Source organism: Acipenser ruthenus, chromosome 2 (assembly GCF_902713425.1).
Source record: "Acipenser ruthenus chromosome 2, fAciRut3.2 maternal haplotype, whole genome shotgun sequence".
Classification (NCBI taxonomy): Eukaryota; Metazoa; Chordata; class Actinopteri; order Acipenseriformes; family Acipenseridae; genus Acipenser; species Acipenser ruthenus.
The window spans coordinates 64,783,048-64,850,505 of NC_081190.1; the positions used below are offsets into that span (position 1 = coordinate 64,783,048).

General features: G+C 39.1%; 1 protein-coding gene across 5 annotated transcripts; it reads left to right on the forward strand.

Annotated features, from left to right (window-relative positions):
* The first annotated feature begins 10,761 nt into the window (after positions 1 to 10,761).
* Positions 10,762 to 60,302, forward strand: LOC117409090 (protein FAM193A-like). Of its 5 annotated transcripts, none has more exons than XM_058999077.1 (22): positions 10,762 to 11,179; positions 25,358 to 25,423; positions 25,556 to 25,801; positions 29,722 to 29,870; positions 30,486 to 30,653; positions 31,218 to 31,446; positions 33,711 to 33,835; positions 35,087 to 35,234; positions 36,257 to 36,334; positions 37,041 to 37,156; positions 37,395 to 37,637; positions 39,687 to 39,849; positions 40,245 to 40,403; positions 40,689 to 40,934; positions 41,441 to 41,648; positions 42,065 to 42,334; positions 43,323 to 43,605; positions 44,193 to 44,379; positions 45,055 to 45,285; positions 47,147 to 47,402; positions 58,628 to 58,709; positions 59,439 to 60,302. In XM_058999077.1, the coding sequence occupies exons 1-22, from the start codon at positions 10,955 to 10,957 to the stop codon at positions 59,530 to 59,532; spliced, it is 3,972 nt and encodes a 1,323-aa protein (XP_058855060.1). In that variant the 5' UTR covers positions 10,762 to 10,954; the 3' UTR covers positions 59,533 to 60,302. The 5 variants fall into 5 exon arrangements, with proteins under 5 accessions (XP_058855060.1, XP_033870623.3, XP_058855050.1 ...); XM_034014732.3 differs by having other exon boundaries at positions 42,065 to 42,289; positions 47,147 to 48,008; XM_058999067.1 differs by having other exon boundaries at positions 41,507 to 41,648; positions 47,147 to 48,008.
* The last annotated feature ends 7,156 nt before the right edge of the window (positions 60,303 to 67,458 follow it).

A 67,458-nucleotide genomic window follows, 5' to 3' on the forward strand; every position in this document is an offset into this window, starting at 1 on the left:
GAAATTTCCACTTGTCTCAGGAAACCTTTTTCACAGGAATCTTCAGATTTGATTTTCAAGACACAGCTATTTAAATAGTTACTATATTGAAATAATATCATTACATCAGACAACATCTAAAGGGGAAAACTGATTCTGCAACAGTCAAGTACAGTATTTGGAAAAAGTGCAGGAACTACTTATTTGGGGTTGACAGAAAAAGATATGGAACAAAACTGACTATTTTGGAGTTGAGAATTGAATGCACGTATGGCACACTGTGAAAGGGAAAGTGTGGGTGGTTCACTGAGCACACAGGACACAGATGGGTTTCTTTGAAACGCTGTGGAAGCGCGCAGATTTATTTGTAATTTCCACAGCAGGTGTAATTCCTTGGTAGGACCAATAGGGGTAGCCAAGCAAGCCGGTAACACACACACTGGGAACGGACAAACAAAACAAAAATGCAAAACAAAATACTGTACAAAACACAGCTCAGAAAAATAAAGGTGACCGCGTCAAGGTTGTGTGCTACCTCTGCTATATAGGACAGAGTCTCCCACACCAGGAATGCTACAATAACACACCGTCTGTAAACTGTTTTGGAATCGTTCACTATCCCCTAAACTAACCGTAGCTCTGCACTGTTTAACCAACCCCATTTGCAACACATGGCCATTGGTATACTACTATCAGGATGAGATAAGCTTATTTTGTTTTGTTGATCTGCTCTTCACAGACACAAAGAATCCCTGCTCCTTTCATCTGTCCAGTGGCAGATGGCCAAATGCGGAAGACGGTGTTCTTTAATTGTAGCGTCCTTTTATGGTCAGATGCTCTTCAGGAGATGCCTCCCAGCCAATCAGGGAGGCTCAGTCATTCCGGCCCTGACCACGCCTCCCTAACAACATGTTGCCTGGCAACGCGTCTCCTGTGGTTCTTTCTATTGGTTCTTTCTAATGGTTTTTATGCTGACGTAAAACTGTAGGACTAGTGCTTGTTTATATGTATATAGGTTTTTCTAAATAGTTTGGGAACCGGAATCGGACTCAAAACACCCAGTTCCAGTGACAGATACCCGGTTCGGATGCGATTCAAAAAATGTCCTCAAATGCACATCGTTTTCCGTTGGTTCTCGCTCGTCTGGAGTTTCAAATATTCAGTGACATCAGTTTTGTTCTGTGTTCTTCACTGTCATGAAGAGGCAGGACTTGAATACGTCAGGAGAGAGGCGTGGCTTATGGAATGAGTGAGAAACTGATCCTGGATCAGCGGTTGGGGGAACAATCTATCTGCAGCTCAAAACACAGCTCCAATTTTATGTTGCTTAAATATAGAAATAAGGATTTGAAGTGCCACCTACAGGAAAGTGAGAGAACCGTCAAGGCCAATCACTCTAGTCCTCTCAACCACTCCACTGAATGGTAGTCAAGCCCTGCCTGTGACAAAGAAAAAGAAAAACAAACAGACTCAGTGCATTCTTCAATAAGATAAGAGGGGGTCTTGGTCTCAGTTCAGCTCCTCCTACATGGCACAAGGCAGCCCCAGTTCAACGGAGAAAGCTGGTAGTCAACAAGGTGCAAAAGCAGGAGGAGAGGATGTGCGTAAAGGCCGTTTCCTAGGCCAAGCAAGGAGATTGGATGAGATGGGAGAGTGTGGAACAACGCAAGGTCGGCTGGCAAGACCTATGATCAATGGAACAGAGCAGGATCAGTTTCCTCATCAGGTCAAAATATGATGTTCTCCCATCACCACAGAACCTAAACCTGGGTAGGAGAGGATCGCCCATGTCCTTTGTGTTCATCACCTGCAACATTAAGGCACATTTTGACAGGATGTAAGGTGGCTCTTATTATTATTATTATTTATTTCTTAGCAGACGCCCTTATCCAGGGCGACTTACAATTGTTACAACATATCACATTATACAGATATCACATTATTTTTACATACAATTACCCATTTATACAGTTGGGTTTTTACTGGCGCAATCTAGGCAAAGTACCTTGCTCAAGGGTACAACAGCAGTGTCCCCCACTGGGGATTGAACCCACAACCCTCCAGTCAAGAGTCCAGAGCCCTAACCACTACTCCACACTGCTCTTAGCCAAGGACGGTTTACTTGGCGCCATGACCAGGTGCTGCAATGTTTGGCCTTAGCATTGGAAGACAAGTGTAACATGACCAATAAGTTGCCACCAGTTCCATCAAAACATTACACACAAAAGACAACATTCCAAGAAGAGGTGTTAAAACTAAGCCTTGCCCAGAACAACTGGAAGCTGCTAGAGACTGGAAAATGCTGGCAGATGTTGGTCAACGGCTTATTTCTCCACCTGAGATTGCCACCACTAACCTTCGACCAGATAATGTCTTGTGGTCTGGATCAGCACGCCTTGTTCACCTGGTAGAGTTAATAGTGCCATGGGAGGATGCTGTAGATGAGGCATATGAGAGGAAGAAACTGCTCAACTAGCCGCTGAAGCAGAACAGCGAGGATGGAAAGTCCGGGTTTACCCAGTGGAGGTGGGTTGTCGAGGATTTGTAGCACACTCTAAAACCCGGTTTCTCAGAGTCGTTGGATTCATTGGCCAAGTGTTGCGTCGCACAGTGAAGAACTTATCTAGAGGAGCAGGAACTGGTTGTGGTTGAGACGGAAAGATTCTGGTTGGGGATCTCAAGCACAATAGAAAGAAAGAAATGCTAATGTATGGGTAAGTAAGCTGGGCTGAGTTGAGTGGGGGACGGAGTGGAGTAATGCTGGGACACCAGAATCACTGTCGAGCCCTCTTGAGGTGTCGTGGGCTAGTCGACGAAACACCGAGGATGGAAGGTGCCCACTTGAAGACCCCAGAGATGTACCCTACTTAGCTCAATCAAGACGGTTGTTTTGCTGGGGAGACCGCACTGTGGTTGATCCCCGGAGCCAGCATCGCAGCCGTTGTGTGTGCTGATGCGCTAGGGAGGCAAAATAAGCTGATCCCTGGAGCCAGCATTACACGTCAGCCATCATCAACACCAGGCAGAAGGATATCTACATCATCATATGGAAGGAAACATAAATGGATGGAGACACAGATGGATCACATTAGTTTACTGTAAAGCTATGTCTTAGTTGGTGTTTATCTTGGCGAGAGCCGAGTTCAAATCAGCATGAAGTTTTAACATCTACTTTCATGTAATAGAAATCATAATGGCGCTGAGAATTACAAAGGGCCTTCCCAAAGCAGTTTATTTTTTATACAGGCAATAAAACAAGCATTCATTAACATATAGCCTATTACATAACACCCCAGACACCCAATAATAATAAATAACTAATTACCATACTAGTGTCTAAACAGAAAACATTATTTACCCTAAAATCGGTTCTAACAAGTTTCCTTTTATGAGACCCTGTGGCAAAGTGGTTAGCAGTGTTCAGATGCAGGTGATCAGTAAACAGATATAGAGTAAATAGATACAATTATAATCCAGGTGCAATGTTGTTTAATGGGTTTTTAAATCCAATGGCCTGATGGCAAAACAACAGTAAATAATAACAATGGTAATGAAGCAATACAGCAGCGTGCATTGTTTATTTGCAATCCGCGGGTTGGCCCCAAAATAATAACAGTCCCATTTTTAGTTCACCCACACGTAAAATATACACTAACACAAACACCAGTCCACAGTGCATGCTCTAGTGTTCGTGGTGAATACAGTTCACCAGTTTTAAACAAAAGTGCAGTGTTGTTGATCCGGGTTTAATGCTGGCGACAGCTCCGGATCGTGTTAGCCGTCCAAATAATTACAAACAGTATTATTAACAACAAACAAAAAGAAAACACTCATGTTTCACAATACAGATTCTCCTTCTGGTCCTTTTAATATAACCATTCACAAAGGAACAGATCACATCACTACGTCCCCTTTTTATAACGTCACCCATGACCCCTTGGGTGGCCGTTTCCCATCCAGGTCATTGAGTTTGTATACCATAGCTTTGCCCCCTTTCTAGATGGCCGGCTCTCGGCTATTTGAGGGGAGTCTGCAAGCTTCTCAGGGCAGTGTGGGGAAGCTTGTTGTGTTATTGTGTGCTGTAACCCTGATTAAATTAATTGCTGTTCCGGACCGAAGCTACAATCTTTTGTTTGATCTCATTACAACTCTTCGCTGTTCCTGAATAGCTGTATGCTACATTGGCGTTCAGAAGAGGGATGGAGCAAACACTGTGGAAAGTGAAGAGGGAGCCGGGGGAGAGAGTGACCGAAGCCAACACGCCACCACTGTCCAGGTGGAGGTTGGTGGCAGAGGGAGGTGCTTTCTGGAAGTGGCTGTGAGAGTGGTTCGCTGAGCAAGAAATAGAGAGTGGGGCCAGAGCAGGCGTTCTGAAGGATGGAGCCAGCAGCGGGAAAACACTCAAAGTACAGCGGGAAAGCAGACAGGAACAACTAGGGTGGTGGACAGAGCATGAAAAAGACCTCCAGTTGGCAAACTGTGCCTACTGACACTTTCCCCTGAACAGAGGCTGGACTACACTGCCATTACCAGGGCACTGTAGAGCCATTTCGACTGCAGCCCACAGCCTGGGACCAGGAGACCAGGCGAAACCTTGCGGGAACTGGCAGCCGCCACCGACGAACTTGCTAAAAAGGCATACGCCCATATGCTAAGAGTACTAAGAGGAGCTTGCCAGGGACCAGTTCCTAGAAGCCCTGGGAGACGGGGAGCTGCACGCTCAGGTCCGCCTAACCCACCTGAAGACTGCAGGAGGAGATGGAAATGGTAGTCAAGAGGGAGAGTATCTCGGCCAGTGAGTGATCAGGTGAAATGGGAGGACCCATGAGGAGCCGATTTGTGGTTCGTCAAGACGAGCCCTGCGAGGGAGAAGCTGGCAGTGACACGCCTGCGTTGCCCTTGTTTACAGAAATAGTGGCATGTAAAGGCGTTCACCGGGGCCGGCCAGCCTGGCCCAGTGCTCGACAGCAGCCTCCCCGCAGTGAGTTCAAGAGCCCCGACAGCCGAAGGGAAACGACCCGAGACTTGCATAACGGGAAACTGCAGGCCCACATCCAGAACACCTGCAGGCCCAACAGTACAACCAGGGGCCACAGTTGCATGCTGCAACTGTGGCCCCTGGGTCAGTCGCTGACCCATTGAGAGCTGTTTGCTGTGGTGATGGCGGGACACCACTTCTGTCACTACCTACTGTTGCTCATCCACACAGACCGTGCTGCCCTGCAGCTACAGTCCTTTGACTACTGGATCCAACACCGGGTTGGGGAGCGTCATACCAATGCGGATGCTCTGTCCCACCACCCTGTGCTGTGGAGGACTGTTTCAAGCGGGAGGTTAGGGAGCAGTAGCTGGTCGCGGCAGATCAAAGAGGGGCCAACATGCAAGGGCTTGGCGGCTACTGCAACTTGCAGTGAACTGACCACCGTGACAGTGGCAGAGTGGAGGCATGGCCAGGAGGAGGACTCCGACCTGCTACCTGTGCTTGAGTGGCTGGAGGCACACCAGCAACCAACCCGGGAGGAGATCGCCCTGCAGTCGGGAGGCGACCGGGCCGGAGTACGCCAGGCGGTTGCAGGATAGGATGGACCGCTTATCACGTTACCCACAACCATCTTCAGGCTGTAGGCATCTGTCAGAAGCGGAACTATGACACTCGGGTAAGGGGTTGGCACTGTTGTGCAGAGGAACTGGTCTGGGTCTACAGCCCCCAGTCGGAAGCGGGTGTATTGCTCAAAGCTGGACAACACATGAATTATCCCCTGACGAGTTTTGGAGCATGTTGGGGAGGTGATTTACTGGGTACAGCTTCCACCCAGGGATTGGAAGGTGGTGCACCGCCATGACTGGTTGTCTCCATACTGGGGACGGGGCTGAGGACCCAAACCCACATTCACTCGAGGCCAGTGCTTCAGTATTATGGGACAAAAGTTAGGGGGGCTCTAAAATGTGACTGTTAGCACAGCCAATCAATATTCCAGGCTATTAAAATGCTATCAATAGAAACTCTACATATTTGTCATGTTTGTTTGATTTATTATGCTTGCATTTTTTTGTTTTGTTTTTTCAAGGAAACAAAGAGTCAACACATAGGTAACGTGTTTAGCTTTATTAAATTGAAGAAAAATATATTATACTTTAAATGTCATGCAAGTTACTATTAGGTTATTAAACACAAATAACCAATGATGCAAGACTGAAAAATCTGTTTCAAAGCTCTTTTCAAAATGGCCGCTCTAGTGCACTGGGGTTTGAGATCAGGGGCCAGTTGCACAAAAGGTCTTAAATGCTTTTATTATTATTATTATTATTATTATTATTATTATTATTATTATTATTATTATTTGTTTATTTAGCAGACACCTTTATCCAAGGCAACTTACAGAGACTAGGGTGTGTGAACTATGCATCAGCTGCAGAGTCACTTACAATTACGTCCCACCCGAAAGACGGAGCACAAGGAGGTTAAGTGACTTGCTCAGGGTCACACAATGAGTCAGTGGCTGAGGTGGGATTTGAACCAGGGACCTTCTGGCTATAAGCCCTTTTCTTTAACCACTGGACCACACAGCCTCCTTTCTTTAAACCACTGGACCACACAGCCTCCAGCCGTTTAAGACCACTTCTTGGACTTAGACTTAAAATAGCCCAAAATAAATAAGATCTGTTGCACAAAAAGTCTTAACTTGAGCCTGGTCTAAAATTTAAGTCATTTTTTAAGCCTCCCTCTCACCAGGCATAGATGGGGAAAAAAGTATCTGTTGCTATAGAAGCCAACGTGGCAGCAGCACTGATAGCTTTTGCTGAATTTTTAAATGAAAGTGCATTTCGTAGGGAAAGAGTATTTAATCCCTTAGAGAATTTAAATAATGGCTACAGAGACCCAAGACCCTGCAGGCTGCACTGCGCCTGGCCTGGGAATCGCTGGATCTGGTGGCGGGCTCATCTTGGTTCTCCTCTCTCGACCTGAAGAGCGGTTACTACCAGGTAGCCTTGGCACCTAATGCCCGCCCAAAGACGGCCTTCTCCACTGACAAGGAGCTGTGGCAGTTCACAGTCATGCATTTTGAACTGTGTAACGCCCCTGCAACCTTCGAATGCCTGATGGAAAAGGTCCTCACCGGCATACGAACGCAGGAGTGCCTAGTCTGTTTAGACGACTTACTGTTCAAAGAGCCACATTTCAGGCCGCCCTCAGTTCCCTGCAGAGGGTCGTGGAGAAGGTGACAGAGGCTAGCTTGAAGTTATACCCTGACAAATGCCGCTTCCTGCAATGTGAGGTGACCTGGGCCACAGAGTAGGAAGAGAGGGCATTAGTACTGAGCCATCCAATGTAGCTGCCGTTCGTGGTTGGCCAGTCCCCACCTACCAGCGGCAACTGAGGGGGTTCCTGGGGCTGGCCAGCTACTACCGCCAGTTTGTCCTCAACTTTACAGGCCAGGCAGCCCCCTTGTTCCAGCTGTTGAAGGGAGTGGCATTCCACTGGAGTCCGGCTCACGAGAGGGCCTTTATCACTCTGAAGGAAGCCCTCACTCAGTCACCCATTCTGGCACCCCCAGACCCCCATCTTTCATTCACTCTGGACACTGATGCGAGCAATGAGGGCTTTGGAGCTGTGCTGTCCCAGGAAGGACCATCAGGAGAGAAGGTGGTGGCCTACTTCAGCCTCTCCCTCTACAAGGCAGAGCGCCATTAACGTGACCAGACGAGAACTGTTGGCCGTGGTCACATCGGTCCGTCACGTCCACCATTACCTGTGTGGGTTGCCATTTAAGATCCGGACAGACCATGCAGCGCTACAGTGGCTATTTACTTTTAGAGAGCCAGAGGGACAGGTCGCCCGCTGGATTGAGCAGCTCCAGTCCTTCGACTTTACCATCCAGCACAAAATTACAGGTATGTGTCACGGGTGGGGTGACCTGAGATAACCTTGACGATAATACCTATGTAGCTGACGACTACGCCACCTTGTTTTTAATAAGGCAAGGACCTTAGTAACCGAATGATAATTATACTCTCCCGTTCAAGTTCTTTGATCCCCAGGTTCCCACACACACAATGAAACCATATCTGGTAAAACAAATTTTATTGTTCAACAGGGTACTAAAAACACAGTATAAAAAGAGATTGCTAGACTAAAATAAAAAAGGACCACACTAGGGAATGCCAAAAACAGAACAGAAAAAAAGCAAAAATCCATAGCACCCTAAGGCAATCCCCTCCTGTCGGTCACTGGCTCAGAGAAAAAAAATAAACACAAGGTCCACATAAAACATCAGTCACGGACGTAACACAGATGGGACGAAACAGAAAGAAATAGTCCGGGGGTAAATCCCACGCTCCCGGGGTCTCCCCCTCCAACTCGCTTGGTCCGTAATTGGACTCCTCGTCGCTGGTAGGACAGCCGCTCTGCTGGACCTCTCCCGGCCGATCGACCACCACCCCGAAGAACCTGCGACCAGAAAGCGGGGTAAAGAAAAATGGGCCGTCAGGAACTGTACCACAGGTAAGTAAATCGCTACTTCCACCCAGAAGCTTTGGTCACTTCCCTTCATGTTTCTCTACTCTCCCCCACGTTCCTACCACACCCTCGGACCTCGCCCGATCCTCTGTGTACTGCCACCACGCCCGACCAGGAAGCTGGACTGGAAAACCTGGAGGTAAGGCAAGTAACACACCATAGACCTCGAATACACCCAGAAGGGTGGTACGGGGCCAACCAGCATAGGTAAGTAGTGTCCTGTTTTTTTTTTCCATAAAAAAAAAATAGACTAGGAATTTGTCCGTCTGTGTAAACAATAACACAAGTAATCCTTTCTTCTTATTTCTTTCAGCGCGGGTAGAATTCAAAATATAACCCCTCTCCCAGATCCGTGGGGAGAAAAGCCCAGTTATCCAAAAGCTGGGACACCAACCAATAACCCGTATCTTGTTCCAGAAACAGTGCAATAACAACAGCGAGTGAACAAAAGAAAACAGAAAAAATTAAAGTGTCCAAAAAAAAAAAAACGTGAATATGAATCCCTTTGGTTTTTTTTTGTTTAGATAAGATAGCTAAGTTGGTTATCACATATAGTAACAGCCACAAAGTACAGCCTTCCATCCTATACTGTCCCGCACAAAAAGATAAGAATAAAAAAAATAGTTTTTCCAAACCCGTTGGATCCAATGATTGAAACTCTGGCCAGTTCCCTCAGCAGCGTTCCAGCCAGAAGAGAAATAATCCAGCAAAAGCTGATTTCCCAAGATGATTCCTCCAAGGCCTCCCTCCCTCCCTCCCTCCCTCCCTCCCTCCCTCACTCACTCACTCACTCACTCACTCACTCACTCACTCACTCACTCACTCACTCACTCACTCACTCACTCACTCACTCACTCACTCACTCACTCACTCACATTGCCCTGTCCAGTCTTCTGTTTCCTGCTTCCACATCTCTCTTCCTTCCTGTCTCAACTCCCTGCCTTATATAGTCCCACCTGGAGCCCCATTGGCCCTGGCACTAACCAGGCGGGGCTTCCTGTTGCTAGGCGGAACAGCATCCTGTCCATGAATCAGCACAGCAAAAAAAAAGCAGGGGTTTAAGAGGAGCAGATTCCACATAATTTAAAATATATAATATAAGGGCGCCTGCTAATAAATAAATAAATAAATAAATAATGATGATAATAATAATAATAATAATAATAATAATAATAATAATAATAATAATAATAATAATAATAATGTTCTCTCTCTTGGTTAAGGGACAAGAACTGTGAAGGAGCTCCATGTAGATTAGAGTATCAGAATATAGTTACAGCCAACAGCAACCATGTAATTCCTGTGGCAGCGCATAGATGTTTATTTGATGTTTTGTTACATTTCATGCACCTGTCAGTGCCAATAATTGTGGTGTTTAGCCCTGTTTTAGCCTCTGAGTCACTGTGATTTCCGAGTACATTACAATATGTAGGGGGGGAGAGATTCAAGGGACGCACCTAGACTTAAAGAAGGGATGGAGGGCCAAGGGTTGGGGAATGTGTTACATTGTAGTTTTATTGTTGGCAGGCTTTATGCTATTTAAGGGGAGCCGGCGAGTGTGGGGAAGCTTGCCGTGTTTTTGTGTGCTGTAACCTTGAATAAAATAATTTATGTTCCAAAGCTACAGTATCCTGTCTGATCTCATTATAACTCTTCCCTGTTGCTGAATAGTTGTGTGCTACAATATAATATAATTATTTGAAAAATCCTATAACCATTATTAAATAACATTAGTAGCTTATTGTATTTTTTTGTCAGAACTGTTGTATATTCTTTATATCTTTTGGAGAAAATGTAATCTGTAGAATAATGAAATAATGGTAGCATAATAAATGTGATTAATGTTATCATGCACAATAAAGAGAAACAATACGTTTTCTTCAAATCATGTGGTGTATTTAATTACTCGTAATTCAAGACCACTAGGGGGCATGTCAGATACCAAACTGGATTCAGGGAAAGTTGATAGACCTGTATTTTCGCTAACTGGTTCTACTCTGGTACTTTTAGTAAACCCACACAGCAGCAAACATAAATAAATAAATAAGTCCATGTAATGAAACCTAAAGAACTACAGAAGTAAAAAAAAAAAAAAAAAAAAAAAAACACTGCTGGATTTGGGCGATGTCAATAATGCATGGTATCTTGGGTATTGTAGTTTTTAGATTCAGCACTCTAACCTGGAAAGAGCAGAGGTTTAGGACAGTATAAACTACATTTCCCGAAGGTCTCTAATTGCACGCAAAGTTACGCCACTGCGTCTAGACGCAAGCTTTGGCATCCCATTCCCGTCGGACCGGCCATATTGGATTGAAGTCTGGAGGTACTGAGTGACTTGTTTTTTGGACCGTGTATCTTTCCTTTCAAGGCAGCGGTTTCAGTTAAGTTTTCCTGGTAGGTGAACTACGCCCCCGCCTCCTGTAAGACGGCAGGTTGCTTTTGATTTCAGGAGGAAAGATGAGTCCCACCGACGCGAAACGAGGAGCAAAGCGCAGGAAGAACAAGCGGGGCGGTGGCAGCAGTAGCTGCAGTAGTGCTGTTTGTAGCAGCGGCAAGGCCGGGGCTTCAACTGCGGCCAGGAGTCAGCAGACAACTGGAGCATCAGCCGCGGCCATGGGTCTGTTGACTGTCGGGAATCCTGGAAACAGCAACCCCGGCAGCATCACAGGCCTCCACGGAGAGGTGAGGTATTTAGTCGGGGTGGCACTGTCTTTAGTGAGAGTGCACACACATTAATACAGACTCCTTATGAGGCCTAATAAGGTTTACATTGGGTTTTTTGGGGGGGTGATGTTTACACACCCAGTGTATTATTTTGGAGGAGGGTAGATACTGTGGCTGGTTGCTGAAGTAACACTGGCATTCTACAGAGAGCTGAACGTTACTTTGACAAGATGGGGAAGTTGCAGGGCCTTCGGTGTGTGCATTCAGTTCTAAACTTACTGAACTGCACTAGATATGATCACAACAATTTTTTTTTTTTGGGGGGGGGGGGGGGGTTAGAACTCTTTTTAAGCTCCAAATTGGTTTTATATGATTTCTTCACTACTTACAATGTATTAAGTTTGTACCTGTAAGCTGTGAAAGAGATTGACACTTCTCTTTAAGTCTTGTCATTCTGTTGGAGGTTGGTAATCAGGTGCAATACATGCATTATTTGTGCTTCAAGAAAGAGATCAAAACTTAAGCAACAGACATTCTACTGACAGCCTGTTTTCTGATAAACATATATTGCCCAGTAATATATACTGAACTCTTCATTTGTTGAGTAAGTATCCTATGTGGTTCGTGTGTGTGTGGTGGTGGGGTGGGGGGTTAGATGTGTAAATGGATTGAGGTCCAGCATTGTAATTAGACCAACTGTTCTTTTGTTTACCTGTAAAATATTGTTGTTTGTTTGGTTTTTTTTGGGGGGGGGGGGGACGGACGGACCATGGAATTAGACTATGCAGAAATTACACTGACAACTTTTGAATTTTACAACAGCAGCAGTTACTAAAATTATAATTGTAGTAACTAGTGATGGTCATTGGTGGGTGAAAGCAACATTGATAGTTGGAGGACTTTATGATCGATTAATAATTTTGTAATGGAAATGTTATAAGTTTAAGTATTGCCTATTTATTTTGTTCAGGGAATTACCAAAACAAGCATGCATGTAAAATGTATTTTAATCCTGTCCCACAAGTAATAAACATTTTCTGTGTAAAATATTTAAAATATTGTAGTTGGAAATAATCAATTATAAGTTGTCTAATGTATCGTTGTTAACCAGAAATTACAGATTTATCAATAATTCTTATTATAGGAACAATAATTAATAACAAAGAAAGGTGCTATATATTCAGTAGGTAATGAGTTACATGGCAAACAAATATTTGCTACCCCAAATCAGGTTCAGTTACACTTCTGAATATTTAATAAAACAGTTTGGGGGGATCCATAGAAAACATCTGAGCCAAGGGTGACATCTTTACGTACTGTAGATGAGACCGATAACATGAGGATCAGAACACCTTCTGGAAAAGTGCAATATCTCAGTCCCAATGATTTTGGCAATGAATGACAACACCAAGCCTACCCAGGGTCTCTGTCCATAATTGTCATATTTCAACCTGGGATATGACCATGCATCATGTTGTTAAGTTCCCTTCATAAATGTCTTTGTCCACCTAACTAATGTTTCAGCAATCAATTGACAGTCGTTTTGTTTTGCAGTTCTAGCTAGCATCTTTTGCACTGGATGATCATTAGGTAATTTCCTTTAACAGAGAAACTGATTTCTGCCAGACGGAAATACTTTTTGGGGCTGCATGTTTGATCTGGTTTGATCTTTTGCCCTTTAATGGAAGCAATTCAGAAAAGGAATAATTCTGAAGAGATTTCAGTTCTTTCCCAGTGGCAGATAGTAACATAGCCTTTGTTTGAAATTGCAAGTTAAGGACTGCGTTTTGATTAGGGGTGTGCCGATTCATCGATTCACATGGTGAACCATGATATTTTTCTTGAAGATACGATTATCGATACAGTGACCCCTGTATCTATACACTTTTATTTTTTTATATAAAGTAATTGTGTCTGCTAACATAAACATGAACATGCATTAATTTGTGTCTACATTGATAATTAGAGTATTATTTATTCGCATGAACTCTAGCAGCCTCACCTACCAATCACTGTGCTCAGGGTGTTTTTGTCAAGTCTGCCGGCAGCTGGGCAGAGGCGGGTTATTAATGTTGATAATCTCATCAGGGCGACTGCGAAATTTGACCTGCACTGGACAGTTAAAATCCAGTCTGGACTCGCCTCACGTTCTTGATAAGTGTCACGCTGTGCAGTCATCATCTGCATAGATTAACCACTCGAATGTGGCAACAAACAAGTGAGTACAGGCATTTAGTTTTAGTGTCACTTGAGTGTCTTAACAAGTTGTTGTATTTTAAGTAGTTGAATATGGTAGGAACTAACTTGCTCCTGAAGTGGCACCCAGCAATTGAATTTGGCCTGGAGCCATTGGCTCTAAGGCAAAAACTTTGTCTGAAGCCCTGATTTCTTATTTTGTTTTCAAGAAATGTATTTTAATTTGACCAAAAGTGCGTTACCAGTGTTATTGCAAACACTTGCACAAGCAAATGAGGCAATTGTGTGATTTTTATGTTTCATGCTTCATTTACAGTGTCGTGATACGTATCGTAATCATGACCCTCATGTCGCGATGTGTATCGTATCGTGAAGACACTGCTGATACCCAGCCCTGTTTTTGATTGCACAAAAATGCCACCGAATTACCCTAGGGTAGGTGTTTTGTGACTAAGACATCTCCCAGTGAGTGATAAAAAAACAAGTTGGTACTTCTCAAAAAGATTTAAAGTACATAGAGCCAGCAGTAATTAGGCTACAGTAAAACTTACCAAATAAGAAATACTGTCACTTTGGAGCTCTCACATTTTTCTGTGTGAAAAATGCACACAGGGTTAGAAATGAGCTTTCGCCCACACGCCAAATGTGGGTTGATTTTGTCTGGGGCGGGTAAATTTCACATACTAGTGCCGCATCCATTTTTTTCTGGGGGGGTTTTTGTGCCCAAGTACGCGGGAATTGGGGGTGTTAGTGGTGTGGCTGCACTCACGTTTCTCATGTTAAACTTAGTTTATGTATGAACACGGTAGATCTGCACTGCCTGCAATAATGTCATGAACTGTTTCAACCAGTTAGCATTGCTATGTGGGGGCTGGCATAGTGTTTCAACTAAATAGCACTACGCATTGCCATGGGAGGGCACGTTTTTATTGTTTCAACCGATCAGCACCAAGCATTGCCCTGCGAGAGAGCATTTACTTTCCGAACGTCTCCTAGAAGCTGGTTTTGCTGCGATAACTGTGCTCAACAACGTCTGACAAAACATGAAACACATTCTCTGTAGCAATATTTTAACTGTTAACATATGTCAATATATCTCAATAAACAAGCCCTATTACAGTTGGCACTCACATATCTGACCATATAAAATTTTGACTTAATCGACAGTTAAGAGTGTGACATGCATCATCTGAGTATCTCATTTTGGCTCGTTCTAACCCTTGTCTGTTTTTCAGGGAACTCAAAAAAGATACCATGTCAAAAATACATAGCTGGAAGGACTGTTTTAAAATAAGTACGCTTCCATTTAGATGTACTGTAGTTGGTTTTGTTCGTACAGTACTGTTTTCAACAGAAGTATTTTAATTCAGAACGATATGATTCTGAAAATGTCACCTGCAATACAGTACATACTTTTAAATCAGGTACGTATTGTAGCAGTGTATCAAATTCCCCATTAATGACTCAACAGCAAAAAAGAGTTTCCAGAATTAACGGTATCCAAAGTCAGTATTCAAAATTGCAGAATATATTGCTCGATAAGGCCCTAAATGTCACAGTTCACTTGCAAATGAAAAGGCACAAAGCAACTAAACATCACAAATTAAAAAACAGATTCTAAAACTGTTTGATTAACTGTTTTACACAGGGCTCCCGAGTGGCGCATCCAGTAAAGGCGCTCCTCGCAGGATGTGCCCTATAGCCTGGAGATCGCAGGTTCGAATCCAGGCTATGTCACAGCTGACCGTGACCGAGAGTTCCTAGGGGGCGGCGCACAATTGGCTGAGCGCTGCCCGGGTAGGGAGGGCTTAGGTCGGCAGGGGAATCCACGGCTCACCGCGCATCAGCGACCCCTGTGGCCGATAGGGCGCCTGTGGCTCTGCAGCGGAGCCGCCAGATCTGTGTTGTCCTCCGGCACTATAGGTCTGGTGGCATTGCTGTGGATCTGCAGTGCGAAAAATGACGGCTTGGAAGGAGCACGTTTTGGAGGACGCGTGTTCCAGCCTCCGTTTCCCGAGTCGGCGGGGGGGTTGCGAGCGGTGAGCCGGGGATACAGATAATAATTGGGCATGCTAAATTGGGGTGAAAACCGGGGTAAAAATAATTGGTGACGATTAAATTTATAAAAAAAAAAAAAAAAAAAAAAAAAAAAACTGTTTTACACAGGGGTGTACAATTAAAAAAAAAAAAAAAAAAAGTCCAAGGGATAAAATGCTAGAAAAATCTACTTGTACTATTTAAAAAATCTACTTGCCCCCTCACCGTCCCACAAAACACACACAAATAGAATATCACTTTTAGGATTTTACGTTTATTAAATAATGAACACAATCAATTGGTGATTAATAATAATTTTTGCTTCAGGAAATCCAATAAAGAAAACGTAATTCAGTCCAAACAAAACTAAGCCCATTTAATTTTTGTGGTTGACACACAAAAATAATAAATTTAGGTAGGGTTGTTAGTCATTTAAAGTTTAAACATTAGTAAAGTGTCAAACGTTTTTAATTTTGCTTAATCGTTTAAACTCTATCAAAATATTAAGAAAAAAGGGTGTCTGCAAATAATGGCTACTCAGTTTTTTTTTAGTTGTCTACTTCCTACCTTTGTCATGTGACATCATTGTCATTGGATATTCACCTCCAAATGTCAAGCATTCTTTTGGTCACGTGTCTAGCAATGTCATCCTCAGGAGATCAAAATAAGCAAAGCCCTGTCTGGGCATATTGCGATTAAAAGGGAGACCAAAAAGTAAAATGTAGACTGTGCTCTGCAGAGCTTAGTTACAGCGGCAGTACGGAAACAATGTTAAAGCACATGAAAATAAAGTATCCTGTACATACGAGGTCTGCTTCTACTAGTGGTGCTGGATCTAGCGTGGAGGAGGTGGGGCCCAGACAAAGAACAATGCAAGCGAACTGCTATTAGTGCTAGGAAAATGTGATAAAATTCAGACTGAAAACATAACACGGTTGATTACTGAGATGATCGCAACTGACATGCGACCAATTTCAATTGTGGAGGATATCGGATTCAACTTCAATGTCTTGTTGAGCCAGATTACAGAAGGCTGTGTTGATCGAGGGAGATGCCGGTTTTGTTGGCAACTGCGATTCTGGGACTGAGACTCGAGCAATGTTTAATTAATACTTTTTTTTTTTTTAAACAGAGAAGATTGCTTCCATGTTTATTTTTTGGTCTTTTTTTTCCTACGCAGCCAGTAAGACAAGTACAAACTTTACATATTGCGGCTCCCGAGTGGCACATCCAGTAAAGTGCAGGATGCGCCCTATAGTCTTGACGTTGTCGGTTCGAGTCTAGGCTATTCCTTTGCCGACCGAGGACGTTAGGTTCTTGCTTTACATGCAACTCGCTGGGAATTGTAGAAGGATTGCTGCATCACCCTTGCCTGAGAGGAAGCGGATTCAATGCATAGCCTGGTAGCACTGAAAGATGTGGATGGCTCTTGGTGGCTGCTGCAGCCATGGCATCTTGCTCTGTGCCTGGGTTATAGTTTGTAAGAGCAACTGCTTGTTGTATTCGCAAAATGGTAGAGTCAACATCTGAAACAAAGCTTTCTTTAAATCTTGGTGATGTTCTCACTTTTATATCTAGAAGAGAGATCAGTTGAAATCATGTGTTTAATCTGAGCTACTAGGCAGCGATCCTGATCATTAGGTACAAGAAGCTCATTCATAATATGTTGTAGAACTGGTCGAAGTGTAGATACACCGATGTGAATCTCACTTGTCAGTGAATAGATTTAGACTGCCATTAGATCCCAGGTATTTCTATCAGCCACAAGGACTGTGCAAACAGCCTGCTGCTGCTCTAGAAATTTGATAGCATTGCATAGGTTGTTCCCCAGCGGGTGATGACATAATTTATAAGAGAGTGTTGAGGATAACCTAGTTCACTTAGCTTTTTCTTTAGTTCTCTCTTTCTCCTCCAGCTTGTGGTGAATCCTTGCAAATTAAGGTTATGCCCAAATCAGCTTAGCCACACCAGGGAGTGCAGAAAGGCTTTTTTTTATTCATTTATTTTTACATTTGAGCCATTATCAGTGGTCACTGCTACTATCTGTTTTTTTCTGCAAATTCCAGTCTTCCAGCAAATCAAAAAAGGCCTCCTATAATGATTTCTGCAGTGAATATCTCTTTTGCTGCATTTGTGTGAAGCTTTCAGTCATCTGTTATGAAATGACATGTAAGGCTCAGGAAGGGTTTGCCTACACCCCCATTGCTTGGTCAGTTGTGGTGCTGAACCATTTGGCAGATTTAATCGAGCTTTCAACTTCAGATCTCGGATCATTTTACATTCTTGGTTTTTTGTTGTTTGCAAAATAGTTTCTAGAAGGCGGAGAGTACTTTGAGTTCAGCTTCTGTAAAAGCTGTTTAAATCCTGCCTTTTCAACTGTCTGAAATGGCTGCATGTCTTTTGCAATAAACTACCTTAAGCTCTTGCTTGGATTCAGGATCATATTGTTTTCTAACTCTACTACTGCTTAATTGTCAGCTGTCCTGGTTTTGGACATATAGAAGCCATCTTATGATTGACCTAAGAGAGAGAGAGAAAAAATTAAGATCTTAAAAGATGTTTATTAATGTGACTCCTACAGTATTGCTTAGCTGTAGGAGTGCACCTGCATATTTAGGCCCTGTCCACACTATGCCTTTAAACCATATTAGTTGCATTTAAGCCGGCTTAAAAGTGCTAAATACGGTTTGCGTCCACGCTACGCAGCATTTAATACCGTACTCGAGAACCGTACTCGAGACCACCTCAGGAGGTAGTCTCGAGTCCAGTTCTAATAAGATCGCATCAGGTAGTGCGTTTTATCTGAAGTGTGGACGCTGTAATACCAAACTACATTTTTTTGTGTATCCTCCAATATCCCAAAATGCTTTGTGGTATGTTTGGCGAAATACTCGGAGCAGGCATCTTAATGATTTGCTATCAGTGTACACTCCGCACTAGGTATTCATTTTTATGCTTCAAAAATCTGTCAGGACATCTCTGTTACACTAGTGGGGAAAATAACAAAAACACAACATTAAATTAGGCCACTGCAAAAATGAAATGCGAGTTAAAAGTAGGATCGGGGATGAACAAATCATGTAATTTGTCAGCTCTGTTTGAAATAAAATTAAGAGGACCAGAACTAGGCTCAAGATATGAAGGTAAAAACAAAGATTGTTTTGTAATTAACAGCTTTTTCTGAGTTTAACTATAAAACAGAATCAGCTCAATTTGTTTAAAGGGACTTCACCTGATTAAAAATAAAACCTGACAACTTTAAGCCCTACTTGTGTGTGTGTTAGGATTTACTTTTTCCACAATACTTGTTATATTTCTTTTTAGCAATATGGACCTCTGTTAATATGGGGCATAACACATTATTTTAAAATACAGTGCATGGTGGGATACTATAGTATTAATTTCCACGGATCGTTGCGCTGCTGGGAATTTTAACTGAACTATTCTAATGGTGTGTGCATGCATTAAGCCTGACTAAACATGAAACGGTACTTCAGTGTGGACGCTCTGAGCTGGATTAATTAGAACGGTTTCTAGTACGGTTCTCGAGATCGGTTATGTAGTGTGGACATGGTCTATTATTATTATTATTATTATTATTATTATTTATTTCTTAGCAGACGCCCTTATCCAGGGCGACTTACAATTGTTACAAAACATTATAACAAAATAAAATATCCAGTATTGTAAAATCCTAATCTTTTGTAGTACTAGCTATATGACATGTTGCTTTGCAAAGCCACATAAAGCTTTAAAATGCAAAAAAGAATTGTCTTAGTAGATTTTAATTTCCATTGGAAGATGCAGTTCCCACTGTCTCTCTGTAGAGTGCAGGATGATGATCACAGAGGGTATTTATTTTTTGGCCCAGTTTACACAATTCATTGGATATTATACTTGCTTAATATCACATTTTATCCGAACCTCTACAATGAAGCGGTGGTTTTAAGGCAGTGTAAATCCATAATACACGTTAAGTTGGAACACTGTGAATTATAAAATTCAACAGAGCGTAACACATACTGTATGTGGTAGAGTAGAGGTGCTGCAGACTACTTTAAATCATAAGAATGCCTGCCAAAGCCATGAAGCAAACCTCTATAATTAAAAAAAAAAAAAAAGGGTTTTAGTTTAATTTACTTAATTTAGTTGTATTTTCTAATAAGTAATGTGTGTTAATTACGTTAAAACGATTGGTTCAGTCCCATATTACTAGTCAGCCATCTAGTAATGCAGTAAGGGTGATTTCTGTGTTGGTCTGCCTTCCAGACTCTGACTTATTTACAATACCGTGATACCACGCTTATCAGAATATTTTTTGGTATTAATGGTATTAATACCGTGGAGAGTTAATATTGTGGTATACCGTCATATCATGACATCCCTACTTAGAACTGACTTGGTTGTCTTTTTAAAAAATCAAGAGACTTGTCTTTTTAAGGAGCTGTGCTTTGTATTTAGGTGACGCTGAAGAAGGGAAGGTTTCATAGAATGATTTGATAAGAGTTCATAGAAAATAATGCACTGAGGAACCGGTTCACCTATCTTCAGCACTCCAACTAAATCCAAATGCTAAATAGCTGGGATTGTATATTCTTGTAATCTTGCGTTTCCCACTGGTTGTTGTATCAGGACTCTCATCAGAACTGCCAGAAGCATCTTGGCTTTTTTCACTGCCGTGCGTACTAGGGCCTGGTAAATCAACAGCTTCATCGACGTCTGATCAGTCAACAATTCGGTGTATCTACCTAACTTTTCTTCTGCTCTTTGCAGTGCTTTTTCTGTTTTTTCTTGAAGTGTCTGGCGAGTTGTCCTACAGTTGTTTTAGCTACAAGAATCCATCTGCATACAAAGCTATTTGTATTTTTACGGGTGGTGTTTCTTGTAGGGGTCCTCTTCCTCGATAATTATTATTTATTTCTTAGCAGACGCCCTTATCCAGGGCGACTTACAATTATTACAAGATATCACATTATTTGTTACATACAATTACATTATTTTTTACACATTATTTTTACATACAAGTACCCATTTATACAGTTGGGTTTTTACTGGAGCAATCTAGGTAAAGTACCTTGCTCAAGGGTACAGCAGCAGTGTCCCCCACCTAGGATTGAACCCACGACCCTCCGGTCAAGAGTCCAGAGCCTTAACCACTACTCTACACTGCTGATTGTGTACCTGTTAAACTAACTTTATTGCTGAATGCTCTTGATTGGCTAGATGTTACCAACGCTTTTTTTGAGCAGCCACTTAAGACCAAACTTTGATCTAAGGGACTGTGTCTAAAGTTCCATTAATTAAGATCAAGAACTGTGCCGAACTACTGTTTTGAACGGAAGATGAAACTCAACCCCTAAGTCAGTGATATTCAATTAGATCCACCCGTTTGGGAATTTTATGACGGGGGATGGGTCGTGTACAGAAGGTTGACAAAAAAATAGAAACTCACACATAATAACTTAAACAGCAAAGATATAGGAACATAAAGTTTACAAACGAGAGGAGGCCATTCAGCCCATCTTGCTCGTTTGGTTGTTAGTAGCTTATTGATCCAAGAATCTCATCAAGCAGCTTCTTGAAGGATCCCAGGGTGTCAGCTTCAACAACATTACTGGGGAGTTGGTTCCAGACCCTCACAATTCTCTGTGTAAAAAAGTGCCTCCTATTTTCTGTTTTGAATGCCCCTTTATCTAATCTCCATTTGTGACCCCTGGTCCTTGTTTCTTTTTTCAGGTCAAAGAAGTCCCCTGGGTCGACATTCTCAATACCTTTTAGAATTTTGAGTGCTTGAATCAGATCACCGCGTAGTCTTCTTTATTCTGAATAGATTCAGTTCTTTTAGCCTGTCTGCATACGACATGCCTTTTAAACCTGGGATAATTCTGGTTGCTCTTCTTTGCACTCTTTCTAGAGAAGCAATATCCTTTATGTAACGAGATGACCAGAACTGAACACAATATTCTAGATGAGGCCTTACTAATGCATTGTAAAGTTTTAACATTATTTCCCTTGATTTAAATTCAACACTTTTCACAATATATCCGAGCATCTTGTTGGCCTTTTTTATAGCTTCCCCACATTGTCTAGATGAAGACATTTCTGAGTCAACATAAACTCCTCGGTCTTTTTCATAGATTCCTTCAATTTCAGTATCTCCCATATGATATTTATAATGCACATTTTTATTGCCTGCGTGCAGTACCTTACACTTTTCTTTATTAAATGTCATTTGCCATGTGTCTGCCCAGTTCTGAATGCTGTCTAGATCATTTTGAATGACCTTTGCTGCTGCAACAGTGTTTGCCACTCCTCCTATTTTTGTGTCGTCTGCAAATTTAACAAGTTTGCTTTCTATACCAGAATCTAAATCATTAATGTAGATCAGGAATCGCAGAGGACCTAATACTGATCCCTGTGGTACACCACTGGTTACCTCGCTCCATTTTGAGGTTTCTTCTCTAATCAGTACTTTCCGTTTTCTACATGTTAACCACTATAAATGGGTTGCAAACTAAGTACAGTATTACTGTCTTTAATTTAACTAAGTTCAATAAATTGTAAATAAAATGACATTCTTACCTGTGTTTGTGTCAATCTAATGAGAGAGATGGCATCGTCGTTCTCTGGCAAGCTTTGTGAAGACTGGTTTGTAGGAGGTTAGGGCAAGGTGCATGTAGTGATGCAGATGCTCATCTGTGAGGCGATTGCAGTGTTGGTTTTTTATAATGTTCATAGAGAAAAACCCTGATTCACACAGGTATGTCGATCCAAACACCGTTAAAAGAAAGACGGCTAAATTCTGGCATATTGAGTCCAGAAATCACAAGGTCCAACTTCTCTGAATTTTGCTTTCTAGACATCTGAACTCTGGAGCCTTACAATTTCTAATTGAAAGGCATCTTCATCAATTAAATCAAGGATGTTCTTCGCTTCAGAAGGGCAAGGTCCGTCAGCAGACGGCAAACAGATCACGAACAAAAAAAACACGTCCTTAGGAATTTTAAAATTCTCAAATCAAAAGTTTTTGATGAGATTGTTCGTGAATTCTTGCATCATTTTCATCGAGGTGTCATCTGTCGCAACAACACGCAATGTGGGAAAGTGCAACATTTTTCCTGATAAGTCAGTGTTAAAGATTTCAAGGTTCCTCTGAAATGCGCACACCTTCTCAAACAGATCCCCGACACTGCTTACACGGCCTTGCAGCTGCAGGTTGAGGGAATTCAAGTGACCAGTAATATCACACAGAAAAGCTACCCGGGACATTGTAGGAACATCATTCATAAATTCCAGTAATTGTGATTTGAAAGAAATTTTATTATTTCTTTCTGAAGTGCACAAAACCTCTCTAACACACGCCCCCGACTTAACCAGCGAACGTCATATTGCAGCAACAGATCATTGTATTCGGCTGAAACGTCCTGCAAAAGTGCTTGAAAAAGACAATGTTGCAAGCTAGAAGTTGAGCGTATGCAGTTCATTAATCTCATCACAAAATCCATTGTTTTTTTCAATTCACCAGACAACTTACCGCACAGGACAGTTTGGTGAATGATGCAGTGAAGAGTGTTTAATGAAGGGTGTATCGCTGCCAAACGGGAAGCAAAGCCTTTCTCTTTCCCTGTCATGGAGGGGGCTCTGTCTGTAACAAGCAGGTTTACTTTCTGCAGATCTAATCCATGCTGATCAAAAAAGCCTTTTACCTTTTCAAAAACGATCTCTCCTGTAGTGTAGGTTTCTAATAGTATTAAGCAAAAAAATTCTTCCTTGACGATTTCACCATCATAAAATCTAACAAACAACGATAGCTGGGCAGTGTCAGTAAAATCGCACGATTCGTCTGCAAGAGACATGTATTTGGTATTTTTCATTTCGGAAAGCAGTGCTGACAGACAATCCTCGCCAATAATCTCCACTCTTCGTGCTGCTGTGGAATCAGACAGTGGAACTTGCTTCACGCGGTTCAGAATGTCATCTTTGTTTTTATCTCCGGCCAACAGCTCGTCCAGCAATTCCAACGTGCACTCCTTCACAAACTCAGAATCCAGGAAAGGCTTTTTCTTTTTAGCTAGTGCCCACATTACCCTAAGAGAAGCAGCTGTTATTTTTTCCTGTACAGTTGCTTATGTTGTGAGAATCAAAATTGACATGTGATATGAAGACTTCAGACTTTCAATTTGGTCACCTCTTAAGACACTGCCAGGAGATAAGGCTGTGTTAAAATGACTGTGCTTTGATTCAAAGTGTTGCCTCAGGTTGTTGACCTTGCAGACTGCTACAGTGGTTTGGTATATTAAAAACAATGGTTTTGCATTTAAATGAGATGGCATAATATACAGAAAATCTGCCGTCCAGTTGGATTAAATGCACGGTTTTCGCTGTCCTCTTTGCAACGTTTACTCCCGCTGCACTCATTTTTGACTCAATTTCCATCACACTAATAATGAAAAAAATGGGTGGTGTCCTAGCTGAACGCACTGTCTGATGCAATCATGGGAGCTTAAGATCCAGTAGGCAAGTGATAGAGCAAATTGATAGACAGCGCATTATACTATTTGAAATTGTGTATGCTTACTATTAGTGCTTAGACGAGACCTGAATAATTTATTATAGCAATTTTTTATTTTTTTTTTAATTTAAGGTGAGCTGACGGGCCGTATTTGGCCCGCGGGCCACCTGTTGAGTACCTCTGCCCTGAGTTTTGTCTGTAGTCATATTAACCCACTGTGAAACTAAAAACTTTACACAACCCTCAAAACGTGTCTCAACTCTGCTGCTGCTTTCTGGCTTTGTTTTAACAGCCTATTTATTGTAATCACGATTGTAGATTTGTCAACAACACATGGAGATATTTCTTATTTGTTCTCTGTAATATTCTCTTTCTTTCCATTATCCATGAATATGGAAAATGACATACTTCAGCAGCTTCACATGACACATTACCATTTTATTTGTATTACTTTCCCTCACACTTATGATGTTTGCAGTCATTCTGAGTACTTTGTGCCATTGATCAAATAGATAGGACATACTGTACAGTAAACTTCATCAGAATTATTTGCTGTAGAAAACTACTAAAGAACTTATTAATTCAATGCTACTGGTTTCATTCTTTGTCCTGACATCTTTATGTACATTTTTTTATTACTGCCTGTCTTCTCTTTGTACTTTGTAGTTGAGACTGTGTTTCTTATTGCATTAACCATTTTTGTGTCGGCCGTACATCTAAATTGTATGCTGTACTGAAAGTTTACGTGGGGCTTCCTGTTGGTGTGTGCTGTACTGTACCTTTATTCTGTCCCTGATTCACAACGTTTTCCCTTCCTAATTTCTTAGTGAAACCTAGCTCTATGGTATCAAAGTTTAATGGGCTGTTTACAATTTAGAAGCTTTACTGGAGAGACGAGTTATTTCCTTGTATTTTGTTGACTTTGTGCAAGGTAACTTGTGGTTATTATATATTGCATGTTTACTCACACTTTATTTTTTTAAATGATTAATTACACAGTTTGACATGCCCATATGGCCCTTTTGTAAGAAGTTGGCAATCATTGAATACATTATTGTTTAGTATAGAGACCTGCTGTGGACCAATGAGTTTAAAGGAAATCTCCTTTTCCATATTTTAATTTATGCATATATGCAACAAAAACTTCTTTCTACAAATTGTGATTGATTGTGTTTGAAAGCCAGGCCAATATGTGTAACAGTTTTGCAAAAAGATGACCCTGTATATGGGCACACCTTTACCCAATACAAAATTTGTTTTACCAGACTACACTAACTGTATGATGTGAGTGGTTTTTAAAAAGTGGGGTTGAAAAAGTTAAGCATGAATACAAATGCATAATTTTTGTTGTACTGTGTGGATAGTATTATTATTATTATTATTATTATTATTATTATGGATTTCATTTTGTGGTCAATTAAGTATTAACACTCATTTATTTTGTCTTCTAGGTTTCATTAAATGGTACACAATTTTCTGAAATGCCTCTGAATTCTGAGTTTACAGGAGTCCCACAGGTAATTAGAAGTATCTGATTATGTAGAATTAAACTTAGTCTTACATGATTGTTGTAGTACAGGTAGATCCATTGTATAATTAAATTAAATTTGTTACATCTGAAAATTGTGGTGTTTTTTCTTTAATCCTAGACCCCTTTTACCTTTGGCCTGAGTCAGAGGGCACCCTACACAACAGAGGAGCGCTGTCTTCTGTGTAGAAGTGAACGTAAAGAGAACTCATTTTCAGAAAGTGGGATGTCCAGTTCAAACAAAATAGCACTTTCTACATCTCCAAAAACAAACAGCATCCTGCAGTTACCTCTGTGGGTTTGTCCAGACTGTCGCCATACAGTGGAGAAGGAGGAACGGCATGCTGAATTAGAGCAGTCTCTAGTGGTAAGGCACTTGGTTATTCAGAAAATATTCACCTTGCAATCAGTATTTGGAATTTAAATGAAAGTTTTTATCAATATATATTTTGGCCATTTGCTATTAAAATCTGGGCATTTCCACGCTAACGGGGTACACATGTGTAACACAAAGTTTGAAAAATAAGTTCATGATGTAATGTTAATCCCCCTCTTATCATATGCTGTAGAGCAGGGGTAGTCAGTTATTTTATGTGAAGGTCCAAAATTCTTAGTTACAGCAAGGTGAAGGTCTGGAGCACATTTTAACTCTGACCCCTCTCCCCATACCCACAAACAAACACATAACTACACAAATATAATTATTGCACATGTTGGTTCTTCACTTGGTTTAAGGAGTTTTTGTTTTTTGGTCATCAAAACGACCGCCTCTTTCACTAGTCTGCCTTTTTTGCTGCCTTGTTTCTACATGAGTTATTTTTCTTTCCCTGCTAAAACTGTAGAATTGTATAACTACTGTATTCTTATGTTTCTGTACTAGCAGACCCAAACCTTTCACCATTGCAAAAACAAAGCTTATTGTAGCAAACAAAAGTGAAGCACACGAAAAAAAAATAATTATATATATCTATATCTATATATATATATATATATATATATATATATATTTTATATTGAGTACATTTGTCATAGGCTAATAATCACAGTAACTTGTGGGAGAAGTGGTAGGTCCTCAAGGAGCTTGAGTTACAGGTGAGCTCAGTAAGAACAATACAGAGGCACAAAGATATGCATCAGTCAAAACAGAACGCTAATAATACCATGAATAATGTTCATCTTGGAGAACGAATACCCACACACATAGCGCTTAAATATTGCCTTCCTTTCCCCAGAATAACAAAAACACGGTGTACTTGTTTTAAAAACAAACAAAAAAAATATATATTGTTTTACCTGTAATATTTGGGAAGCCTACTTAACAAAAATGGGCTTTGTAGTACTGGTACTAACTGATTTTTTTTTTCTTTGTTTTTGTGAAGTGCGATTTTTTTAAACTCAAACCATAAGGTATGACAATTGTATCTGAATTGTGTATTTAAAAAAAAAAATACTAACCACGATTATTAGCCATAAGGATGGGAAAGATTGATGCTTGCAATAGCAGCCAACACACGCAGTTTCACTTCATTTTAGCTTCTAATACTGTTGTACATTTTGTTTCATTCATGCCGTTCACTGTATCTGCTACTTACTGTCACAGCGACACCTACTGTACCCTTACGCACCACACTCATAAGAACCATGTTGTCAAATTCACAGCATTTCCAAAAACACAGATTGGCATGTGACTTAGTTGTCCGCTCAATGTTCTGGCGGTCCGGATTCGGACCGTGGGCCGCCTATTGACTACCCCTGCTCTAGAGTCTCAATGACATAGAATTATTGAAGAAAAGATAACTTTTCATGTTGCACAAATGTTGCAGGCACTTGAAATTCATACTCCATGCATGGTAACGCTTTGGTTGTGTGGTCCAGTGGTTAAAGAAACAGGCTTGTAACCAGGAGGTCCCCGGTTCAAATCCCAGCTCAGTTTGACCCTGAGCAAGTCACTTAACCTCCTTGTGTTCCGTCTTTCAGGTGAGACTTTGTTGTCAGTGACTCTGCAACTGATGCATAGTTCACACACCCTAGTCTCGTATCTTGTAAAGCGCTTTGTGATGATGGTCCACTATGAAAGGCGCTATATAAGAATAAATTTATTCATAACATTCACATAAACATTCGCATTCGAAATGTTGACGGAATGCTGTGTTCTGTCCCTGAGCGAGCATGGTTACTTGAAAAAGTGTACGCTTCCGTCCACACAGCTTTTTTGCAAGATATACTGTAGGGCTGCTAAAATCGGAAATCGATTTTTCGATCAATTGTGTATTCACTGTATACGCAAAAAATAAAATAATCGCACTGCCTACTATCCAGAGCAGGACAACAGGCTTGGGCAGTAGTCTGGAGTAGTGGTTAGGGCTCTGGACTCTTGACCGGAGGGTCGTGGGTTCAATCACAGGTGGGGGACACTGCTGCTGTACCCTTGAGCAAGGTACTTCACCTAGATTGCTCCAGTAAAAACCCAACTGTATAAATGGGTAATTGTATGTAAAAATAATGTGTAAAAAATAATGTAATTGTATGTAAAAATAATGTGATATCTTGTAACAATTGTAAGTCGCCCTGGGTAAGGGTGTCTGCTAAGAAATAAATAATAATAATATTAATAATAATAATTCCTGGCAAACAGTCTGTAAATAAATTGTGCATAATTTAAGAAAACTGGCTATATAGTCTGCATTTATTTAGAGTTTTAAAATGAACTGTAGAATTCATATTTAACAATATTCAATAACGTTAAAAATAAATAAATAAGCAATCAGTGATGTTAAATGCAATTTTAGAGTGAGGATCAGCTAGCGAGTATGCATGTTGTGATAAGTAAATCAATTTATTATTATTATTATTATTATTATTATTATGTTCTAGGCAGGGATTTCCGCATTGTAGATAGTGAAGGTTGGTGACACAGTATTAATAAAATGCAATGCGTGATGCTGCAGCTGTCACTGAATAAAAAAAAGGCTTTTTTCATAAACTCATGTCTAGTTTATATAGATTACATTCCAAAGTACTGTAATCTGTTTGGAATAAATATTCTAGTAACACTCCTGTAGTATGTTAAACTTGCTTTAGGCTTGTTGCGAATGTTGTGTTTTTTTTGTTGTTGTTGTTTTTTCTCCTGATACTACCAAGGCATAATTACCCCTTGCATTCAATTGTTGTGCACAAGCTTTTACTTATAACATCAGTGATATTAAAATAATCACATTGCGGGAAGAGGAATGCACCAAATGATTATATTTTTTGTGCCCAATTAATAGATTCTTATTTTGAGGCTTAACTGACAGTCCTAATATACTGAAACACATGCTTCATCAATCTCGGTCAAATTTGCTGTAAAAATCAAGAAACTTACCTTATTTATTAATCCAGAGAGATGGAAGATATAATCCACTAAATAATTACACATTTCATAAAGTAAGTGAGTTCGTAACCACAGTCCCGTTCACAACGTGGACCAACACCCACAGATCAATAACAGTAATAACACTGACGCAAAATCAGTCAGAAGTCAAAGGGCATGGGTCAAAGTCCCGGATATCGAGCCATGCCCATGGAAAAATAATGAATGGCGCTGTTTTGGATTTATTACAACCGACTTCCTGATTGTTACGAACATAGAAATTAGTGGACAGACCTTTATTAGTGATTAACAAAATCCTGCATCCCCAAAAAACACGTTTTAATAAAAAGTACAGGTAAAAGTTGGCTCCCAAAAAAGAAAACTTTGAGTATTAGTCCTTCCTAAAGAGCTGAAATAATAACATTCACGTTCATAAGTGTGGACAGACACTGATATGAATGCAGTGCATTTAAAAAATAAAAATAAAAAATGATCTAGACTATAGAATCTCTTGCTACAATGGTAAAAACACACTATATAATATTTTACGTTTTCTAGATTAGAATAATCAATTGAATTAGACATAAATGTGACAATATTGTTTATAAACACTCTGTATGTCGTCTTGTTTTGCCATGTTATGTTTTGATCACGTTTGAGAGGAATAGTATAAACTTCCATGTCCAGATAAAATTTCTTCAACTTCATTATCTACACTGTCTCCAGTGTGTGTTTTATCTAATTTAATATTTAATCTCAAAGAAATCGAGCTGCAACTTGTCAGTTTACTCAAACATTTACACCTGTGTAAAGTTTCCATTAGCATGGAAATGCCCATATGCTATAATTTGTACTTGTAATTGTTGATATTGTTGCATTTGTTTTTAAAGATTTGAATGTTTAAAGTTAATTATTTTTATTTATTTTTTACATAGAACCAGGATTTCTTATTGCACATGCCACTTGGTAACAGTGGATCACCAGGAGGAAGGTTAAGTCTTGAAGCACAAGTAACAACTCCAGATCTCCACACTCCTGCAACCACAGATACAGTATGTAGCTGTGAAGCGTGCAATGAGCGCAGGTAAAACCTTAACCTTAATTGCGACTGCAGTGCTGCACAGACAGATTATTCGATTGTTTGGCTTGAGCTGTCCACAGAAATCAGATGCTGACAGTCAGGAGGCTTTGTGGTCCGGTGGTTAAAGACAAGGGCTTGTAACCAGGAGGTCCCTGGATCAAATCCCAGCTCACTCACTGTGTAACCTTGAGCAAGTCATTTAACCTCCCTGTGCTCCGTATTTTGGGTGAGACGTAGTTGTAAGTGACTCTGCAGCTGATGCATAGTTCACACACCGTAGTCTCCTGTAAGTCGCCTTGGATAAAGGTGTCTGATAAATAAACATAATAATAATAATAATAATCAGATGGTTATTGGTGGTGTTTGGGCTAATTTACAAAACAAATGAAGAAATAACTGCTTAGATTTGTGTTGATTGCTGCTTTGCACAAACTCTGGAAATCAGCAGTCAAATGAGCAGCTGCTTTACTTGTTACACTTTGAATGGTAAATTAGCCCAAACAACACCAATGACCGTCCTGTGAAGGTCAGCATGTGATTGCTGTGGAGAACTGAATTTGAATAATCGGTTCATACAGCTCTACACGATCGCAGTAAAATGTTCATTATGAATTGCAGGGAAATTTCAGCAGAGTCTGAAAGGGAGCCTCAGCAGCTTCAAAATTACTGGTCTGAAGTACGTTACATGGTTAGATGTATTTACCGGCAGACTGGAATAACACTGGCAGATGACCAGGAGCAGTCTCTGGTGCCAGATAAGGAGGGAATGAAGGAACTGGTAGACAGGTACTTAACCTTTTAACTGTTGGTGGATACAAAGTCACATTTTTATTTTAAGAAAATAGTAAATATTTGGCTTTGGTAACTTGCTCTTTCACTCTTTCTTTCGCTCTTTCAAAGATAACTTTGATTATTGTCGGTGATAGTTCTTGATTTGTAAAAGGGCATGACCCCTCAGTGAGTTATCGCTCTACACCAGCTTTTACTGAAATTTGAATAATAATGCAAAGTACATTTCAGTGTGTGCACATGTATAAATACAATGCTTTCAATCATGGCAAAATAATGCCATTCCACAGCTTGTTTCTGATTCAGTGCAATCTCCAATTGGTAATGGCCACCATGTGGTTTTGGCGAAGTTCACAAAAGCTACAATATTTATTTATTTTATTTATTGATTTATTTATGTCTGTCTGTATTTTCGCCCCTGTTGGAGTCAACAGTCTAAAGCAAAATCCGGTATTTGATCAGTTTTTATTTTTTTTTCTATGGGTGGGGGGGGACAAACTGCAGCAGGTGTTAAATGTACTGTATCAGTGGTTTATTTAAACACAGATTTCTGGTTGGCAGACTTTGTGAAAAAGACCCCTACCAGCTCTATCAGCGGTTAGAGCAGCAGGCCAGGGAGTACGTGCTTGAAATGAAGGTGCGCCTGCTCAGACATCTGGCTGTGGGATCTAAAGTGACATCAGCAGTGCAAGGCCCTCCACAGGCACATCAGTTCATCTCTCTCCTCCTGGAGGAATACAGTGCACTCTGTCAGGCGGCACACACAATCAGCACTTTCCTGGTCACACTGGTAAGCCAGATTTTTTTAATCTGTTTGAATTTCAGCACTGGATCCCGGGAGTCACGCATTTTCCAGGTTGCTCCCGCATGCGTGCAACTTTCAGTACGGGAAAATCCTGCAGAGATATTTTGAGATGCTATTGTATTCTTCCCGTTCCCCCTATTTTTCACCCAATTTAGAATGCTTAGTTTAAACACATGCAGTATTCTAAGTAGTGCTGGATATATCAAATGACGCAAGACTTTGATCTCACCCGATACACATGCCAGTGTCAGTGACACACTGTCGCTGGAGGTGAAAAGCGCTCAGTGCCTACTGGCGCTGGTGTATAACACCTGTAACATGTTAAAGCAGCGCTCAGTGGTGAAAAGAATTGTGGGAAATGTGGGATCAGGCATAGAAGCAAAGGTATATTTCAAGGTCTTAAAACGACATTTCCCACAATTCTTTTCAACATCCCGTCTCTCCCTATTGGCTGAGCATCACAGAGCAAAGCAGGGGCGGCACATTCAGATTCCAGACTACACAGACAGACACGGAGCATTTTGCTTATTTGTTTTTAAGTTACTAACTGTCTCTGTTGAAATGAATACTGTTTTGTTTTTAGCAGTATTTTTATTTTCATCCGCAGACGCGCTCTGGATGCAAGTGCAGTGTTGACATGTCATTTCCTAAAATTATATTAAGCGAGGTTTCGGGTAAAAATATAACGAAAAAAGGGAGTGTATATTTTAGCACTAGTACAAGAAGACCATGTACGGAATTAAAATGAATGGACTATAGAATAGTCGTTTTGGGGTTTTTTTGGTAACAGTTTAATTGGTTTAAAAGCAAACACGATTATCCATAAACTAATGTTAACAGAAAATAAATATAAAAAGAGAATTTCGACAAAAGCTGTCGGGAAGCACTGTCGCTGCTGATTGGTTGTTTCTACGCGCTTTGAAAAGGGAGTCTCATCTTCCAGAATATCACTTACAATGTGCGCCATCAAAAATAAAAATAAAGTTTCTAAAGAAGGTGATTTCAGCAAGCTAAAACACCACATGAACAATTGTCATGTGACACTTTCTATACTGGCTTGCTAGCTTACAATTGGTTGCTGGTCCACGGCGGTGGAGCACTGGTTTAACATGTTACAGGTGTTATACACCAGCGCCGATAGGCACTGAGTGCTTTTCACCTCCAGCGACAGTGTGTCACTGACGCTGGCATGCGTATCGGGTGTTGATCTCTGGTACTGTGATATGTGATTCTCAGCGGCCATCTTTAAGCATTGTTTGTTTTTTCCGTCAAGACTCGGTCAGTTGCAGTAAGAGGAAAGTAAACAGTATTGAAAAATAAACGGTGCAAGACCCTCGTGCTATTTTGCAAGCAGCGACTTTGGGAGTTGCTTTTCTTTATAACTTAAAGACGAAATGGGCCGCTGGTTAAAGAAAAGCACCTTGCAGCAACGTGGCACCTGATTGTTCTGCTGAAGGCAAAAAAAAGTTGTTTGATTGTTCTGCTGAAGTTGTTTGATTGTTCTGCTGAAGGCAAAAAAAAAAAAGTTGCCACCGTTGTTGAATGAAAAATCTGATTCATAATGTAATGATAAAACACAAACAAGAGATACTAGTGAAGTGAAAGGCAAAACAGATAGATTTCAGCCAAACTGGCTGAAGATTTACCCATGGCTGGAGTTTAATAATGGTCAAATTAGTTGTTTAGTCTGCAGTCTATGCAAACTAACGTTTGCTAACCACTGTTACAAACCCTCTACGTTAATGAGGCGTTCTCGTGGCAGTGCACACAACGTAGCTTTGAAAAAGAAACGTGAAGTAGAAGCTTCACGTCAGGCAAAGGCACTGGAGAGTGCAGATAAATAGAACAGTAGATACATACAGAGGTTTTGTTGAGCAGCTTGCTATGAAATACAAATTACTTACCTGAAGCAACTCCACTGTGAATGATAATGCCTTTTTTTGCCATTTCCTCCCTAAGATTTTGGAATCCCCCCCCCCCCCCCCCCCCAATCATTTGGCTGGAGCATAGTGGGGAAATCCCACCCCCACCCCCCAGCACACAAAAATGAAATTCAAGCCCTACTTACCTGCTAATTAAATAGGTATATTTATATCAAGGTTTTGAATATGGTTCCCATGATGAGTTTGCCATATATAAGTATACAGTAGTTGTATGCAATGACCCCTTGTTGATGGACTTCACTTCAATTAGAAACTTAAGTATTGTTGTACGATTTGACTTTATATACATTTCTTTTATGTTCATAGGAAAATGAACATTTAAAGAAATTCCAGGTGACGTGGGAATTGCACAACAAGCACCTTTTTGAAAATCTTGTATTTTCTGAGCCACTTCTACACAGCTGTTTACCTACACTAGTAGCACAGTTAAGGTAAGAGGATTATTACCTCTGAATCAGATATAAACAATGTAATATATCAAATGTCTCTTCCTTGCCAATCCAAAATAGATGTACTTTTATTAGCCATAAAGTACCGGTGAACTAACTGACATTGCTTATCAGTTGAAAGAGCATTGATAAAAATTAGATTGTGGTTACCTGGTAATGAAGTTCCTATAAAAAAACTGCCATAGCATAAAAATCTACACAGATGTCTGAAGAAGATAAACATAACTCTGTCACAATTAAATACGAAACACTTCCAAACAAATGTTTGCCTACTGTCACACAGATGGAAATATAGAATACAGATTTTTTTTTGATTTTTTTTTTTTTTTTTTTATAAATTTAGTCGTTGCCAATTATTTTTATTATTTTCTCCCAATTTAGAATGGACAATTTTTTTTTTTTTTAGGCTCATCTCACCGCTACCACCCCTACGCTGACTCGAGAGCGTGTGCCGTCAGCCGACCTCTTTTTTTTTTTTTTCACACTGCGGACTCATCATGCAGCCACCCAAGAGCTACAGCGTCGGAGGACAACGCAGCTCTCGGGCAGCTTACAGGCAAGCCCGCAGGTGCCCGGCCAGACTACAGGGGTCGCTGGTGCACGGTGAGCCGAGTATACCCTGGCCGACCTAACCCTCCCTCCCCCCGGGGGCGCTCGGCCAATTGAGCGCCACCCCCTGGGAGCTCCCGTCCACGGTCGGCTGTGGAATAGCCTGGACTCGAACTTGCGACGTCCAGACTATAGAGCACATCCTGCATTCCACGTGGAGCGCCTTTACTGGATGCACCACTCTGGAGCCCCCTCATTTGTTTTTAATTGGTATAATTCAAGTAATGTTTGGGACATCAAACATTTTGTGCAATCCGACATTACCTGAGACCCATCAAACGTTACCTTAAATAAATAAAAAAAATCTTCCATAACAAAATGAAAAAAAAGGTATTTATACTGTAAGCACAATGTACAGGGTGGGCCTTCCCTTATGTACCCATTTGCTATAGCATAGTCAGTACACTACAATAAAAGAGCTGTCATAATAGGGTACATAGTTCTGGCCCATCTTTTAGAATTAAATGTAAATGTGACAATTATTTTGTTTCCATTTAAGAGCTTCCTACACTGATGGCTGTATCTTACAGTAATCTGTTACAGAGCACACAGTTCAGCTTTTAAACAATTCCTGTGGTGTATTACCTATGTATCTGTCTTTTTTATTATTACCAATTTGTTTAGGCTTGGAATGGCGTCGCACGACTCATACAGTGAAGATATGTACAGTACCCTTCTTCAGAGTTACCATCAGCTTGATCAGGAAATGAATTTAGTCTCTGTTGAGTGGCTAGAATGCGAAAAACGAATAGATGATTATGTTGATGAACAGGTAAGACTAAATATTTACCTTTTATCACACAGAATAATTAATGATGCAGTATCTTGTTAAACTGTGCAGATGTAATGAACAGTTAAAGTACAATGAAAGAGTCATCACATCCACATTTTCTAAGAGCAAAGGTCAGTTTTACATAAAAACAAAGGCCAGAACTCTTTTTAAAAAGCAGTTGTTAGAGTTGCCAACTGTTAGCAGAAACTAACTTTCAAATACGTTCTTAAAGTGCTGATAAACGAGACTGACACTATGAAACTAAACTTCATCTTTTGGTGCAAAAGAAGGTTTTCTGGTGTGTGGGCCAGATAACTCCCAAAAAGAATAATATTCCCAGATACTTGAAATTGATGAGAATTCACCCCCTAATGTTTAGATTTCACCCCAGGTATGTGCATAATATAATCAGCAACCCAAACCACTACCAAACACAGACCCGATTCCAGAGAGAGGTGTTTAACTAGACAAATGAGTAAAGGCAAGCTCACACATTTTTTTAACATACTTTATTTGTGATTGCAACAGGATATGTTGTTCACTTTGAACTGATCTTTAAAAGCCCCAATTGGGTATCCCCTTTTAAATATGTTCATCTCCTTTACCTACCTGATTGTGGAAGGTTCATTATTATATTCATGAGTTCAAGAAAGATGCACTTTGTTAGGATTTTACCCTGTATTTCTGTGTTAAGGTACCTTAAGCTTCCATTGAGATATATTCCAATTATATCCGTTCACAAAAAAAAAAAAATCCAACACTTCTCGTATCTTTTAATAAAAGTTTGAAAAGCTACTCCAAGGAAAAAATAATCCCACTCTATTGCTTTCTTTAAACCACATCTGTGAATTTTCAGAGATGTGAAATACTTGCTGTTATATTGTGATACATTAGGATGGCACATGTTTCTGTATCTGACAGCATAAGAAATCTGCAGATTAGTGGATGCATCAATACTTTTTATTTGAGCAAAATATATGTGCTAGATAGATAAGCACTGATTTCTATCTTTTTTTTTAAAGATGGCATTGAAAACAAAGCAGCACATGTTGAAAGAAGACTGGGAGTTCTTTAAACAAAGAAGGTTTATTGAAGAACAGGTAATTTTGTTTTAATTTGTTGCACTGTAAGAATTTGCTTGTTTTGGTAGTTTTATTAAAATGACAGGTGTTTGGAATTTCAGCTAACAGGTCACACTTGAATAAGATTAAGTCTCACCTGAGTGTGTTTACTGCTAGGGGTTGTTCATGCAGCTATTGGAGGAACAGTTTATTTAAGAGGAGTCTGATTTGCTGAAACTCCAGGTTCATGATAATTTAAACACTTATGTCATATGCACATTTATGCCAAATGTAAGAACAGAGCACTAGTGAATAAGAAATGGCAATGAAATGTTAAATCACAATTTCATGAACGATTTCTCCCAGATATATGCAAGCGCCTAAGTGTGACAGATAGAAGGACTGATGGAGGAACACAAAGACAACCCAACACAGACAATATTCCAGGAATCTGATACTCTTAACAACATGCTACATTTTAATACCAAGTTCCATCACAATTGGATAAGTGGTTTTCTAGATGTATGGAAAAATGTTGAGTGTGACGCCTCATTGTATGTAGAAATACTGTACATCGCTGAGTTCTGAAAAGTTCTGGAATTTTTTTAACGTTTACTGAGAAAAGATAAAAAAAACTAAATTTTGAAAGCTTTCATTTAAATAGCACCAAATTTTTTAGCTTTTGATTTTGGATTTGTTAATATTGATTTTGTTACATAATTTTGTGTTTTTGTTTTTTCCCCAGTTAACAAACAGCAAGAAATCACTTCCAGGTGAAAATAATTTCACAGACACTATGAGACATATGCTTTCATCTAGACTGAGCATGTCTGACTGCCCGAACTGTAACTATAGACGTAGGTAAGTCCCTTAGTCATAGGATTTAAAACCTGGGATGGTAAGTATCTATTTGATTGTCTAGTAGATAAGTGATATTAGTAAATCATCATCAATTTTTATAAAGCGGTGTTTGGTTTCTTAATCTCCAAGCAGTAACTGCTATAGTTTATTCATATTAACCAGGCCAATGAACAGCTGTTAGTAGTTTCATTAGTATCTGAGGGGCTAGCATTGACATAGAACTGTTTCACTCCTCTAGGTGTACCTGTGATGACTGTAGCCTTTCACATATTCTGACGTGTGGCATTATGGATTCTCCAATAACTGATGACCTTCATATAAACCAGTTACCATTGCAAGTGGAGTCTGCTCCTGACTACCTCTCTGAAATACGCCCACCCAGCATGTCATCTGCTAGCTCAGGGTCGGGCTCCAGCTCTCCCATCACCATACAGCAGCACCCGAGACTCATCCTGGCAGACAGTGGCTCAGCCCCCACCTTGTAAGTGATTTGTAACGTGACAATCCACAAAACCTTAAAATAACCAAAATATGTACTGATACGTTTCCCAAAGTGGGGGTCGCGACCCAAATATGGGTCGAAGCAAGGTTTCCGATGGGTCGCCAAACAATCTAGAAGATATGACATTCAGTGCACACTGTTAAGATTTTGTTTCACTATACAACTTATGCTTATATTCAAAATAAATATAATTTGCATACAAATCATTAGCAGTAATTCTGTAAACAATGTATTGTTTTATCAACAGTCTTCTGCTTTAAATATGAACCAAAAAAATAAAGCATAAGGTGACATTTTATGTGCGGTTACTTGTTATTTTTAAAACAGTTGTTAAAATGGATGCAAAACGAAAAAATGTCGAATCCTACTTGCAGCTCAAAGAAACAAAACAAAACTAAAAAATCTTATTAACTTTGGTTTTTCTTACATTGGTGACAAGGATGATCCATATCCTCATGTGTCATTTGTTGTAAAGTACTGGCTTCCGAAAGCCTTAAACCGTCAGCATCTTCAGATGCTGGGAAAGGATACGAGTCTTTCCAGAAGAAAGATGATCAATTAGCTAAACAGCAAAACATTCTTAACTGTCTCTGAAGGAGTGAATGTGTCCTACCTGGTTACAATGCATATTGCAAAAAACTGCACAACTTACTGTTGTCGGTATGTTTGCAATGCTTGATGTTGAATTGAAAATTAAAACTGTTATTCAGTGTGTTACAACACAATTTTAAATTGACATTGTAACGTGGAGGTAAAGGAAGCAATCCAGGCAAGTATTCTGGTCTCAAAGGTGCGGTTTATTTTACAGGAACGAGACGTTCAATAAAATTAATGCAATAAACTATAACAAACACAGGATAAATAAAAAAACTTTAATAAACAGGCAGCTAACAGTCTCTGTGTGTCAAAAGAACAGGTTCTCTCCCACAGCTCCAAAACTCTCACACTTCACCCAGCCCCTCCCTCTGCCAGGCTTACATTTGGCTCCGTCATGCGCTCTCCTCCAATCACAGGCATGCATTCCAGTCCCACCACCCATTATCTCAATGCACCCACATAGTCCATCAGTCCCCATGGGGGCTCTCCTTCAAATGCATGTCTGCGATCGGCTGCAGTCCCGTTGTCCGCGCAAAGGGGACCCTTAACTCAAAAACCTGGGCTGGCTGTCGTGTGAAAGAACTTTCGTAGAAGTTTAAAATCCTGTTACACGTATTCACAGGGATGTAAGGGCTAAATAAATGTCAGTAGCCATCTAGAGCGCTCTGTTTATTGATCTTCGTTCTCTCTTGAACATAAAGTTGTTTAATATGCACTATGTGTTTCTTGAGTGAAGTCTAATTATTTGAACTGAGAGCGATTTTGAAGAACTTTCTGTCCCTTTGTCTTCAATTACGTTAACTGGTCGACAGCTGGCTGCAATCCACACTGCGAGTGTATTTGTTAAGGCTTTTTGTTTTGAAGTACTCCCTGGTTTCTTATTGAAGCACCCCAGCATAGTTTGCTTCTGAGTTGTCGCACGGCTGGACGTTCCTGTTGATTCTCCTTCGTTGCTGAAGATGGCCTTGCCTCAGCAAAGGAATGTTTTGCACATAAATGATTCTGCCAACTACTCCCGCTCCCCTGGTATGAAAAACTTTGCTTGCAAATGAAACGGAACACCCTTTCTTTTCCAATGATTTTTCCTTCCAGCTGTCGCCACTTGGTACCGTTTGTGACGACTCGCGTAATTTCCCTCATGTTAGTTACTTTGGATTTTAACCCAATAATGTCCAGACAGAAAAAAAAAAAAATAATAATTCTGCACGATTTAAATTGTAAAAAAAAAAAAATAATCAGCGATCAACTCTTTAGTTGTTGATTTAATCCGTCCGATTAATCTGTTACATGTGTACGCTGTAAATGTGGGTCATGGGGATTTTACTTGATACGGATAGCTCTAATTTATATATAGCTGACATGCATTTGTCTTGTCTTTATTTCTGTAGCATCATCTCTTTTAATCCATCATTATTATTTCATTTTTTTTAGCTGTAGTGATGATGATGATGATGACGATGTGCCACCGCTATCGGCTAAGTTTGCAGATATATACCCAATGAATAACTATGATGATGCCGAGGTTGTGGCCAATATGAACGGAATGCATGGTGAACTGAATGGTGGGGGCGAAAACATGGCACTAAAAGATGAGGTGTGTCTGTCTTGTCTTCTGTGCAACATGAAAAAATAACCCTTGATGCTACAGTTTTTTGTAACTTGCTTTCTATTTTATCATTGTCACTCAAAATAATTCTTGTCTTTTATATCTCTTATGCATTATGATAAATTAGTGTTTTGTAAAGTGAGTTACTTACAAATTTCATCATACCCAGACAACATGTCAACATCAATCATACTTTGTCTATATGGTAATTACAGAGAAAGATAAACCCTTTCCTGATTTTTCCCAACTTTTTGCTAAGGTTTGGGTTTGGAAAGTATCTTTAATGAAATGGCATGAAATGAACACACACTGGGTTGGGTAGGGGACACATACGCAGTGAGAGTTTCTCTTGACCTCCGTTATTTCATTCTAATTTTCAACAGTCTCCACAAATAAGCAGTACGAGCAGCAGCTCCTCAGAAGCAGATGATGATGAAGCCGATGGGGAGAGCAGCGGGGAGAGTCTGACCCCTGGAAAAATAGCTCTAATGAAGGATGATTTAGAGAGGGACAGTCCTCCACCGTCTTACCCAACTCAACAGGTGAAGAGTTTAAAGGCCTTCTGTAAAATGTATTTCTGTGTTGAAATACGAAAATCCAAAATTTAAGTGTATATACTCTAGTTCACTTTTTGTCTAATGGGCACCAAACTTTAAACTAAGCAATACATTTGCATTGTTGACACTTAGGAGCCCTGGCCTCCATCCACTCCTTTTTGTGTGAGATGTATTAAATACCAGGATTCTTTTAAGGGGAAACCTTTGGGATGTATAAACACATATGATTTGGTTGTAATTAAATTTAAATGTGGTGGGTTTTTTTTACAGGTTGATCAGGTTCAGCACGCTTGTGAATGTCATGTTTGTAAGCAAGAAGCAGCTGGACTAAATGCAGCAGCACTTTCATTGGGACAACATCCATCTGGCCAACAGTTCTTTAAAAAAACTTCTCACCCTGCTCTGCACCTATACCCACACATCCATGGGCACCTACCGCTACACAACATCTCTCACCTACCCAGGCCTCTTCTCCACCCCACTCTTTATTCAAGTCCACCCTTTTCACACAATAAGGTAAGGCTTGCTTTTTTTCCCTCCCCCAGAAGACTTCTGTCAGGAATACATTTGAATATTTTAATTGAGTTGAATGACATATAAAGATTCTTGCCACATCTAACTTATTTTCTACAAGAACTATTGCTTGTGACATGGTTAGAATGGAAATGGCTGAGTGTGTATAAAGAGTTTTACGACAATGTATCCAAAATGTGTTTGACATACAAACACAAGTTTTTTAGATAAGAATTCTTCAGCTCAAGTACAAAGAGTTATTAAAAGGTTCTGGGCCAAATTTTTATTTAGTACCCAAATAACTTCAAAACTATGCAGCTTTCATTTTGTATTATAATGGAATCTAATGTATATACCTCACGTTTATCGAAATAAAACAGCTGGTTTTTCATATTAAATCACTGACTAAAAATAATTGTTCCCAACAGTATGGTGACCATCAAAAAAAAATTGAAATTTAAAATAAAATAGTAATAAAATAATTTTAATAATGAGATGTCCTTTTTCAGACACTTCCTTCAGCTTCGACATCTAACCATACAGGTAAACATCAGGTATTCAATGCTTCCCTTCAGGACCATATCTACCAGAACTGCTTTGGGAACACCACAGACTGGAACAGTTCTTTACCCCCATCTCTTAAATTTGAAAACTTGTGGGAATCCACTGTTATGAAAAACTGGAACCCTGCCATTTTTCTACAAGAACCACAGTCAGGTGAGGGATGCTTGGGTAGAGGTAATTGAAGATTCAGACATAATGGGGTCTATTCAGTTGAGCTGAGCGTCAGCATATATTTACTACAGACAGTGATTAAATCATTAAAATGGTACACTTACTGATGGTGTGCATGTTTATACACTAAAAAGAAACCCAAGTACAGTTTTTAAGTTGGATTCTCCTTGGTATGCAAATCAACTTAATTTAATGATAATGGGAGCATTTTGATCTGCTGTATAGATTAATTGAATATAACCCAATTTCTACAAAGCACGTATGTATGTTCACAATTATATTTGACAAGTGTACCTGTTGTGTAAGAACATTTGGCAGCATTTTTTTAAAACTTTACACTATGACCTTTTACCCTTTTTATATAAACAGGTACTACTTCATTTTCTATATTTTGTTAGGTGATATGTTGGGCCCTGCTGTCCCAGAAATTAGACCAGACACACTTCCACCTTCATCCAGTACAGAAACCACGTCCACCATGGAAACCAAGGAAAAAAAGAACACCGCCAAGAAAAAATGTCTCTACAATTTCCAAGATGCCTTTATGGACCCAAACAAAGTTGTCATGGCCACCTCTTCAGCCACGTCATCGGTTTCCTGCACTGCTACTACTGTCCAGTCAAGTAATAATCAGATCAAAGTTTCATCTAAAAGGCCCACTTCCCTAGGTAAAGAGGGAAGGAGTACAAAGGGACCTTTAGCCATGCATTACAAGGATAGAGTGAAAATTAACATATTTGAACAAAATGCACTTTAATGTTGCATTTCCATTTGTTCAGCCTTTTTAGTAATTTTCACCATAGCCCGTCAGTGTAATTCCCTCACAGCTAAAATTAATACAAATAAAATTAAACAACTCAGATAGGAAGTGGAGTTTAAATTACCAATGGAATTTAAGTATTTTCTTTTAATGAACTGTCTTACTAAAAAGCTTTTTATAGTGTACACTACTTTTAAAGAGTATGTAGCAAGGTTCCAAAGAATATAGCACTACACATCCCCACATGTTGCTACAACTCTAAATAACATACCTGTAATTTTTCTTTTCATTGTTAACAGCCTGACAACTTTGTACACTTAAAATTTTAAAGTCTGTTTCAAAGCTATTTTTTAAATGTCTGCTCTAGTGCACTGATAGTGTAAGGATTATTTCCCACCAGCCAGAGCACTTGTTATGGTTTTTTTTTTTTTTTTTTTATAAATGTATTGCTCTTCCTGCAGTGATTTAGAGGACAGATCTCAAACCCCAGTGCACTAGAGCAGCCATTTTGAAAAGAGCTTTGAAACAGAATTTAAAGTTATAAGTGTAAAAAATTGTCAATGTTAACAATGAAAAGAAAAATTACAGGTATGTTACTTAAAAAGTTGTAGCAACACGTGGAGATAATGCTTTGTTTTTCGGAACTCCGCTAGTTACTCTGATCTCTGAGTTACATGTTTTACTCTTTGCCATTAATATTTAATAACCATATAGCCTAAATTGTATGTTTTCTTAACTTAAGGCAGCCTTCCCTTCAGGAAGATATTATTGGTAAAAAATGAATAGTTGTAAAAAGAAATACTTTGTGTATTATTGTTTGTTTGACATAAAACAAACCCAACTGACTTGTATTAGTGTACGCAATTTTGGCTTCTAACCTGCTTGTTTTATTTTAGGTGAAGTATTCCACAATATAGGCAAAGAGGACCACAGGCACTCCACTCCAACTGCACCTAGAAGTAGCCCCACAGGTTTAGCATCACTTCCCTCCCTAACGGCTACAGCACTGTCTCCTGCCTCTGCGCCTCATCTACCCAATCTCGGAACTCAACATTTCCCAAAGACTGCCGCTACAGCACCTGGGTTTATGGATCCTCACCAAGGACTCTGCCCCACCACTGTTGTACTCCCTGCTGCTACCACAGAAAACTCTGTGAGCGCTCCACCTAGTGTTTGCAGGTTTGTTCACTGTTGTCAATCAGGACGGATAGGTGGTTTACTGACAAGGGGACATCAATACAAGTTTTAATAATTATTGTTCAAATCAATTTTACCTTACTGTAGAACCAAAGGCATAGGCAAGTATTGGGGTTGGTGTTTTATGATAAATACTTACTGTTTATCCCCAAGTATTTCAGTATGAAATTAAACTACAATGCCTTAAAAAAAAAATAAGGAAACATGACACCACACATCCCATTGAAAATCAGACAATATATACATTACATTGTGAATTGTCTTTTTAATATAGCATATCAGGCAATATCTTTACCAAGATAGTTCATCCATAACAATAAAAATCTCAATACAGTGAGCAGTAAAACTTACAAAAAAAAAAAAAAAACTTTGAAAAAGACTTCCAGTAGAAATGTTTGTGAACTAATTAAGATTCTTTATAATTTTTAAACACATAAAGATTTTAGATTTTGTTGAGAATCTAATTGCAATGTGATTAAACTTATTTTAAATAGATTGTGAGACTGTTAATGTTCTAAGGTCCTAGTCCAACTTTGTTTTGATGTGTGTATTTATTTCTGTTCATGTAGTGACCCAGATTGTGAGGGTCATCGCTGTGAAAGCAATAATGTGTATGACCATCAGCAGTATGATGGGGAGGAAAGCCAGGATGAGGACAGTTGTTCAGAACATAGTTCTAGCACCTCCACGTCCACCAATCAAAAAGAAGGAAAATACTGTGACTGCTGCTACTGTGAATTCTTTGGGCATGGTGGGGTAAGTGTGTTTTATTTCTTACATTGGTTCATGTGCGTGGTTTGCAGGGTGAGTCATACAGTGCAGGTTTGCATCCTGGCTGTGTGAAGTGGCTTGGGATTCCGAAGGCAGTGTATCATTGGCTCTGGCACTCCCATTGGTTAGGGGGACAAAACCGTCAGGAACTGTTTCTTCTCATCGTGCTACAGTGAACCGTGCTGTCCAGGCACCCAGTGAGCTCAAAAGTAGACACCTGCAGGGCTGGCCTTTGTCCTCCAGAGGCCAGGAGCTCGCTGACATCTGCTCTCGAGTTCCTGGGTGTAAAAGAGGAAGCTGGCTCGGTCGAGGTGATCTTCAGTTTTCTTGAGGCATTTCAAATTGGGGAGAAAATTGTGGGTAAAATAATTGAGCACATTAAATTAAAAAAAAAAAAAAAGTTCCTCTGTTTCCTGATTCAGATTTTGTGAGTTAAATAATGACTTAATGCTTCAGTGCACATTCTTCAATTTACTCAGTTGATGTATACTGTTTTTTTGTGAGTGCTTCCATAGGCCATAGACAAAATTCTATGGTGAACATTTATGCGATTACAGCATTTATGATAGACATTCATGGTTTACATTACAGATATGTGTTATGTTTGTGCTAACTGTTTATTGACCATGTCGGAAGTTAATATTTCTTTCTAATCTATAGCCTCCAGCTGCACCAACCAGTAGAAACTATGCAGAAATGCGTGAGAAGCTGCGCTTGCGTCTAACAAAGAGGAAGGAGGAACAGCCAAAGAAAGACGATCCACTCAGCGACAGAGAAGGTGTTGAAGACCACCGGAAAGTGGAAGATCTATTACAGTTTATAAACAGCTCAGAGTCCAAACCAGTTAACAGCTCCCGGGCAGCAAAAAGGGCGCGGCACAAACAAAAAAAGGTAATTCTTGTTAAACTTCACCTAGGATGTATGATATTTGGCGCAGATTGCTGTCGTTCAGTTTGCAGGCTTATGTGAAGTCTCCAAAACAGCTTGATTTCAGTACAAAATTGAACCAACCAATACCAGATATTGCAGATATTATCAATCAAGTCTTTCTCACCTAATCAATATAACAGCTTCACAAACATTTTAGTACCTCTTGTTTTGCCATTCCATGATTTTGTGATTACAGCATTTGTTCTTCACTACTGTCTCTTCTTTTTATTTTGGTATTTTATTACAGTTTTAGTGTGGTATTTATTGACTAAACATGTATCATTGATAGTTATTGTAGTGTTTGTGATAAGTATTTTGTTACTTCATTGCTGGTCAGTAGGGATCTCAATCATTTTTTCCCATTGAGGGTCCAGGACTCAATGAAAAAAACTGAAGGTCCCAGAGGAAATTTTGGGTGTTCCAGTGAACATGTTGAGGGTTCAATAAAGTACAAAGTCTTAATGTTATGGTACACCATCTTTTTTTAATTTAAGTTTTGACACATTTTTAACAACAGTAATAATAAGAAAGCCACAAACATAACTATTTTTCTGTTTAAAAGAATGAAGACCAAAAAGGCATAGCAATAGAATCCAAACACAACCAACCATTGTATTCAACCAGGCATCCCCCAGGGCTGTGTTTTTCACGGATTTACATAAAATGGACCCATTGCCGTGTAATATGTAGTTCCCTGTGAATTTCAATTTCTGAAAGAATAGTGTAAATGTACATAATTTGTAATCACTTAAAGGTTTGCTTTATTGACGCACCACCTGTTACTGTACACTGCATTTAGGAACCCAGCAGTCCGTTTTACTTTGCTTCTGGTAAGTGATTGAACACACTGCATAGAGCTGCATGATTTCTTTAGAATGTCTGCAATGGAAAGGACACCAGCTACGTCAAAGAAATATTTCAAATAAAGATTGCTCTGTCCAGTATAAGAAAGGGACATTTCACATGTCCATTGTTGTTTTTACATTTATTTATTTTTATTTTGTTTGATACTTCACTGGTGGGGATAATACTGTAGAATGTCCTTAAAGGTGTGCATAAACTAATTTAGTATTTACTGTTTTATAGGTAAGCATTGAAATATTTAGGAACATTTGTTGTATAATAACTAGAGAACATTAGCCATTTTGAATGTGACACCATTTTTTTCTGCTTTTAATAAATATGTTTAGTTGTGAAAGGTCTTGAAATACCTATTTTTAGGCCGTGAAATGTCATGAAATTAGCAATTTTTTACAGTGGGGAAAAAATACAGCCCTACCTATCAGGTTTTTAATCAGCTGCTTAAGCTTGGGAAGCAGTCGGCAAGAAAGCCTGAAATAGATTTCAGCAAAACTCGCAAACTTTCACAGGAGGTCAAGTTAAACAGGAGAGCAACTCAGTATAGTGTTCAGTACTTCAATCTGCTTCGATCCAAGACGTACCTGTGTCCATGTTTTCCAGTTCTCCACAGCAGGAACTACAACTCTGAGTACGAGCATCTGTAATACCTGCATGATTTAAAAAAAAGTATAATAATAATAATCTGTTGTTGGTCTGCTTACGCCAGACAGACAGACAGACGCGCGTCCAGGGGACACCGACCACACATATGGATCAGGTTATTGATTACAATACACATATATCAGTTCCATTTAATCATGTCCTCTGTTTAAGGCATTATATAGAAAAAAATTATATGGAATTCTAAATGTATTGTATCCTAGTATATAAAAGTAAGCATTTCACTTGAGTGGGGAGAAATAATTAACAGTTAGTAATAGAACTTCAACATTAGGAACCTAAATGTTATTATGTTCTGCAGATGGAGGAAAAAGCCCGCCTTGATGCAGAGGCCTTGGAGAGGGAGCAGCAGCAGATACTTGAAGAGAAAAGGCGGAGGGAGGAGGAGGAGAGACTCAAACAAGAGCTTCAGCGGCTTCAAGAACGTCAACTACTCCGTGCTGCCAAGAAAAAGAAAAAAGAGAAAATGAGAGAGGCTCTCAAAACAGCCCCTGTTCTTCAAAACCCTCAGCCCTTAAAGGAGACTGCTCAGAATGCCTTAGTAAACCTTCAGAATGGTAAGCTGCAGTCATGGGACAAAATAATTAATTTACCCTGTTCACCCATTAGACCAGCATTTAATAAAGAGCAAAGAACAGTGCCTGAACCTTTTGTGACAAAGCAGAATTTGGGGAATGAGAAAGACTTTAAGCAGCCTCAGCTATTGCAGAGCCAGAAAGAGGGAAAAGTAAAGCAGCCAGAGATGCTTGTACCTCCTCACACTGTACCACATAGAGAGGTTAATTGCAAGCCAAAGCTAAAACAACAGCTTAGCAAACTGGTCACAGAGGTGGGAAAACAGCCAGCTGAAGCAACTAAGGTCACAGATATCCAGCTGAAGACTGCCAACAAGATCCAGGTAGAATTGAAGTTCAAGCCAGCTGAAGATCTACCTGACCAGGAACTGAAAAAGGAAGAAAAGGTCAATATTACAAATGGCAAGAAGCAATTAATTCATATAAAGGAGGACAAGCCCATGGTAATTATTGAATCAGCACCTCAGTCTGAACAGCAGCAGCAGCAGCAGCAGAATAACAAGCCCAACACAGCTGAATCTCCTCAGCCCAAAGGAAAGACCAAGAAAAATAAAAAGAAGAAAGGAGATAAGCTAAACAATTCCATCGGTGAGTTTACTATTCTGGAGCTTCCTAATTTTAAAACCCATTCAAAAAGTTTAGTGTTTATCATTTAAATATCATATTGAAGAAATCCAGTATTGATTTTTAAAAATAATAAACAATAGGATGTACTATTTTTCGGTGTTTTGGTAAACTATCTTGCTTTTATGATTGGTATTGGAGAGCAGGGGTTCCCTAACTCGCGCGGGCGCCAGTGAATCTACCAGCTGCGCAGACCGGCCTAGAATAAGCTATGAGTCTGCATGAACATAACCTACAGGGCAAGCGTCAATTGCGAGAATTTGCTGGGCACATACATATACCGTAGCCTTTTTATTTCTACCTGTGGCAATGGCGCAGCTTTCAATTGCCAGCCTAGTACGGCTCGGGTAGCTTGAGTTGCTTTTACACTAGAGAAAGGTGAGCCGAGCTGATAGACGTCATGCATAATGAACATGCTGAGTCAATTAAATTAAATATCACAGACTGCAAAAATAGAACTAAGCATTCATTTAATAAAATATTTTTTTATCATGGATTTTTTTTTTCGGAAAAGTACAGAATACGTGTGTGTGGGGGGGGAGTGGGTTGATACACATACCTAAACAAAGGAAGCAAAGATGGGGGACCGTATTACAGGTATACATAATTTAATTACGTCCTTATAAAATGAAACAACATGTGTTTTAACATTTCTATTATTTTTATTTATTTATTTATTTTTGATGCTTCGATCAATAGTGCCAGCCCTAATATCTATACGGTGCTCCCTCGCTATAAGGCTCTCGGTTATAATGCGCCTCACATATAACGCTCCTACAGCATGTCCCCCAATTCCCTATACTAATGATTCATGCAGTATTTCTACAGTAAATACAGTACCGATGTTCAAACTGTAAACAACTTCTCAGTCTAATTTCCGTTTCTGTCTCTCCCTTTTGATTCAGTATCTGAACTGAAGAAAAGCTGCACTGGCACTTTATAACACAGACATCTTATTCAGCATTTGTTTTGTAACTAAATAAATATTAACCCTTTGCGGTCCATTTATTAATCGCGCGTCAGGCATGCCAGGTCTAATTAATTTTCACACGCGCAGTTAATTTTATACGCGCTGTTTAAAAGTATTTTTTTTCACAGTCAAACGGGTTTAAATGGCCCTGCATATCAACAAAGCACACACTAGGCATCTCCAGCCCCGCCCCACCCTTTCGTTTGCTATAGCTTTCATCTATGTAAGAAATAAAAAATAATAATAATAATAGTCGTACATACCGATCGATCATCTCCGGATCACTCGTTTTATCACCAAACTCCTCAATAATGCGATCCAAGTCATTATTTTATTACTATAACATCTGAAAAAAGCTCTGCAAATGTCCATGATAGTCTCTGTGCGCTGACGCACTCAGCCAGCTTGTTTACTATGAACGCCCCATTATCTGATACCTGATACCATGTATGACTATTCATGAAATACGCCTTTTTTTTTTTTTTTTCCGACTTGTCTCGGCTCCTGTCGCTCCCACACGGCAATTGAATGGTTTTCTCGGCTTTTTCCGGAGAAAAAACGACTAAACACCCGTTTATTGCGTTGCTATAATGATGTCGGACCCAGTCCGACAAAGGACCTGTGAGGAATAATTGCAATGTCGGACCCAGTCCGACAATGGACCGCAAAGGGTTAAGCCTATTACATTGTTACCTTTCCTAATGTATTTACTTTTTTGCTGCGAGAGGAGCTGCGGCTTTCTCCGGGAGATGAGACGCTTCAGCCCCACTCTAGCAGGCAAGCCCATTCCCTCTTCCCCTCTCCCAACCCGCTCTCCTTCTCGGACTTGGTTTGGTTGTCTGTCGCTTCGAACTGAACTGAGGGCCTAGAGCCCTCGCGGCTCGGGTGTGCAGGTGGAAAAGGGGTATTAGTAACAAATGCAACATCATTGCAGGATTCTAGTTAAAATCTTAGCGAAGCTGCACCTTCTGTTGCTTGCCAAGAGTGTTTAAAAGTGTTGATAAAACATCTGACAACCCTCATTCAATCGGTCCATCTACCGAGTTAAAATCAAGCACAAAAGGTCAACAACCTAAAGTGCGCTCTGGGATACTTTTAGGGGTGGGCGATATGCATTAAAAATAATATCATAGTATTTTAGATCTTACAGATGATAACGATATATATCACGATATTTTAAGCATTTGTATCAAGGTTTACTTTTAATTGTACTTGCATGCCCTGAAAAGGACAGTGGGGCAGTAGATGTAAAGAACTTTAAAGATGACAGAAAAGATATGCACTTAAATTAACAAATCTTTATTTTGTGTTGCGCCACAGAACAGCAAGTTTAATAGAAAATAGGACATTAGAATCAAAAGAATGGCACAAGCTGACATCGTAACGGCTGCATGTAATAAGAGAAGCACAAAAATAAATACACATGGTATCTGACCAACAAGAATGTGCTGTACAAAAAAGAAATTAACAAAATAAACACAAATGCAGCACCTGATGCCTGGCTGTGTTAAACTTAAACTGTATCATCTCTAAAAACACACAATGAGCACAAAAGGCATAATCCCTAAAGTGCAGGAAATTACCCGTAACTGCAAAACAAAAATCTTGTGTGCCTTCTACTGACAATAAATTCCCCCAAAATTCCGTCACCCACAAAACAACTGAAAACATACTGTCACTTTAGTATAATAATACAGACCCTACCCCAGTTACTGTCTTGCAGTGACATGCAATTCACCCAGCTATCCAGGCTGTAGCTAACATTTTGCTGCTACGTTTTACAAGTTTTTTGCCATAAAAAACAAGTCTGTCAGCAGTGTGGAGTAGTGGTTAGGGCTCTGGACTCATGACCGGAGGGTTGTGGGTTCAATCCCAGGTGGGGGACACTGCTGTTGTACCCTTGAGCAAGGTACTTTACCTAGATTGCTCCAGTAAAAACCCAACTATAAATGGGTAATTGTGTGTAAAAAAAAATAAAAAAATAATAATTGTAAGTTGCCCTGGATAAGGGCGTCTGCTAAGAAATAAATAATAATAATAATAATAATTTGGAACGACTGCAGGTAACAATGTTTCCACAGGTGCTGAAGACTCTCTCAGATGGAGAGCTTGTTGCTGGAATGCACAAATATTCTGTGCAAGTCTGTTCAGTCTTGGAAAGTTCACCTGTTGAGCTTTCCACCAGGTAGTGGATCTGATTCACTGTCAGCCAGAGCAGTGAGCAAGTAGTGATTCACTTCAAGCTCTATTGCTTCCTTCTCAGGTACATTGGGGGCAGCTGTATCTCCTGGCATGCTGCTCATCTTGAAAAAGCTGCCCAAGGTCGTCTTTGTCTTTTTGGGTAGTGCTCCCCCTTCTCCTTGGGGATCGGTCTCGGTGCTGCTGCTGCTGCTGGCAATGCTGTGACAGCAGTGACAGTGATTCCAACTCTGACACCACTCTTGTTTGAATGGTGGCAACCTTGACCTCACTGATATAATGCACCTTAAATCTTGGGTCGGCAAAAGATGCAGTGTCCAGAAGATCTTGGGTGTCAGAGTACTTATCATTGAGAAGTCAAACTCTTAATTTTAGTGGACTTTGTGAGTTCTGTATCCTCTTCTTTCAAGGCTAAAACACTGTTGTTAAGAAGATGTAAGACAGGTTTCAGGTAAGAGACACTCACATAGTTTTCACCTGAAAGAACATCAGTGAAATCCAGCAATGGGCCAAGAGGCTTGTTCACTGAATCCAGGACATCAATGTCCTGCCACGTAAGAACTAGGTGCTTGTTGTTGTTTTTTTTTTTTTTTTTTTTTATCTGCAGCTAGGACCTGAGTTAATGTTTTTTCCTGTTCCAGCACCCTTTGGATCATTTTCTGACGAGATCCCCAACGTGTAGATGACTCTGTTGTCATCTGGTGCGAGGTAGATTGAGCTCACCTTGAGCGAAAGCCAGTGCCCTCCTTTTTTTCCAGCTGTAAGAGAAAGTGCTCACCATCTTCTTGCACACACCAACAGCACGGTCAATGCGGGAATCACCTTTCACACTGTTTTCTATGAAAAATAAAAAAAATAAAGAAAAAGCAAATATTAGGAATAATCTTTATGGAATGTAAAACTATATAGCTATTCTTTTAGAAATGGGGGAAAAAAATATTACATTTATACCTCATATTAATATTTTCTCAAATAATAATAAAATGTTTTCCATAAGTACTGATGGGGGGGGGGAGCTGTTTTTGTAGATTATATTATTTAAAAATCATTGTCTATAATGTTTTGTTGTCAGTCTGTTTAAAAACAAATACCCAAAGAAAAAAGTTCCACAGCACAGGAACTTTTTTCCCCTCTATCTGGCTGAATTGTAGTCTGTTTTCAAATACAATATGAGAAACAGTAATGGTAACTCTTTGTATAACATTTTTACACAAGGCTTTCTAATCTGCAAGTACCATTTGCACTGATGCAAAACGAGATTCTTTATGTAAAAGAACCACATTTAAATGAAAAAACAAACGCTGTCTTTTCTAAGAGTTTTTATGTATATGGTCATGGATTGAAATGACTGAAAAAATAATTCAAATATTTAACATTTTTACTTTTTTCAATATTAACAGAAAAAACAATTTATAAATATAATTAAATATTTAAATTATAAAAAACAGTTACTATACGTGCATTAATTCTAAATAACACTGTCTTGTACATTTTTAATTAAAAAAAATAAATAAATTACCGATTGCAGGGTGAAGCCTGTGTCCAAAACACTGATGTCTAGTCCAGGCATTCAGTCCTGCAGCCTGACGACGTTTGATCCGCTGTCTGTGTTAATGCAGGTTTGCTGCTCTTCTCTCAGACCCCAGGAAGACAGAGCATCTCTCAATCCTAGAGCGATTGCTTCACCAGTGTGGTCTTCGGGGAAGTAGGACGTTTGCAAGCGCTTGTTGCACAAGTTCCAGTCAGTCCATGTTGTGCACAGTTAAACTGATGTATGGCTCTGTCGTTCGGCTTGACCACAGATCAGTGGTACTTGAAAAATGAGACATGGGTCAGCTCGTTAGCTACTCGCCCATGACACTGTGTATAATGCTGGCAGAGCAGTTTACATAAAGTACTTGCGACTTGGAAGCTGGTATTTCTTGTCGATAGTTTTCAACAACTTTCGGAAGCCTTCTTTCTCGACAGTGTACACAGGAATCATAACTTTTGCGATATGGTAGGTAACTACATCCATAATTTGATTCTTCAGACTGCTGTCGGTGGCATAGGGCATGACACTTGAAAATGCCTCCGATATTGATTTTTGCTTCAAGGATGATTTTGGCTTGACGGTCTTGTCAGTGTCTGGCATTTCTTTTTGCATTTGTCGAATTCAGCTGGATGCCGTTGCTTCAGGTGATGAAAGAGTTTTGTTGTATTGCCTCCTTTCACTGGCACAGCCCTTGAACAGAGTTTACAAATTACTGTAATTTGCTCAGTGTCAGTTGGTTTAAAACCGAATAATATCCAAACTACTGAGCTTGTGCCCTTCTTTGGTACCAGGTCATCTCCTGCATTTGATTGGGAAGTTAAAACTTCGCTGCTCTCATCTGTTTCTCCCTGCTTATTTGTCGCCGCCATCACGTTTCTGAGCCTCTGGGTGAATATGACTGGCTGGAGAGGCGCACCACGCTATGCCCAGACACCGTCTGTGCGCTGTGCCTTCCTCAAATGTCAACACCTTTTTACTTGATCACAATACAATTTTTTTTTTTTTTTTTTTTTCCCCCATTTAGCAGCTTACGTCTCTTTGTATACTGGCCAAAAAAAAACACTGAAATAAGGCCAATGTGTCCCACTATGTAATGATATGTCCAACTAAAATAGATTTTAGTTGGATATATTACACTTTTGAGTATACTATTGTGTGGTTTTATTGGATTTCTGTGCTTTTTAGTCAGAACTTAGTTAGGTTTCTCAAGATGGTTACAATTGAAGGCAGTGCAGACGCCAGTGTTTTATACAGAAGTATAAAGCAATTCTATGCAGTGACCACCATAGTCTATATCTATAATAACAACTGACAGTTTAATAAAGCTTAATAAAGGTAGATATACACTTGATAACTTTGAGATATATACAGACGTGCTCAAATTTGTTGGTACCCTTACAGCTAATTGAAATAATGCTTCATTCCTCCTGAAAAGTGATGAAATTAAAAGCTATTTTATCATGTATACTTGCATGCCTTTGGTATGTCAAAGAATAAAGCAAAGAAGCTGTGAAAAGAGGAATTATTGCGTATTCTACAAAGATATTCTAAAATGCCCTGGACACATTTGTTGGTACCCCTTAGAAAAGATAATAAATAATTGGATTATAGTGATATTTCAAACTATTTACCTTTACCATGCTCGTCTATTATTTTCTTTCTGATCTCCTCAGACAACTCTGTCCTTTGCTTTCTCTGGTCCATGTTCAGTGTGGTACACACAATGATACCAAACAGCACAGTGACTACTTTTCTCCATTTAAATAGGCTGAATGACTGATTACAAGATTGGAGACGTGTGATACTATTTAATTAGTATCACACGTCTCCAATCTTGTAATCAGTCATTCAGCCTATTTAAATGGAGAAAAGTAGTCACTGTGCTGTTTGGTATCATTGTGTGTACCACACTGAACATGGACCAGAGAAAGCAAAGGACAGAGTTGTCTGAGGAGATCAGAAAAAAAATAATAGACGAGCATGGTAAAGGTAAAGGCTACAAGACCATCTCCAAGCAGCTTGATGTTCCTGTGACAACAGTTGCAAATATTATTAAGAAGTTTAAGGTCCATGGAACTGTAGCCAACCTCCCTGGGCGCGGCCGCAAGAGGAAAATCGACCCCAGATTGAACAGAAGGATAGTGCGATTGGTAGAAAAAGAACCAGTTTCTGATTGCACCATCCGTCGCTTTTTGAGCGAAAGTGGGCTCCATGGAAGAAGACCCAGGAGGACTCCACTTTTGAAAGAAAAACATAAAAAAAGCCAGACTGGAATTTGCTAAAATGCATATTGACAAGCCACAGTCCTTCTGGGAGAATGTCCTTTGGACAGATGAGTCAAAACTGGAGCTTTTTGGCAAGTCACATCAGCTCTATGTTTACAGACGAAAAAATGAAGCTTTCAAAGAAAAGAACACCATACCTACAGTGAAACATGGAGGAGGCTCGGTTATGTTTTGGGGCTGCTTTGCTGCGCCTGGCACAGGGTGCCTTGAATCTGTGCAGGGCACAATGAAATCTCAAGACTATCAAGGCATTCTGGAGCGAAACGTACTGCCCAGTGTCAGAAAGCTCTGTCTCAGTCGCAGGTCATGGGTCCTCCAACAGGATAATGACCCAAAACACACAGCTAAAAGCACCCAAGGATGGATAAGAACAAAACATTGGACTATTCTGAAGTGGCCTTCTATGAGTCCTGATCTGAATCCTATCGAACATCTATGGAAAGAGCTGAAACTTGCAGTCTGGAGAAGGCACCCATCAAACCTGAGACAGCTGGAGCAGTTTGCTCAGGAAGAGTGGGCCAAACTACCTGTTAACAGACGCAGAAAATGTTTGATTGCAGTGATTGCCTCTAAAGGTTGTGCAACAAAATATTAGGTTAGCGGTCCCATCCATGCCATTTTCATTTGTTTTCTTATTTACAATATTATGTTGAATAAAAAATCAAAAGCAAAGTCTGATTTCTATTAAATATGGAATAAACAATGGTGGATGCCAATTACTTTTGTCAGTTTCAAGTTATTTCAGAGAAAATTGTGCATTCTTCGTTTTTGTGGAGGGGTACCAACAAATTTGAGCATGTCTGTATATCTATATATCTCTCAATATCAATCAGAGGATGAATCGGAGGCAGAGCCAGAATAAATGTCTTGTATATGTTTAAAATTAAAGCTAATTGTAAAATTGAGATACTAATGTTGGAATATTGTTTCAAAATTCTATAATGCAACAAAAATAATAAATTAAACAGTTGATGCATTGCGGAAAGTTTCTCACTCATAATTTTACCTTTTCTCAGTCAAAACGGCAAGTTTCTCGGTATCTAAAAATCTTAGAGGGAACGCTGCTCATGACCCACCTGAGTAGCCAGATCATTTTCCCATGCCTAGTGAGACAGTGTGAAAAAACATATACAGTAGCAACCAAAAAAGTGCACCAATATAAAGTGAGAATAAAGGTTTAGAAAACGCTTATTTACACAAAATGATAGTTCATTATTATAATAGTAACTGCAGTAAAACAGAAAGGCTACCTGCACACATATAAGCCTTGTTTTTTACTGCTTTAAGATGATCACCGATAGAACTACAACACGTACAATTGCACTTTGAATAAAATGTCACTTTGTTTGATACAATGTAACAGGTATTTGTAGCATTTATTTTGTTTTTTAAATAACTTGAAATTTAGTCAAAAAAGAGTTCAAACTAATTTAAAAAAAAAAATTAGACATTTATTATTACTATTATTATTATTATTATTATTATTGCCACCTTACACAACCATGTTTTTAGTTTCTGAGGCATTATACTAGCATTTTTTTTTTTTTGCAATTCTGTGCTTATATAAAAAATCCATAATTACCTTTATAGCTATTCAGTGTGACGAGTGTTCTTCCACAGAGAAGGTCTAATCTTGGATTGATGCTAGATAAAACTGACACTCGGATCATTGGATGGTTGCATTCTGGCATGGTATGTGTTCTTCATAGCTGAAAATGTGGGTTTGCATTAGTTGTAGAAATGGGAACAAGTACTTTCAGTGCCTGTGACGCCAAAGTTGGATATTCCGACAGAACATGAACCCAGAATGTGCCAAGGGCATTTGGGTCTTGACGAAACTGAAGCTAAGAGTCCTGTCTGAAGACAGTTTACAGTCATTTCTTCAGATCTTCCAGTTAAGAGGCATGTCTCGTGTTGAACTGTGAAGAGGATTTCAAACCTAGTCCCAGGCTTCATCTTTGACATCTGGAAAACATTCCACTAGTTTTGTGGCAAGAGCATTTAAGCGAGAGATAACAATTTCTTTTATATCCACATCTCTAGTTTGGCACAATTAAGGAAACCTGTCCAGCACGCCACTTTTCAACTCGAGTTTTCCATAGTTTCACTTTCTTCTGTAAGGCGAAAATTTTATCTTTTGAAAGTTAAAACAGGCATTTTTCCCCTGCAAACTTACATTAAGGTCATTAAGATGGCTGAATATGTCGACCAGATAAGCTAGTTTGGCAACCCATTTTGATCGCAGTATTCAAAACTTCATGGTATGGCTGCATTTGCCTGCTTGTGAGTGCCTGACGATGTAAAAAGCAATGGGTTGTTACAGCATAGCTTGCAAGTTCCTGAAATCTTGCTGTTACTCCACTGTGTTTGCCAGTCATTGCTGCAGCACCATCCGTGCACAATCCAACATACTTTTTCCATTCAAGACCCTCCGATTTAATGTAGTTATTTAGCATTAAAAAATGGTGGCACCTGTGGTTCTCTCCTTGAGCTCTAAACGAAATAAAAAATCTTCTGTAACCTCATCATGCCACACATAACGTACAAAAACCATGAGATGTGCACATCTGGCGATGTATGTGCTTTCATCAATTTGAAGAGCAAACATGCAACTTTTACAAAGCCGTTCAGTGAGCTGACATTTCTTCAACGCCTTTGTACAGTATTCGTTGACAGTGCCAGACATTGGATCTTTTGTGCGGCTTCCATACCTCGCATTTGCTTAACGATATCCAAGCAGGTAGGTAATACCAGCTGTTCGCCGATTGTGTGAGTCTTTTTTGATTTTGCAATGTGCAGAGATGCAAGATACGATGCTTTCAGGGCTTTTTCAGGAACTGTGGCATTTTTCTTAAAACACGTGGCTTGGCCAATATATTCTTCTAAAAATCAAGGCCTTTTGCGCATTCGGGGTGTCGGGTAATTAAAAGCTTTTTTTAAATTTTGGCTTCATCTTTTCCTTTGCAAGCATTTCCAGGCACAACACACAGTTTGGAGCTAGATTGTTTTCAGCCCCACAAGCAATAAAGCCAAACTCAGTGTAACTGGTCATAGTTCCTTGAAACAGGTTTGTTTTTCTTTTCAGTTGGACGCATTGGACTTAGATCACTAGAACTCCTTTGTTTTAAAAATGTATCAATTTTATCAAATTGTTTGCATAAATACACACTACCAGCTTAACTACCGCGCACTGGTGAGGATGTTCAGTTGGAGCATGTGACAGCTTTCTGGTCCAGACCATTTACATGTGGGTGGGGAACTGCATTGTAATTTATTTCTAATTTATTTGTCAAGTAGTGATCTTACCTTTTTGTCTTTTTGTTTTGTCGGATCAAAGATATTTGGGGTCATTATTTTATGATTTAATTTTAAAATGTTTGTTTTATTGTGTGTTGTTCTACGACCCACAGTTTGGGAACCGCTGTAGAGCATACAGCCCCTGCAGCTTTCTTCAGTGTCCCATTTAACATTTGATTAGATAATCTTTCTAACCTGAGACTTAATTAATGTCACTTTGAATGAAATGCTTTGGGAATTTGGTCCGTTGTTTTGGTTATTTATTTATTTTTTATTTATTTTTTTTCTCCCTCCCCAGATGATGTGTTCCTACCAAAAGACATTGACCTAGACAGTGTAGAAATGGATGAGACAGAGCGGGAAGTTGAGTATTTTAAAAGGTAAACCATTTTTCTACATGTTCTGTCCTATATGGTAAGCAAAAATCCAAGTAGGAGCAAGTATTCTTTTCCTGCCCACTACTATTTTGTTTTTGTCACATCACAACATATCAAATCAGTACATTTGAATCCAGTGTTGGGACTAATGGAAGTTCTAAATTTCAAATAAACCATACAGTAAAGAAGTTATTTTCAAGCATCCCTGTGAGGGCTTATATTTTTACAGTTGGCAGCCACCTCCACTACAGTGTCATAGCCTCATATCCCAGACACCATTTTAGGTAATGGTTTCATATGTATTATTAAGAATGAAAATGTAGATTATTCTTTAAAACAATAAATAATAATAATTAAATACCTGAACAATAAAATAAAATGTAAAAAATGTTTACATTGAAGCTATGCTTATATTGTCATGGTGGTCAACCCCATTACACTGCAATAGACAGCTATAACTATGTATATTTTTGTGGAAGTTATGCAGAATCTTATTCCATTTAATAAATGTTTTCAGTTATTTACTAGCTGTATGTAATTATCCAGAGCTCTAAGTGTAATTATGGCTAAGCATTGAAAAACAATGCATTAATGAGAAAAGAAAAGGCATTGTCCCAGCCCTACTGAAATGCTTCTGATATCCAAGTTTTCTATTCACATAAATCTTGGTATGTTAGCAAAAACTATTTAAAAGTCAATTTTCTGTTTTCTAATATCCAGTTATTTTTTCAGGTTTTGCTTGGACTCTGCTAGACAGACCAGACAACGGCTTTCCATCAACTGGTCAAACTTTAGCCTGAAGAAAGCCACCTTTGTTGCACACTGATAGTATACAAAGACTTTGCAGAAACCAATCAATGATGACTCTGCTGACTCAGTCCTGCTGTGCTAAAAGCTCCTATGGCGTGAGCCATTGCTGCGTTGCCTTGTCCTTGTTGCTGCGTGGTTCTGTGACGAACCCTTTTGGCCTAATAATCTTGCAAAACTGAAGAAAAAAAAGCTACCTTCTACCTGGATTTGTTTGCTTGTGTGCTTGTAGTCTGTGTGGGACATTTCTTTTGACTGGCCATATCCTGTTGGAGCTATAACCTGAAAAAAAAAACATTTTATTCAGGTTTTTCTTACTTGTCTTGGTCTGGAGTAGTCCAGGCTGCTTAACTTACGTTTGGATGAAGGCCCTCCAAAAATAGAAAAGAAAGATTTTCATAACTAACTGTGGCTTCTATCACACATGCATCCGGCACTTCATTCAGATTACTGACAAGGGAATGATCTTGCTCTGGGTCACTCTACTTTGCTCCAGCATTCCCCAAACAAGATTTTAAAAAGGAAGGCTAATACTTGACACAGATTTTTTTGTTCTGTTTCACAATTCACTGTTTCAGAAGAGTACAAGTTACGCTATGTGTTTGAATGTATTTGAATACTTGCAGAATGGAATTTAAAAAGAACAATACTCACACTATCGATCTGTTATAGAGTGTATATTGTATTAACACTGAAGCCTAACTGGCTACTTTTTTTAACATATTGTTAAGTAATATTAAAAATCTTGTCTTTCTTTTTGAAAGATGGAATACAGTAGTATGGCAGGAAGATGTCTCTTGTGTCTTGAATGTTTATTCCTTTTTTATTTTTATAAAAAAAAAAGTTTCACCACTGCATTTGCTCACTGAAATGTGTGAAGGTGAGTTGTCAGGTGTCGTGAGATTATTTTATCTAGGAAAAAAATTTGACTTTGGACATTGAACACGGCCAACTTGAATGTAAAAGAAAGTATATATTTTTTGTTAGAACCATTGGTTTATTTTTATTTTTTAGCTTTTTATTTTTAGATCACAGTAATCATAATTAATTTACAGTTTATAACATGCTCATGTTCAAAGGTAAGAGAAGAAATGGCTTTTAATTTTATCTGGAGGGGGGAAAGAAATTGATTACTTGAATTTAGAAGATAAAAATCATGTTCGTTTACTGGTATTCGATCAATCCAATGTAATTCAGTAAGCTACGTGGAGATTTGTTTTCATTCTCAACAAACTGTATTCTGCTGGAAATATTCATCATAAAACCGAAGCATTATGTTCAGAAGAGTTCACAGGAGCACCCATATGGCTACCCTATTGGCAGCACAACAAAATTTGGAATACATACTTCTATAAATAGTCCACAAATAAATACTGAATTGCCACTTCATAAATGCCATCATCTATATTGCTGCTTTTACTATATGTCATTGGAAGGAACCTGGTGTTTATTTAGATTACAAGTAACACAGCGAAGATTAACACTTGTTAGTTCACATAACAAATACAGGGATTTTATATTATGCATATTTTCTCGACAATTACTTTTGTCTGCCTTAAACACTAGAGGGTAGTGTTGCTATTAAGTACTCTTTGAAGGGCTATGCTCTCACTGCAGCTTACTACTAGATGGGCTTCTACAACTAAAAAGACTGAAGAATTCAACCTTAATATTTAAAAGCCGAATAACCTTCATACTTGGCAAGTTCAAATGTTAATGGTTGCTTTTGTTTTGGGTTATCCATTACCCTTTCAAACCCTGAAAAGCAAACTTAATGTAAAATGCCCTAAAAACACTCAATCCCCCTCCCTGCACTCTCATTTCTCATTTGCATATGTATACAATTGTACAAATTATACAAATGCTATACAGTACAGCAGGCTTAGGCAACCTTGGCACTTTCATACAAACATTGTTTACCAACCAGCTCCTTAGTTAGTTAATTCACACTGCTGAGGATACATGAAATAATTCAAGAACAGTGAATGAGTCAAACTTCATGTAAACGCTCAGTGATGTAGTATCGCAGTGTTGTCTTGGGATGTATGGAAGCATTGTCTGGTTTCTGCTGCAGAGGAAATTATAATTAAGGCGATAATGTTGTACTTGTAAAAAAGAGACATAACTGTCCTTCCATGGTGTCATTTACCACAAACCACAGTGGCTGAGGCTTCAGATAGATGGCTTAAAATACAGGCACCTAGCAGGTAAATACATTTAACCTGCCAATATATGAACACTGCTGTCTTCTGGCAAGACTTGAACTGCATGCTTGTGTTAACAGGAAAGGACCGTCTCTATGCCACCATGACCAGAGTTTATGAGGAAATATGTGATGGACGCATGAAACACCAGGCAAACAGCCCATTTGACTGGTTGACCTCAGAATACAAATATTGCTCCAGCCGCTTGGCCGTGATCCATACTTTTATTCTTTTTCATCCCCAATTTGTGTGGCAATGATTGGGTCAAATATGTCACTTTAAACTTGAAACCTTATTTGTCTTCAGTGCCATCTCTCTCTCTCTCTCTCTCTCTCTCTCTCTCTCTCTCTCTCTCTCTCTCTCTCTCTCTCTCTCTCTCTCTCTCTCTCTCTCTCTCAACAAAACACAAAAAAAACATTAAATATTTTGTTGAATGCCAGAGTAATTGCCCTCTTAAAAAAAAAAAAAAGTATGGCAATTATCTATATTGCCATTTCTGAGAACCTGAGGTCCATATAATAGAATAGTGATTGCTTAGACAAACTGTTTCATGTCGGTAATATAACTGAAAACGTAAACATAATACCTAGAAGTTAAAAAGGAGGTAGAAAAAGGTTAGTAGATCAGTTACTGTGGAGTGGTTAGTCAGATCAGTGCTGACTTAAGAAGAATGTATTTCAAAGGTCACTGATTGTTGCTTTTTCATGCGTCTTTAATAATGTGATTACTAGTAGCCTGTCATTGTTTAAAAGGAAGCAATTTTGCCACTGTTTGTGGTGTTGCTGAGTAACATTGAAAACAGCTATATTTATACAGTAGGAGAAAATGTGTGTATTTAAACTGTCAATCCTGGCCTAAATCCAGAAGATTCTTGGTGGATACATCTATACAGTGGACTGCTAGTGTAGGAAGAATTAACAAGTAAATACATTTACAATATCCAATCAAGAGTAACTAGCTGATATGTGTAATGGTTTTAATTAGCACTCTTAATTAATAATTCTAACCAAGCTCAAGATCCGAAAAATGAAACAGTCGAAAAATAACAACACAACACGGTTATATCGTCTATAAATGTTATCAAAATGAGTTCAGTAATATGGTACAACAGTAAGAAGGTTAATTAGTATCAAAATAATCAGTACATTAAGTTTTGATAATATTCAGGTACTTCATATTCAATGTGACATGTCAATTATAAGTAAAAGCAAGCATTCATCAACATTTATATTTGTCTTTCTATAATAGCAATGTTCTTAAACATTGTAAGCAAATACAATGAATATAACAGGTAAATAGGATAACTTTGAATAGGTGAGTCAGGAAAATGATCAAAATACAAACTCAGTAAATTCTAATTAACAGGATATTACGAAATTGCAATCAATCATTGGCAATCTCTTTTTAATTATATATATATATATATATATATATATATATATATATATATATATATATATATATATATATATATCCCTTAATTAAAATTCACAGCACCTAAACTTAACACCCACTATATTTGTTCTATATTTATTCTAGCACCAAGTTCAATTAAGTAGATTGCTTCAATTATTTTCTCTATGTCTGACTGAAATTATTTCCATCAGCTTTTACACTTGCCCCTGGCTTATATAGTACAGCGATTTATGGCCACATCCTGTTATACTTTATAACTCTTTCTCTTTCTGCTTATTACATTCCCACATGTAGATTCTGTTAAATCTCTTTCAGTTGAACTGAGAATACTCCATTTTTGTCTTGCAGTCGATGCTGGGTATGAGAAATCATCTGTGGTTCCACTTGCGTCAGAGAGCCGACTTGCAGTAGAGTTTGTCTGTATTCCTGGTCAGACAAACCCAGTCTCGCTCAGTATATAGGAAATCTTGCTTTAAATTTGGCCAGTGCCGGCAGGCTAAATTGGTTCATTAATGTATTGGTTCAACGTTTGTTGACCTTTCCTCTTTCTTCGATGGCGATCCAGTTGGTCCAGTTCTCTTTACGTCCTTTTTTGTTTCTCACAATTTTAACTAAATTCTGGGGTGTTCCTTTTGAATATTGCGAAGAGCTAATATGTTAGGCTGTTGTTTGCTGCTCTCTTCTCTCCTGGCTTTGCTTGATAGATGTTTATAGCATGCTCCTTTTCTCTGACTTATTCATTGCTTTATGTTGAAAGCAGCATTGCAGTTCAAGATGTTACGCCTGCTCTATCCTTTTTTTCACTGACTGTATAAACTCTTGAACAAAACATCTCCCTTAATTTAAATGATTCCTTTTTGCAACAACCGATCTTGAGAACCAGGTGCATCCATGCTTACACTATGTAACACAATTTTTGTTTCTGGGTAGTAAGTGTTATTTCCTAATTGCTTATGCCTCAAAAGTATAGAAAATGGCTATTATTCCCACAAACTTTGCTTTTGTGACCAGGACAGTGATATTTTGAAATTTACCTATTTCCAATGAGAAAACGGGCGAATTTGTGTCTTTTCGTTCACATAAAGTCAGAAAAAAACAACATATGAATCCAAATTAACATGTATTTATACTAAAGTAATACAAAAATGACTACAAAAGATTTAGAAGTGAGTAGTTTTTTGAGATTTACGATTATACTGTAAATCACTTTCATGAATCAGCCCCCAAATGTAGTCTCCCATCATGTTCTCGTTATACTGTCCTTCATTGACAGCTCATCCAGGATCCTCAAGGCCGTGCTGCTCCATAATGGTAACAAGTACCCATCTCTTCCCCTGGCTCACTCGGTGCACCACAAAGAGGATTACAACAGCATCAAGACCTTGCTGGACGCCTTGAAGTATGATGAGTACAGCTGGGACCCCCGGAAGGTGCTAATGCCACCACTGCACATCAAATTGGGCCTTATGAAACAATTTGTCAGAGCTCTAGATAAGGAGTCGGCAGCCTTCAAGTACCTTTAAGACTTCTTCCCTAAGCTGTCTGAGGCAAAGGTCAAAGCCGGTGTCTTCGTCGGACAACAGATAAAGAAGATCCTGGAGTGCAATGAATTCCCCAAGAAGCTCACTAGTAAGGAGAAAGCGGCTTGGAACAGCTTTGTTGCAGTGGTTCGGGGCTTCCTGGGCAATCACAAGGCCGAAAACTATGTGGAGCTGGTTGAGACTCTGGTGAAGAACTACGGCACAATGGGCTGTAGGATGTCCCTCAAAGTCCATATCCTTGATGCTCATCTTGATAAATTCAATGAGAACATGGGAGCGTACTCGGAGGAGCAAGGCGAGCGCTTCCACCAGGATATACTGGACTTTGAACGGCGCTACCAAGGACAGTATAACGAGAACATGATGGGAGACTACATTTGGGGGCTGATTCGTGAAAGTGATTTACAGTATAATCATAAATCTCGAAAAACTACTCACTTCTAAATCTTTTGTAGTCATTTTTGTATTACTTTAGTATAAATACATGTTAATTTGGATTCATATGTTGTTTTTTTCTGACTTTATGTGAACGAAAAGACACAAATTCGCTCGTCTTCTCATTGGAAATAAGTACATTTCAAAATATCACTGTCCTGGTCACAAAAGCAAAGTTTGTGGGAATAATAGCCATTTTCTATACTTTTGAGGCATAAGCAATTAGGAAATAACACTTACTACCCAGGAACCAAAAAAAATATATATATTTGTTACACGGTGTTATTTATTCAGAGGCCTATTTCAGGCTTAGGAATTCTGGAGGGCCTGTCTCCCCCCCAGAATTTATCAGATGTTACTATGGTGACCAGGGGCCTATTTCTTTCCAAGCTACAGTGTTACAAATGTCTCAACTTTCTTTCTTGTGCTAGATCATTATAGCAGAGTTTAACCCTTTTAAATTCTCTTATGGTCCTACAATAGCATTGATTCTCAAAAGGAAAACCACTAAATTATTTGTCTCTATAGGAGATACAAGGTTTACATGGCAAACAGCATGCATTTGTTTTGAGCTTTAATTATGATTAACATTATCAAAATAATAATACAGAAACTTGATACGGAGTGTATAACAGCTAAAGCTTCTTTTAACCACAGCCAGCATTTTCATCTGCCACATTTGAATATTCAGCACAGGCTGATGTAATAAAAACAAAATCAATGAGGTAATGTACTGTCTATCAGTATCTAATCTAACTGAGTTTGATCACTTCCATAATCTGTGAATATACTAACTTTAGCTAGTTCTTAAAGATGCAGCATCTCATAGTAGGCCTACATTTTTTTTACAGCACATATAAGAACTTACTAGAAACTAGGACACAAATGAGTCATAAAAAGGGGCTCAAAAAAAAAAAGTGTATGCAATTTAAACTGGAAACCTTTCAATGGGAAAGTATAATAGCAAAAGAGGGACTTCCAATAATTCTCTTTAGCTCATGTTGTCAAACTTCACGCATTCATTCTCCAGTAAGTTACTCTGGAAAATGCCCTAGAAAACATTATGAAATGCTTGCCTGCCCCTTACCTCCAAAATATATTTTTTTAACATTGAATATGACACCTTTGTCAAAATGTTATTTACTTATAATACAATTCTTTAGTTATACTCGTTTTTTACTATGTCATCCGAATAGCTATACTAGTTAATTGTGACCCACTTTGAGACTTCCATTTAAAGGTATTTTTTCACTCTATTTGTGAGATATTAGAAGTATATTTTTTCTACTGTATCTGCCATTTAACATAAGACATGTGACTTATGTTCATAGAATGTAGGTCCCCTGGGAGCCTGATGTGAAACGAAAGTGCATGACCACCATTTAAATCTTAGTATAAGATTTGCCCCAGAAATATATATATATATATATATATATATATATATATATATATATATATATATATATATATATATATATATATATATATATATAAATTGCAATGACCAATAAGAAATCACTTATTCTTTTGCTCAAACTTCTTGGCCATGATACATACTTTTAACTTTTTAATACCGACATTGTGTGATAATTATGTGGTCAAAGGTAAAAGTTAACTTGATTCTTAATTTTGGTTCCGTGTATATCACCAACCATTACTGCAGTATATTTTCGGTTCTTCTTTATCAGTCAGCTATGGTCTTTCTTTTTTTTATATATATTTCCAGTGTTGACTCACAGGTTTTAAACCAGGGCTGGTTTTAAATGACCAAACATCCATTTTCTTTTTGTATCTTCACACCATCAGTGGATATATAGACAAATATACAAAGCATAGGACTGTGTGATTCACTCAGGGCATACAATCTGGAGCAGGAAGTCTGACTCATTGTACTGTGACAGCTGAAGAGTATTTAGTGATGTCATGAAAAAAAGTCCTTATTTGGGGGAAAATAACACATTCACAGTCTGTAGGTTGTTTCTTTTCAAACATTCATAAAAAATAAAAAAAATTCACAGGTATATTTATGTGAAATGCCAAGTGTACTAAAGTTATTCTAGTGGTTTCTAATAGGTATGTTTAATTAAATCTGGGCTGTTCCACTGTGAGAAAGCTTTTACAAAGCTTTGGTATTGAGTCCTGCAGAAGTCCAATTGTACTGGTTCTTTTGATATAATAATACATTCCTGGTCATATTTTTCAATAAATGATATGCTGACCACTAGTAGCATCTTCGGTAAATTTGTAATTTTTCCAATTGCCTCAATCAATTGAAAACACTTATTTAGCCTGGCATGTGTATTTTTCATTTTCATTAGTCTGCATTTCATGATTCTCTATACTTTATGT

Excerpts from the sequence above, each read along its gene's own strand:
- LOC117409090 (XM_034014725.3), top strand. The coding sequence starts at position 10,955 with ATGAGTCCCACCGACGCGAAACGAGGAGCAAAGCGCAGGAAGAACAAG. Across the intron at positions 11,180-25,357 it reads TCACAGGCCTCCACGGAGAG|GTTTCATTAAATGGTACACA; the intron begins GTGAGGTATTTA and ends TTTGTCTTCTAG. Across the intron at positions 37,638-39,686 it reads AGTGGCTCAGCCCCCACCTT|CTGTAGTGATGATGATGATG; the intron begins GTAAGTGATTTG and ends CATTTTTTTTAG.